The following is a 52555-nucleotide window of genomic DNA, read 5'->3' as shown; positions in this document are numbered from 1 at the left end:
TTTGAGTCACCTTGGCACTTAGGACTGTAGCAATGCACTAGCTGAGAGACACCTGAGGGACATCAGGTGTTGAACTCTTGGATCACAGGAAACTCAGCAGATGGCGCCTCTGCTATTCTGGTGGATCCTGTTTATAAACAGGGCTTCATGTGATCCAGGTGGGTCTTCCTGGCTTGTGTTCAGAGCGCTCAATGTAGTGGTGACAGATATAAGGGACACGGAAGCAGGAGATGGCATGTCACCCATGGCCAGTGGTGGTAGGCTGAGTGGGTCCTGGGCTCCAAGGATGGTCTCCGCCTCCTACACCCCTTCCTCCTGCTCTGAGCCTGGGCTTGCATCTGCGGCCAGCCTTGGCCAACAGTGGGAGCAGGTGGGGCTCAGGCAGAAGTTTCAAAACCCTGTGCGCATGTGCCTGTGTGCGCGCGCCTCCCTCTCTCTGCGTCCACTCCTGCATCCTCACCTGGTGGCCAGAGCCCACGCAAGCTCACCTGTGGGCGGGTGCAGGAGAGCCTGGCATTCTCCAGCTGGGTGCAGTGAGCAGCCTGGCAGCCCCAAGGGGCCACCAAGATGCAGTGGCTGCGATGGTGTCTTTGCTTGGGGACACCCAGCCTCCAGTGGTTTGCTGAGAGGCAACTGCGAAGGACACAGCAAGTGGCCATTGGGCTGGGGAGTCCTGCCTTTGGTAGAGGCGCTTGGAGCTAAGAGGAGGTCTCTGGCCTCATTTCCTGGGAGCCAGCAGGATGGACAGTCCATTAACCACCGTCCTCCTGACTCACAGAGGGCTTGGTCTGGCTCCACGCCGCTGTCACGTGTTGGTCCAAAATGCTGTCACCTTCGGGAACTCTGGGTTTCCAAGGTGAGCTGTGATGGCAGCCACACGAGATCTTGTTCTGAAGTTTAATTGCATAGCTGTAGGGGTGCCGTGTGGTGACGCAGAACGTGACCCGGTGCGTAACGATCAAGTCGGGGCAGTGGCTCTTTCTCCCTCATTAAACAGCATTTTTCATTGCTGTCTGATAGTTGTCTGCATTTTTGATACATGTAGGCAAAGGGTCCTGATCAAATCTGGGTGGCTAATGTTTCCTCTTCATCAAACATTTTTAAAGAAACCTTTAAAAATTAGCATAATAATTGTACATGCTTCTGGGACACAGTAGGACTTTTTTTTTTGACCAGTGTATCATTATACCCCAACATGGGGTTCACGGTGACACTCTCACCTACGGGGAGCACAGTGAGGTCGTTCCACCCCGCAGCTCCTCTCTTGGCCCGAGTCCCCCTCCATCCCTTCCTTCCTGTGGCGGCCTTTGTCTTTTCTGTCTTCATGAGATCCCTGTTTTAAAATTCCTTCTCTCTCTCTAGCTTCTGCCCATGAGAGAAACATTTGACCTTGACCTTCTGGGTCTGGCTTCTTTCACTTGGTGTGATGTTCTCCGGTTCCATCCATTGACCAGCGTATGCTGTACTTTCATTCTTCCTTATGGCCGAGTAATATTCCATTGTGTATAGACATCACATTTTCTTTATCCATCACCTGTTGATGGGCACCTAGGCTGGGTCCATAACTTAGCTATTGTGAATTGTGCTTCAATAAACATTGAAATGCAGCTTTCCCTATAGTATTCTGATTTTTAGTTGTTTTGGATCAATATCGAGGAGTGGGATAGCTGGGTATCATACGGTGGTTCCATTCCTAGTTTTTCAAGGAATCTCCATACTGCTTTCCAGAGGGGTTTCACTAATTTGCAGCCCCACCAGCCATGTACGAGGGTACCTTTCCCCACATCCTTGCCAGAATTTATTATTTGTATTCTTGATGATTGCCATTCTAAGCAGGGAGAGAGAAAATCTCAGTATATTTTGATTTGCATTTCTCTGATTGCCAAATATATTGAAAAATTTTCCATGTATTTGTTGGCAATTTGTATTTTTATTCTTTTGAGAAATGTGTGTTAAGTTCATTTCCCCATTTACTGATTGGGTTATTTTGTGCTGATTTTTGGAGTTCTCTATGTATTCTGCATATTAGTCCCCTGTCAGAGGAGCAGCTGCCAAGGATCCTCTTTCTGTAGGTAGTCTTCACACTCTTGCTTCGTTTGCTAAGCAGAAGGCTTCTGGTTTGATGCCACCCCACTTGCTGATTCTGGGTTTTATTTCTCCAGCTGTGACACTTCAGTACATGTGTACAGTGTGTACTGACCAAATCAGGGTGATTAGAGTTTTCATCTTACCACGACTTCACATTGGGAGTGTTCAGCTCCGTCTTCTAGCTCAACAACAGGCTGCCGTGCACCAGTCACCCCACAGTGCTGCAGAACCCTGTGTTCTCGCACCCAGTATCCAACGTCCCCTCCCTTCTCAGTCCCCAGTAATCACTATTGTGCATCCCACGGCTCTTTGAACACCCACACGCGAGTGAGAACCTGCAGGACCTGTCTTCTGACTTTGGCTTTTTTCGCTAGCCACGATGACCTCCAGTTCCACCCACGGTGCTGCAAACGGCAGGTTCCCTTCTGCTTTAGGCTGAACCGCACCCACTGTGTGTCTATCTGAGTTCCCATCAGCAGGCCAGTGGGTGAGACTCTGGTGGGTTCCTTTGAACCCTGTGATCTCAATTGTCACCACTAGAGGGGGGAAGAGGCGACAAAACGGCAAGGTTTCTCCCCTTGTGACAATGGCTGTCGTGATCCAAACAATTCATGGTCCCTCCCAACCCACAATACTTGAGAAACATTTATTGACTGTCTACACTGTGCTTTTATCTCTCAGAACATTAAATAGTAGGTGAAAAAATATTGAAAAATTGAAAAGTAAAGGTTTTAGGACTCAGAACAGTTTCAAATGTAAATATTTCATTCATCCTCAAACCATGATTATTAAAATGGTAACTTCCAGGTTCTAATAGAAGTTAACCCCATCAGTAATATTACAAAATCAACTTATGGAGAAAAAAAATAACCATTAAAAGCAGTATTCAGCCTTGGATGGGGGTGTAGGTCCACGGCAGAGTGCTTGCTGGGTTCTCTCCCTAGCACCCCCAAATAAAATTTGCTAAGCAACCTTAAAAAAGAAAGAAATCCCACCATTTTCAGGAACACCCATGAACCTAGAGGACACTCTGCTGAGTGAAATGAGACAGACAGAGACAACGCCGAGTGGTCTCACTGCATCGCCCATCTGCAGTTCCCATCAGCCGACGTAGTGGAGGTCCCAGGAATGGAGGCCGAGCAGGGGAGGGGGCGGGCAGACCCCGGGGCGGGCGTGGGTCAGAGGCACAGAGTGGAGTCAGGATGATGAGCCCAAGGCTCGCCCATGGGGACTGCAGGTCACAATCACGCAGACTGGAATTTGCTGAGAGAGGATTGGAGGGGTTTGTCTCACACACACACACACACACACACACACACACACACACACACACGAGACAGCTCCAGTGACGGTGAGGTCAGCCTGGCTGAAAGCAGAGGCCGGCGTGGGGGTTTGTGCTCAGAACTTCCGGAGTGCTCTGCGTAGGGGGTGAGGGTGGCAGGGTGAGGGTAGTCCTGGGGAAGGCTGTGACCCCGAGCCCTGGGAGCCCTGGAGCAGGAGTCGCCCGCCAGCACCAGCCAGGTTGACCCGGGGGGGCCCCCTAGGCCGTGCCAGTCAGTTCTTGTCCCCATGGCAATGGGTGGTGTGCGGCCTCCAGGTGAGGGGGTTCTTACTCTGCCATGCCAGTTCTCTGGAGAAAGCAACAGGGGGCCCCAACAGTGTGGACCACACTTCCATGACCATTCAATAGGAGAAAGCATTCCTTAAATTCAGGAGCACCTTAAGTACCTGTTTGAAAGTCAAGATGCTACAGTTTAGAGCAGCATGGAACGGTTCTTGTCTAGCATTTGATTCATACCATGCCTGTATGATTATGCCACAATGAACCCACCTGTCACTATAACTATGATGCACTAATGAAAACACAAAGAGAACTATACAGAAAAAAACAACCTTGATGAAACAATAAACCTACTCCTAAATAATCCACGTTTCAGCAGGGCACGGCGGCTCATGCCTGGGATCCTGGCAGCTCAGGAGGCTGAGGCAGGAGGATCACACATTCAAAGCCAGCTTCAGCAACTTAGCAATCTCTGAGCAACTTAGTGAGGCCATGTCTCAAAATAAAATATAAAAAGGGCTGGGGTTATGGCTGAGTGGTTCAGAATGTTCCTGGGTTAAATCCCTGGCGCTGCCCACCCCTTGCAAAAAAAAAAAAAAATTGTGTTTCAGATGCTGCTGCAAACTTCTTAGACATTCTGGAAAGCCTTCCTCTTCCTAAAGATCTTGGTGGTCATTTAATATCCCCACTGATTTGCTGAGTGTGGAAGGCAGTGGTTTTCATAGTTGTGAACATACTTTTAATATAGTGCTTTTAAGCTTAGAAATATGTCCCTAAATAATGCAGCACAGCAACTCTTTAGACAGCATTTCCATCACATCAGGCATTAACAGTAACTAGAGATGAGCTAAGGTGGGAGGGAGCATGTGCCCAGGTGCGTGTACCCGCCACACCAGCTCACATCTTTGGACTGTAGTACCTCAGGCACACACTGTCTGTAATGGTGCACGGGTCCCCTCTCCTCCCTAGAAATCTTACACACTTGACCACTGGGGGTCACTCTCTTCCTGAAGTGTGCTGATGTCAGAGATTCTCACGTTGAATGGATACCTTGGTCCAGGTGGAGGATGCTCCTCCTGAGAGGGTTCCAGTGAGATGGAAGGGGCAGATGTTTTCCTGGCACGTGGAAGATCATGGCAGGGGAGGAGGTTTGGAAAGGACAATCCGGAATTCTGTTTCAGTGAAGGTGGAGATGCCTATTTGGGGGGAATATCCAGTAAGTAAACAAGTGTATACATTTACTCAGTTAGGAACTGAGTTAGGAGACCAAGTCTGGAGAAATATATTTGAAAACTATCCATGTACAATTTGTACATAGAAGGCAAATGAAAGTGGACCTTCAGAGTTGACCTTGACAGTGACCTTGATGAGCACAGTTTCCTTGCCATGGTACAAGCTAAATAAATGGTACAGGCTAAATCCTGACCAGAGTGAGTTTGAGGAGAGAATGGGATGCAAAAGGGCAGATATAGCAAGATTTGGCAGCTCCTTCCAATAGTTCTCTACCAAGAGGAGGAAATAAAGAGGACCACATATTTGCAGCCAACTCCAGTGAGCTGTATGACTCTGGGAAGGCCCCTAACCCCTCTGTATCTCAGTTTCTTTACCTGAAAAACGAGTTCCTAATAGTTGTTAAGAACAAAATGAGTTAGTAAATGCAAAGTCTGCTGAACAGTGCCAAGGCACAGAGCAAGCACTGAGTAAAGATGCTTTATTCAGCACCTTGAATCATCTTGAAGGTTTCCCAGCCCTTATCTTTTCCTTTTTTCCTTCTTACCGTCATCTTCAATTTCTTAGTGTGTGGCTGCATTCAGCAGGTCAGAAATGTTGGCTTGGTCTGTCAGGTACACCTGGTCCCTGCTCCAAGGAGCACCGCCGGGCACTGGAGTCACCCGAGGGACTGCTGCTCATGTGTCTGGGCATTGATTCTGGCTGATGGCTGAGGCCTCAGCTGGTCCCTGTGTCCACGGCGCCCACACGTGGTCTGTCTATGGGGCTGCGTGGCTTCCTCACCACATAGCAGCTGCGTCCCAAGAACAGGTCCAAAGAAAGAAGTGGAAGCTCTTGCTGTCTGAAGAGCTGGACTTGGAAGCTTGCTTACAATATCTTCCATCATTTCCTATTAGCCAAGGAGTCACGGAGCCCAGATTCAAGGGGAAGGGACATAGACTTCAGCTACAGGGAGAAGAATGTCAGAGAGTGTGTGGCCATGTTTTGATACTACCTGAGGCACCAGGCACACTGGGCAGGAGGGAAACACGGGTGATGATCTAACCTGCAGGCAGGATCCATTGTCATCCAGGGAGACAGCTGCAAAGAGCATTTGGAAGATACACCAAGCAGCACCATTTTGGTCTCAATCTGGGCTGCCATTCTGTAGGACTCGGATTCTGGACTCTACTGGATTTTTCACCTTGTTCCTGCACCACATTCCTGGCCAGTCCACACACTGGATATCGCTGTTGCAAGGGGCGGGGGTTTGCCAAGAAACAACCCTTTATCAACACGGGTGAGGAGGAAGTGGCATTTGTGTTGTGTGCTTCGGGGCCATGTGGTGGAATGAGGGTGCTTCCGTTTTTCTTGAAGTGTGGTTTCCTCTTCCATGACAGTTGATAAGAGAGGTTGGTTTCTGGCTAGAACGAACAGAGCTGATGGGAGGGTGTGGATTCGTTACCGACCTGGGAAGAAGCAGCTGGCTGAGTGGGATGAGTTAAAACGAGGAGGATACTTATGTAGGTGTGAGCAGGTGTGTAGGAAATGGGTCCAGGTAGGCGCGTGCTGGATCTTACCCCTCCTTGGCCTGAAGGGTTACAGCAGTGCAGAGGGGGATTTAGTCTGCAAGAGAAGAATCCAACCTGCTCAATGTGTGGTTCCCGCAGGGAGGAGGGAGCTGGGAAATGAACACCCACCTTTGGCCCCTCCAGCCCTCCTGCCCTTCTAGGTCTTCCATTGGCCAAACTCGGCTGCAGGACGGAGCACAGGAGGGGCCGGTGATGACGTTTGTAAATACAACCTGTCAGTGCAGAGCAGGGTACAGAGGGTGGGGAGCAGATTCATTTTCACAGTGGTCCAAAGTGAAGTGTTAGAGAGTCGCTAAATTCTGAGAGGGGACTCCATCATATCAAACCTTTCCTAGAGTGAGTACCTGCTCCCTGAGTTTGTGGAAGGGCCACGGTTCTGTGACGTGCGTACCCAGGCAAGGTGAAATGTCCAAAGTGGAGTGAGGAGAGGAAGGTCCCCGGCAGACCTTATCTGATGGCTTCTGCATTTGTTATCTCTTGGTTTGTTCACTGCTCAGGGGTCACTTTACTGTGCGTCTGTATCTCTCTTGGTGGCCTTGAATTCAAATTCTCCATACAGACAAGCTGAGGGGAACCATCAGTTGACACCAATATAGACCCCTGTTCCAGAAGGACTTCCCTGGTTGGCTGCCCCTCGGCTTGCTGGTTGACATTGGGACCAACTAGTGTTCCCCTGGCTGTGGTTGGGAGGTGACGGCCCCCAGTACCAGGGCTGACAGCGCAGGTGCAAAGAACTCCTTCCAGTCCACCACGGGAAGCAGATCAGTTACCTCGGGCTTTGTAACAGACCACCCTCCCCATTTACTTTTCCCCTTGGAACAGTTTTATTCATGTTTAAAATCATGCAACAATTCGTAAGTATTGCATCCTTGATGTCCCCACTGAAGTGTGCCCACAAGTGTAGGCCAAAGTGAGAGGGGTACACAGATGGCACCACCAGCATCTCACACACACACACACACACACACACACACACACACACGCGCGCGCATGCGCGCGCGCCAGATGTGCAGGCCCTAAAGCAAATTGAGCAACCAAGATGCCTACACCCCTGAGTGTACCTGTGCCTTCAGGGAGAAGCCAGGCCCTTTCCACTCTCTGGGCAAATGCTGATAACGACTGTCTCTCCAGATGATGACCAGGGCAGGAGAGGGGCAGCTGACCTGTCCCCAGTCAGGCCACCTGGGGCCTGCTCCTTTAGATGGGCTATTTCTGCTTGACTTCAGAGTTGGGGATGGGGAGGAAACAGGAACTGAGCCACAGAGAGTAAAGGGTCTCTAACCCAGGGGTGTCCCTGTGTGGAACGGAGGTCTTCCTGGGAGAGGACCCAGCCCTGGCTGTGAAGGACACAGACACTCTGGGAAGGGCAGCCACAGATGGCCTCCACTGGCCACTCTGCCTGTTCACCTGAGTCTCCTGCGTCCCGGCTGCTGGCCTCATCCTCCCAGGTCACTCCACACTCAGCTTCTGCTGGCCCCAAGAGGAGGGGCTCTGTGTGCCCACCCCCCAGGGAAGCCCCCTGTTGCCTGCTAATTCCGGGCTCAGACTTCAAGGAGATGGGGCAGTGGGCTTATTGCTCAACGCACGCTGGCTCCAATCTGAAGCAGGAAGGGAGGGACACGGGGTGTGGTGCGGTACTCAGAGGGCAGACACTCATCAGGACCGGAGACAGTCACTACAGCCCTCATCTCGGTGCCACACAGAGCTGCCAAGGACCCCCAGGCGCTGGGATTCCTCTGTTTTTGAAAGCTCTTGCAGGTAACCACTGCAAACCCTAAGACAACCTGCCCCCGTGGGCCCAGCCCAAGGCTCTCCGCATCTCATCTTCACGGATATTTGTTTCTAACACTGATTCCCAGACAACCCCACACCTGCTAAACAACCTCTGATGTTTTATTTATTTTATGTCTTTTTTGCCCATGATTTTGTGGTGGGATGGGCCTTTGTTCTGAGGTGGACCGGCTCGGATGGCCTGTGATGGGCTCTTTCTTGGGTCTGTGGCCATTTGGCGGGTTATCGAGTTGAAGGGGTTGTTTGACGTGGCCTCTCTCACACATCTGGCAGGCTGGCCACCGAGGGAAGGGCAGCTGGGGACCGTGCCTTGATCCTCACCAGCGTGGCCTCCTGCAGGCGAGCACCTTTCCTCCCCATCAGCTATTGCTCATTGGTCAGAGCCAGTCGCGGCCAAGCTCAAGCCGGGGTGGGGACAACCACGCTCAAAGGTGGGAACTCTCCCATGGCCTGGGCGGGCACCATGCACATGCTGCACTGTGCTCCGAGCACCCAGAACTTGATAATGACAGTCTTTTTACAGACATCTGAAGGGTGTCAGGAGTTCCTCCTGGGTTGGGGCATTTCGGTTTTGCATTTTGAAGAAGTGATACTCTCCACTTCAGAACCTTTTCATGTGCCCTTCAAAACACCATGTGGCAAACACTTTTGAGAGTCGCAGGGAGGTGCTCACTACCGGCCTAGGAAGATTGTTTGAATATTTTATTGCACAGACTCATTAATTCATAGAATGAAGTGGGAAACAGAAATGAAGATGCTGCTGTTGGGAATAACAAGGCCTGTGTCAGAAATGTTCAGGACGAGCAGGAGATAGCAAGGTGTGTCTTTGGGTTTGCCAAGGCAAGGGGTGTCTGCCATATTTGTGCTGGAGTTTACTAAAATATGAACCCAGACCCGTTTCCCAGCCCTACTCTAGAGACCACTGAAGAGACTGACCAGCCTAATTGAGGACTGTGATTATATTAGGTGGGCCGCCTCGAAGACCAAGGGTACGTACGAGTACTAGGGTATTTCCCCAAAATGGTCACGTGGGAAAGGGACCACGGGTGCCAGGTAACACAGAGATGCCCTGTCTCCCTCCCACACTCTGTCCTTCAGCTCTCACACTAAGAATTAAAGGAACCTCTTCAAAGTTGGATCCATTTCCTTGGAATTGATGGGAACTCACATCACTCTGTTATCTTCCCCTCGCTGAGTACCATCACCACTTCCACATTTATTTCCAAGGCCCTTGTGATCCATCTGGGAAATGCACTGTTTAAATTATGGTGAGGAAGAGAGAACTAATGGGTCTTGCATTATGCAAATGCCCCAGCAAACAACCCAGCCCTTTTGCCCAACCACAGGATTCCTTGGGAAACTGCTAGAGATAAGTAGGGCAAGCTTCCTCTTTCGCTAGCACTGAGAAGTTACCCGACGGGGTGAGAAGCAAGGACTTTCCGTCTTTGAGGTAAGCAGGTCCTGGTTTAGTAACTTCCCATGGCAAATGGATGATGTTCTGCTTGTGATCTTAGCTGGCTCTGGGAGGGTCAAGTAGGACTTCCACGCCATGTACCTTAGCTCTTGCTGCACGGGCGTCTTCCTCGTGTTCTCTCCTCCTGCTTGGTCAAGGAGTGTGGGTGGTGTGATGTGGCAATGGGGAGCTACCGGGGTGCTTTGGCACATTCGGGCGAACTGTGCGTTCAGGGGCTTCAAGAGAGGTGAGATGACAAGACTGCAGGAAGAAGAATCTAAAGCAAATGTGGCTTAGAGCCAATTTGTTGTTTAAATGAGGAAAGAGGGTCAAAGCTCAGGTCTACTGAGGTCAGGTGAGGGATCCACAGCTTCCACACACCTTGCCTCCCCCCGCCCCCCCCCCCCCCCCGTATGGACACATCAGGACAATTAAATGCCAGGGTCACCTTGGAAGGCAGTGTCCTTTATTCACGGACAGAGGCATTTACAGGCTAAGCTCTTTGAACCAGCTGGGGAGGACCCCTGGAGGCCTGGCTGTGAGGTCGGCCTGGTGGTCACAGCGGCATTGCTACAGAGGAAATAAAGGGACTGTAATTCTAAAGCATCACAGGCTGCAGGCAGTGAGGGTCATTCTCTGAGACTTGGTTCAGTTCTCTCTCTGTCTCTATCACGTAAATGAATTTTCTCTTTTTGGCTGTACTTGACCTTGAACCCAAGGCTCCGGCATGCTGGACAAGCTTGCTACCACCGAGCGCCTCGCCCAGCCCCGTGTGGTGGATTTTTTACATGGGATCATGGCTCCGAATTTTTCCAGTATTTACATCATTAATGGCCTCAGCTGCTCTGACTCACATTGTCACCTCTTCCACATGAAAACACTAGCCTTAGTTAGATTGTTTAGATGGGGACTGGGGAAAGAGCTGTCCACCTCTGGTCAAGGGCTCTTTACATGAGAGTTTCAGACCCACAGCACATTCTAGGGTGGCTCTTTCTGAAAGGAGGAGAAGCATGAATCCCAAAGGGCCAAACAAGTGAGGGGTGGGGAGGCCCTCGGAAGTGCCCAGCCAACTCAGGGCCAGGACTCGGCCCCCAGGGTCCAGTCAGGCACTGCTGTCCCAGGCAGAGTGCCAGCAGGCGCCTCCTGGGTTCTGTGTTGGGAAACAGTGAGTGCAGACGTCTCCAGCCAGAGCCTGGGGTCTCCGGCTTTCCCTAGTGTCTTGGGTTAGCGTCTAGCCTAGGCGCCGGGCTGTGTGCCCTCGGGACACGGTCCTGCCTGAGCTCTGGAACTCCGGCAGACTTAGCTGGGTGTTTTCCCAGCAGAGGGAACTTGAAGTGAGGGATGAGTTTCCTTAAACCTCAATTTCTTCACCTGTAGAGTGGGGAGATGATTAAGATCTCAATCATTAGCCGGTTGTCAGATTTCAATGACAGAAGGCTCACCTGACTAAATACTTCGTGACTGAGCACTCAGTAAGGTGCTTGGCCCACGGTGGAGCTCTAGAAATGATTTCAGGAAGTGGTAATGGAAGGGCTGAGAGAAATATTTGTAGCAAACTTTGATTGACACACAGGATTCTAACTCACAAGATGCTGCTGATTTGTGGCTCATCAAGAACCAGGGATTCCAGCCGGGCTTGGTGGCATGATGGGGAGGCCGAGGCTGGAGGTGGCAAGCTTGAGGCCAGCCTGGATGACTTAGTGAGATCCTGTTTAAAAAAAAAAAAAAACACATTAAGAAAAGGGGTGGGGATGTGAGGCAGTGGTAGAGGATTTGCCAGCATGCATGAGGCCCTGGGTTCCATCCCTGGGACTGCAAAATAAATAAATAAATAAGAGGTTCCACGGAGGCCTCCTCAGACCACGACTTTGTTCTGTGGGGACTTCATAGGACCCTTGTTAATTCTCATTACCACTACCAGCGAGTAAGGGATCAGACTTTAGTGTGAAAGATGTGGCTGTAATTAGAGTCAGGGAAGGTGTGTGGGACACATGACCATCACCACCACCCTTATCACTGTCACCATCACCACCATCACCCTCACCACTACCATCACCGCCATTACCATAATCACCACCATTACCACCATCACCACACAACCATCACCACCATCACCATCATCACCATCACCATCACCATCATCACTGTCACCATCATCACCATCACCCTCACCACTACCATCACCATCACCATCACCCTCACCACTACCATCACCGCCATTACCATAATCACCACCATTACCACCATCACCACACAACCATCACCACCATCACCATCACCTGCTGGAGTCCTGCCCCACTGGGATCCAGGGGGTCCTGAAGGATGAGTGGTGTTGGTGCAAGGGATGAGACAAGGAGCAATCTCCAGAGAGAAAGCTCTAAAACTGCTCTCTCTGGGTCTCTTTTTATTCTGCCTTTTCTCATCATTATGGGTACAGAATCATTAATAAAATGCGTCATCAATTTACAATTTTCAGATTTCCCAGGATGTAACATTTCCTTGTTTAACAGATGTAAACTACGTAACCGGACCCTATGTCTCCAACCTGTCATTAACCTTGACGTTTAAAGCACACCTGTGCTTTATTTCTAAGATCCCCTCTAAAGTCCCCTTATTACAATCTTATAATATATTCTAGGTGCCTACATTCATTCTCATAAAACTGGTTGAGCTACTTTCTCAGAGAGTTTCTTTGTTCCTTAGTCAAAGTACAGCAGTTCTTAAATATTTGCAATCTTTAACTAAGGGCAGGCTCTGTATGTCAGTCCCCCTGTGCTGACATTAACTGTGCTTATCATAAATCCCTGGGGAGGGTAAAGGAGGGTCTGGAGAAGGGAAGTGTGTTTTTTATTAGCCTTTTCTCCCCCGGATGAATACCATAACCCATCCTCAATCAAACAGGCTATAGATGGTGGGCTTCATGCAATAGGCATAATAACTATCTGCTTAGGCTTTTTAAGAGACTGAAGCTATGAGCTTGGTTTCTTAGTTGATATAATCAATTGTGATGCCTAAAGTTCCTGTAGCTTTTCCCAGAATGATTGTTGATATTTTTCTATTTTGACCTCAATGTCCTGAGAGATAGTAAAACAGCCTTTTAAATCATGAACCACCTGTTATATTTTTGGCCACCTAGAATTTAATTTGATTTACCAATAAGTATACTCATGCCTTCTGTTAGGTTTATGAGTATAAAATAAAAAGTCCCAATTATATATAAAAAAAAGGGTCTCATGGTTTTGGTTTCCCACAAGTGCAGTCTGGCCAAACACTTTCATCCTCACTGTGACCTTGTCAAGACAGAGGGAGGGGGACCGCCTTGACCAGTCACCATCATCACTATCAACACCACCATCATCACCTTCACCACCACCATCACCACCATCACCCCCATCATCACGACCATCACCACCATCACCATAATCACCACCATCACCACCATTATCATGACCATCACCTTCATCACCATCACCACCACCACCACCACCACCACCACAAACATTATGTCACATCTGCCATCGCCATAGCCATGATTTCCCCCTCTAATACAACCATCACTATCACCTCTCCATTACCATTACTACTACATCCACCATCATCACTGCTGTCACCATCAGGACCATCACCACCACTGTCACCACCACCACCATCACTGTTCCGAGTCCTCTTCAGTCCTTGCCATGTGCAGGCGGGTGCTGCATGCTACGGAAGGTCATCTCACATGCAGTGAAGTCTGTTCTTCTTGGCTCCATTTTGCAGATGAGAAGCAAAGACCAGGAGGCTGTTTTATCAGCTGCATTGATGTGACCAAAATACCCGACACAAACTATTTAGAGGGAAAGTTTACTTTGGTTCACAGTTTCTAAGGTTCTGCCCACGGTCTACCAACTCCGTTGCTCTGGGTCCAAGGTGAGGCCGACCGTCATGGCAGAAGGAGGAGGTAGAGGACAGCAGCTCAGGACGTGAAAACCAGGAAGCAGAGGGCTCTGCTCGCCAGGGGAGAAATATAAAACCCCAAAGTCAAGCCCCAGTGACCCACCTCCCCAGCCACACCCTACCTGCCTCCAGGTACTGCCCAGTTAAAGCGTCAGGGGATTCACCCAGGGATCAGGTCACACCTCTCACGACCTAGTCATTTCATTTGTGAAAATCCTTGCGTTGTCTCACACATGAGCCTTTGCAGGGGACACCTCATATCTGAACTGTAACAGAGGCAACATCACAACTTCAGGACTACTCAGCTGTAGCTGCAGACCTGGGGCTCAGGATCTCCTGTGTACTGATGTGTGAGGCCAGCGCCCCGTGGGCGACGCTCTGGGAGACAACTGCTTTATCAACAGGCAGGCCCTGATGGATCCCAAACCCGGAGAGCAAAGCAGAATGTGCCCATCCAAACAGGAGCAGGGAGGAGGGTTCAGCAGCCAAGGGAAAACGTGTTTGAAAGTCGTTTTGTTTCCTTTCCCATGGAAACACTGAATGCTTTATTGCTAAGGCAATGCCCCAAATTTAGAATTACAGTTAATAAAAAGAAATATGAAGTCACTCAGACATCTCCCGTTAACATCTGTGATTGAAGCGTGCTATTCTCTATCGGGCTCTACGTCCTGTGCTGATCTCAGGTGCGTCCAGGGTGGTTCTGAGAGCCCGTGTGGCACTGGTTCACGGTTTCCAGCTGTTGGCTCGGGCGGGGTTTCCTTCCACCTACTCAGCCCCGTCCGTCTCCGTGGGCGGCTTTACCGCTTCCACTTGGGTGGATTAGCAGGTTTGCACAGCACTTTGTCTTGGTGTAGGCACCAGAACTTTTCTCCATTCACATGCTCTCAGGAGGGTGCTTTTTAAATTTTATAATGATACCCATTAGGCAAACACAATGCCTTTTCCCGCATTTGTTATTGGTGCTCTATGGTTGTACACACTGGCAGGATTTGTGGTTACATTTCCGCACCTGCCACCACATAACAATACAATCTGGCCAGTATCACTCCTGTACCTTCCCCTTACTCCCCAAGTCCCTTTTCTCTGCTTGTCTCCCTTAGATTTTTCATGAGGTCCACCCCCCACAACCTTTTTCTCTGCAGCTTCCATCTAGGAGAGGAGACCCTTGACTTCCGAATCTGGCTTATTTCATGTAATATATCGTGCTCAAGTTCCACCCATCTTCCTGCAAATGACATAATTTCATTCCTCTTTATGGCTGAATAAAATGCCTTTTAAAGTCTTGGAAGGCTCACTGAGGGTGAGGTAGAGCACTTCTACTATTATGACCTGTAGAAATGAATTTTTGAATATGAAAGACGTTCATTTGGTTCAAGAGGCAAAACAAAATGGTGAAATATGAGTTTCCTGGATCCACAGCTCTTTCTCAATGGCAATTGTTTTTGTGAATTCTTACGTTTGCTTTGGGAGTATTTTATGCAAACACAGAAGCACAATATGCTATGCCTTCAGTGCATTTGTTTGTGCATGTGTGTGTGTGACGTTGCACAGAGTGTCACACATGCATAGATCTCACTGTATACAGGATGCTAACATTTTTGCAAAATGGAGAGATATTTTTCCTGTTACATAAATGCATTATTAATAAATGTCTACCTATTTCTAATAGTTTATAGTGTGCTGGCATTTCCTACATCTCTCCTAGTTTTCACAAATGTTAGCAGGCAAACTGCCTTTTGGTATTTATTTATTTATTTACTTAGTAGTATATTTCCATGATCATTTCCCCGCCCCCACGCCTTCTTGTTCTGGAACCTTCTGAACATGTACGAATGTAGCAACAAAAGCATAGTGAACCCCGCGGACCCCTCGCCAGCCCCAGCTGTGATCCGCTGCCAGCTGATCTTGCTTCCTCTTTATTCCCGCTTGCTGCCTAAAACACTCATTCTACCTAATTATTTCTTAGGTAAATCCTGGTCATGTTTTTATTTCACCAGCAAATGTTTCAGCACGAGTCTCTGAAAGGTCAGGATTCTTTAAAAATACTCACTCAATCATGCTTGCAGCTTCTTTGGAGCATCCACATGAATCGACAGATGAGGAAACCAGGGTGAATGTCCCCAGGAAGAGGAACTCTCTTCCTGAATCTTGTTCATGACTAGCATGTGTTGATGTCCTTTAGTGGCCTTCAGTGACAGTGTGCACTGATCAGATCCAACCTCCTGTGACCTCCCTCTCCCCACCTGCAGCACCTGACCTCTTGCAGTCACTACCCTGTATTCAGGTCACTTTTTTAGCTTCCACCAAGGAGAGAAAATATGCGGCACTTGTCTTTCTGTGTCTGGCTCATTTCACTTACCATAATACCCCCAGCTCCATTCATTTCTCTGCACGTGTCAGGATTTCCTTCCTCACTGGGGCTGTAAGATTGTGTGGTGCATATGGTCCACGTTTCTTCAACCATCACCCAGGGACTCCATACCTGAGCTATGGTAGGCTGCGACATAGCAAGCCACACAGCGATGGGCGCCAGCTGCCTTCTGGGTGGGCTGTTCATTTCCTGTGGACGCAGACTCAGAAGCCATAGAGCTGGATCACATGTAGATCTATTTTTAGTTTTTCGGGGGAACTTCCACACTGTTCTCCACATGGTTGTACTAATTACCTTGCCACCAACAGTCTGGGACTTCTTTTTTCTGCACATGCTCACCCTGTGACCCTCACAGGCTGGTGCTCTCGGGATTTCTCATTGCAGGAGCTCCCGCATCCTCCCCAGAGACCCTCGATCGCTGCTCCCCGAGGCCGGTGCTATGGAAAGCAGGTGGCTGGCCCTGCTCTCAGGTGAGTGCCGCAGAAACCCTACCTTTGTTTTCTCCTCTCAATGTGTCATTTCCCACCTCCAGCTGCACGTGCCTGTCGTGTTGTGACCTCACATTCTAAGTTCCTTGGTGGGATCCCCAGGGAGCCCTTCCAACAAAAGGTTCTGGGGCAACTGCAAAATCCAAAGGAGACCAAGCAGCACAAGACCTTGACCCAAAGCTCACATTTTATGCAAAGAAAAGCCTCAAAATGAGTCACTGGTGAATACGCAAAACAGAAAGCTAAAATTGTAGGGGAAAAAACCTCAGAGATCTTCAGGACATAGAACTGTGCGAGGTGTCCTTAGGCTTGACCCCAAAATGCGTTCTGTAAATGAAAGACTGATGAAGCAGGCTTCAAAATTTACAATTTTGAAACACACGCTAGTCATGAACAAGATTCAGAAACCTGAGGCGGGGATGGCACATAGGCCCAGGAATCAGGCAAAGCCGGACGGTACCCGGAAGAGCCCAGGGACCCCATCAGAACTAACCCTCCTGTGTCTGTTCCAGCTGTCAGTGTCTTGCTGGCTTCATCAGGATCAGAGGCGCAGACTTCTCGAGGTGAGTCTATGGCCAAAGGCCAGGAGGAAGGAGATTGGGACCTGGAAGGAGTGTCTGGATGGGACCTGAACATGGGCCTTTTCAGCCAATGTCATGTGCACAGTTCTGTGGGGCATTAAATGCACTCTCCTGCTGTGCAGCTGTCCCCACCATCCATCTCCAGAACCTTCTCATCTTCCCCACTGAACCTCTGTCCACTAACCGCTAGCTCCCCTTCCCTTCCACACTTCAGCACACTTTCTGTCTCTGTGAATTTGACTGCTCACGGGACCTGCTTCGAGCAGAATCACACAGTATTTGTCTGTCTGTGACTGGTTTATTTCACTCGGCATAATGTCCATGTTGGAGGGGTATTAGAAGGTCCTTCGTTTTAGGGGACCCACTCTGGTATTCTAGGGAGGCTACGCCATTTTGCATTGCTACCAGCAGTGCACAAGTATCCCAGTTTCTCCATCTCCTCACTGACGCCAGTTTTTACTTTTTAAAGTAATAACAAAGCTGGGTGTTTTTTACAGAACACCAGTGCTGGCGGTCGGCAGTGGCAGCGCTGGTGTCGGGGGCAGAAGTGGGAGGGGCGGGCGTTGTGAGCTCTCTGCTCAGCAGTGAGATGGACACTCAAAAGCTTCCCAAGAGCACATTCTTCTGGGCGGCGCCTCTGGTCCATCGTAGGTGGCCAGTGAGGGAGTGCTTCCCGGATGAGTGGATGGCAAGGGAGTGATCGGGTTCTGTGATCTCTGCAGATTCCTGCCCTCCCTGCCCTAAGACTGCCGTCTGCTACAACAGCACCCACTGTGTCTGCAGAAACGGGTTCAAGTACTCGTGGCTGGGGAGGATCTTCCACACCTCCTACCTCAAGTGTGACGGTAAATGACTGTGAGGTCCACTCCTGCCACTCATTAGTGATAGCTGTGCTGCGCCAGGCACAAACTCAGAGCCCATAAAAAACCCAGAGCTCCTCAGAAGACCGATGGGTGAGGACACTGTTTTCCAGGGGACTTGTCCCCGAGTCCTTTCAATAGAGAGAGCAAGTGTCAGTCACTGGCCCAGGGCAGCTTCTATCTGGGTCTCCCTGGGGTTTGGGGGCTCAGCTCAGGTCTGTCAGCAGAAAGATGGCGGGACACACAAGACCTAAGCCAGGACCCCCCTGGGCTGAAGCCTTTTCCAGCAGTGAGCGCCCCCCCCCCACTCCAGGTCCTTGCTGCTGGATGGGTTTTGAGTAGATTTCACAAACTGACGCTGCATCACAAGCCTCACCCCCCTTACTCCAGCGACTTGACATACAACTCTTCTGTACCCCAAAGATCCATATGCCCTGGGTCTCTTTCTGGACCTCCTAGTCCACCCCACCGTCATTTCCATTTATTCACGTGCCAGTGTCTCCTTGTTTGGTCGAGGTTCATGGTAATTTTGGCGGCTGAGCCGCTCCCCACCTTGCAGTCTTCCTGGTTACTCTTGCACAATAGAATCGACTTTTCTCACTCTATAAAACACTTGCACGTTTTTATAAATGTGCAACATTCTGAAGTCCTCTTTATAATGTTGACTCCTCCTTTTAGAGAACAAGAGATGTTGTTTGGTGTTTGTGAACGATGTTGGGCGACTGAGACTCCTTGGGCAGGGAAAAAATGAAATAGTTCTTTGAGAATAAAAAACACATTTTCTCCTGATTCACAGATGCTGACGAGTGTAGGAGCGAGTTGGCAAAGTGCCAGGAAATGTTCTGTAGTAAAAAGATCGGGTATTACCTCTGCGTCTGTGTGGTTCAACGCTCTTTCTTCCACTGGCTCTCTGGCTCCCTTGACACTGAACATGCACAATGTCACGGTGAGAATTTCCAAATGCTTTCTACCATGGAAAAGGAGTGTGTGTGTGTGTGTGTGTGTGTGCGTGCGTGTGCGTGTGCACGCATGTACATGTGCTCCTGTAACAGCTCAGGCCAGGGCAAGAGCTCGGAGCCCTCTCCTAACTCATCCGCATCCCTTTCTTGACCCTGATGATCTTTCACAAGGAGATGTCTCCAAGCCCAGGGGCATCAGTCATCCATTTTCATGTGGACGCTTTACAAATTTATGTCTCCCACGTGGGTCTCATTCCTAAGCTTCCAAACAGGACATCTCCAGTTGTCTTCTAAACGTCTCCATTTCTTTACCTCTCACTGATCTTAAATTCGATTCCTATTTCTGTCTGTCTGTCTGTCTACCACACCTTCTTGTGAGCTTGCATTGTACTCTGATTCCAGTCAATGCCAAGGTTGGCTCTAGACTTCCTCTCATTTGTGGCTTTTTTTCTCCAAAAAGAAGCAATTTGCCTCTTGGTGCCCCCAACGTAGTCACTCGTTCAGTCCTCGTATAACTCTATGTCTTGAGCTCCGCCGACTGCACTTCAGTGGTGGCTCCTTTATGTATGGAATTTGACCAAAACGAATAATCTGTCAATGGGAACAGCCACAGAGTATACTGTGTGAGTGATGTGTCGCGGCATAACAAGTTGTCCCCAAATGCAGTCACTTAAAACTGTGCAGAAATGGATTGCTTCGTAGCTTCTGTGGGTCAGGAGCCCAACAGGGCTTAGTTGGGTCCTCTGCATCCAGGTGTCTCACAGCTGCCATGAAGAAATTACCCAGGCCACGGTGTCATCTGAAGACTAGGCCGGGGCAGGGCCTGCGTCTAAACTCACTCACAGGTTGTTGGCAGGATTCCGTTTCTTAGAGGATGTTGCTGCAGCTCTCAGCTCCTCCCTGGAGGTTTGTGGAGGGTGGCCCTCACTACCTGGAGACACGGGTTTCTCTTTCTTGTAGCAGGCGAGAACTTGAAGGAGCTGGAGTCTGGGTCTCTTATAACCTGGTCCCAGAAGGCACATCCTGTATTTGTCCATCAGAACGGGTCCCCAGATCCAGTCCACAGTCAAGGGGAAGAGGTTTCCCAGGCAGGAGTCACCAGGGGCAGTTTCAGAAGTGGGCACAGGGTTCCTCCCATATTCCTTTCTATCCGCGACCTGTAAATGTGACTTATGTGTCAACAGGGCCTTTGGAGATGGAACCTCATCAAGACGAGGCCATTCTAGGTCAGGGTGGGCCCTAAACCCAACATAACTGGTGTCCTTTGACAAGAGGGAAATTTGGAACCACAACACAGGAGAAGATGGCCCCCTGCTGAGGGAGGCGGAGACTGAGTCACAGCATCACAGCCAGAGGTGGTGACAGATGGCTGTCAGACACCAGGAACCGCACCAGGCCAGGCAGGCCTCTCCCCTGAGCCTTCAGCGGAGCTCAGCTTTGTCGATACCTTGACTCGGTCAAGGGGGAAGAGGTTTCACAGGACTGGTGACCCCCAGAACTGAGAGACAGTACAGTGGGAGGCACCACGTCACATGCAGCAGCCCTGGCAAATCAGCACACCCCACCTGCCCTTCCGGTGTGAATGCATGTGAAATACTCAGCAGTCCTAGGCACTCAGGGAGGCTCGATGAACATCGGGCACTGCCTTAGGGAGGCCTGTTCTGGAACTTTCTGTTCCCTTAAATGAGACAGTGTATGTGAAGGAAACTTCTGTATGATGTGTAGGCAGCAGTTTCTGTTATTATTTGACACTGATTCCTTTGGGAAGCCTTTTCTCACTCCCCAAGGGATGGGGAGCTCTATAGTGTGCTCCCAAGTCACCTCACCCTACTTAAGAACATCGATTGCAGCAACTTCTTCGCTTACTTGTGATCATCTCCTTAATGACTTTCCTGCAGTCTGCAAGTTCCACAAGGGAGCACCGCGGGTCTCTGTGACTACACTGTATCCTTGTGGTTCAGCCTCATGCTGGGTTTTAAGTAGCTGCTTCATACATCTTGTTGATTGAATGATTGAACTGGAAGCCCCATCCTAGTTCCCTTTTAAAATTCTATTGCAGAACACGTTTTGGACTTAGAGGAGTGTCAGGAATAGGCGCAGTCTGAGGCTGACTGGAAGCAGGGATGTGAGCCAGAACGCTTTCTTCCATGTCCCTACTAATGGCTACTTTTGTTCCCCAGAGAACCAGGATGGAAACATGAACTCACAGCAGAACGTTTGGGTGAGTGAGGTGAAGTCTGGGTCTGGGTCAGTCTCACCATGCTCTTCTGCTCAAGCCCTGCGGTGGCTCCCTGTGGCTTTCAGAGTGGCTCTCACAGGGGCAAAGCTGCCCGCTGTCCCAGGGGCCTTTGGAATTCTCTGGAGGTACTTTTCATGGTCACAGTGTGAGGAGGTGACTACCTGGTTGATGGAAACCAAGGATACTGCTCAACATCCAGGGCGCCTTGGGCAGTCTCCCCAAACCAGGAACCATGCAGGTCCAGGTGTCCTGAGAGACGAGAAGCCCTGGGACGGTCTGTAGTGCCTCAGCTGCCATTGGAAGACCTGGGTCCCGCAGGGAGGATGGGCCACGCCACCTCGAAGCAGATCAGCAAACGTGGTTGCCTTGCTGGGCTCACCCAACCAGCGGTAGCATGTTCCTGATTTCTTAAGTTTTGGTGAGAGTCTAATTAGCTTTATTTCTTTTAAAAGGAAGATCTGTCGAAAAATAAGAGCCAAAAGGATTTTGCAGAAAAGGCTACCATCCTACTTAAGCGTGTGGAACTGGAAATACTGAATAAGAATATTGATTCTCCAGGAAAGGGCGAAAACCCCCTGTTTGATCTAGGTAAGGAATACTAAGTGGACTCCTCATGGCCACCATAAAGGGTGTGGGGACCAGGCATAGTAAGTGCCCATGAATTATGGAGTTTGTTATCTCCCAGGGTGGACAGACTGGCCACACAAACGACCCATCATGAGTAGGTACAGAGAAAAGTGCGTAAAAGGCAATCTCCCAGAGTAGGGCTTCTGCAGGCTTCTGAGCACGCGAGGTCAGCCCAGCGAGGTCAGCCCAGCGAGGTCACTTTCTTGCTGTTTCCAGTCTATGAAACCAAGAGGTGCAGAGAGGAGACTCTGCTGGAGGCTGGGAACAACACGATGGACCTCAACTGCACTGGCGCCTTCAAGGACACCACAGGAGGTACTGGGTCTGACGCGCATCCTCCAGGCCCTGGATGCTGGGCGTTAACTCATTTCCAGGTGCCTGGCCGGTGGGTGGGGGGACTCACGAAGTTTTCCAGTTGGGGGGATCTGCATGGAGGATGAAGGGATCTCCCTTGACCACTGACCAGGCCATCTGGGGGATGACGTCACAAGCAGGAGGTCAGGATGGGGGTCCGCCGGCATGCTTCCTTGAGACCCCCGTGGGGCCACGAGCGTTTCCATATGGTGGTCTGACAAGTTAGCTCCTGGCCGCGGAGGCTGGTTGTTGCCTCAACCTCTGTTTCTTTTGGGAAGTGTTTTATGAACACTATTTAAAACAGACACCCAGTTTATCTCTGTCCTTACAGGTTGACCAAACTGTTCTGTAAAAGGGCCAGACAGCAGATATTTTAGGCTTTTTGGGCCAGGAGATCTGTTTCATAACTACTCAGAAACAGCCGCAGATATGTCAAAGAAGGAACACTGCTGTGCCAATAAATCTTTATTTGCACAAACAGACGGCAGGCTGGACTTGCCACCCTGCCTAACCCCTCACCATGGGTCTGTGCAAAGCACCTACGCCATGGAGGAACTTTCTAGTTAATTGTTGGTTCACTGTCCGTCTCTCCCGTTGCAATGCCAACTCCCCGGTGGCAGGGACTTTGTTCTGCTCGTGACTGTATCATAATGCCTGACATACAGTAGACGCCTAATAGGTATCTGATGGGTGAAGGAATGGAGAATGAACACAAACCTCTTCAAAGAGAAAGACCTGGTTACTCTGAGAGTGAGGAGCCTGCTAATCCACTCCGGAAAGTTCCTGGCCACTTTAGTCTTTGCTCCTTAATGTGAGCTTGGGGTGGGAGTGGGGCAGGAAAGGAGCAAAAATGAGTGGATTCCCACTTCGGAGCTGATGATGATGTCGGTGGCGAGTGGCTTTGGCCCCAAGTGGGAGGTGGCCCATGAGTAGTAGGGGCTTAGAAGGCTCCGCCAGGCTGCGGAGCACCTTGAACACGTGGATTAAACTGTCCACGCATGAACAGGGAGGCAGAAGAGGGAGGGTGGGAGACAGGACCAGAGAGGGAGGGGGAGAGGGAGGGGGAGAACAGGAAAGGGGCGCGAAGGAGCTCATCTAGTGGAATGAACCGCCCGCATGCCTTTCCACTGAGTTGGCTGACCCAGAGTGGACCTGGAGGGTAGGACTGAGGTTCCATTCTCCACTTTCCCCTCTGGGCCCAGCATCCTGCCTCGTGACTCTGTTTTTTGTTTTGTTTTTTTTTGACCAGGGATTAAACCCAGGGCACTTAGCCACTGAGCCCCAGCCCCAGAGACAGGGTCTCACCAAGAGGCTCAGGGCCTCAGTAAATTGCTGAGGCTGGCTTTGAACTTGAGATCCTCCTGCCTCAGAGTCCCAAGCCACTGGGATTACAGGCAGGTGCACCTCACCTGACCTGACTCTGCTTTTGATGCCTGAGGGCTTGCGTGCATTGTTATGGCCCATCGAGGGGCTTGTTTTACGCGTACACCTATTAAAACATGACGCGAACTCACACTTCCCAGACTGTGCACCCCTCACCTCTCCTAGTACAGTGCCTGTTCCACTTCAGGAATTTCCAAGGGAGTGTGTGCACAGCGGACGTCAGACATGCGGGTAGCAACTCCTTCAACGTGGACACTCCCTAACACCACTTCTCCTCTCTTTTCTCAGACAAGAGCATAGTTGCTCTGATCACTTATCGATCTCTTGGGAATTTTCTGAACGGATCCTTTTTCCGTGATAGAAGGAGGAAGCTGGGAGCCAGGCTGAACTCCCAGGTTGTGAGTGGCACCGTTGGTGACAAGGTCAACCTGTCTGAACCCACGTTCCTGACTTTTCAACACACTCAGGTGAGCAGAACCCCAGCCGAAAGATGGTTGCTGGTGAGGATATGGGGAAAGGGAGGCCGTGAACACTACTGTGGGAACGCGAATCAGAACAACCATGTGGGGGCAGGATAAGGAACCACACAAGATTAAAGCCGGAACTAGGACAGGATCCAGCAGGCCCCGCACTGGGTCCATCCATGGAGGGACGGAGCTCAGCACCTGAGGGGACCTCCGCACCCCACATTCACGGCAGCACTGTTTCCAACCAACCCCAGTGTCCACCAGCAGACGAGTGGATGAAGGGAATGTGAAGGTCACATCACGGGTGGTGTACAGCCTTAGGAAGGAAGGAACCTGCCCTCTGCCACAGCGTGCCTCAACCTGGAGCACATTTTGTTAAATAAAATAAATCAGATGCAGAATGATAGATACTGCATGATCTCACTTAGGTATGGGATCTAGAAAAAGTCAAATTCACAGTAACTGAGAGTGGAATGGTGGTCACCAGGGAACCGGGGGGTAGAAGGACATGTTGGTCCAAGAGAATGAACTTGAAGTTATAGGGTGGGCAAGTGCAGAAGTCCAGCCTGGCAACTGGAGCTATTAGTCATGCGGTGTATGTCAAAATCTCCCAAGAGAGCAGGGCTCCAGGGTCCTCACCCCAAAGGAAATGGGAGGGGACGGATAGGCTAATTAGCTCCATCCTGACACTCACTTCATAGTGTACACATGTAGTAAGACCCCGTGACGCAACCTTAAATGCGCACAATTCTTACTTGTCAACGTATCTCAGTGGAGTTGTGAAAGAAGAGAAATGCTCAGGCCCCCAGGGACTTCCACAGCGTGAAGCTTCCCCTACTGAAGCTGGGAAGGCCACGGGGCATGAGTGTTCCTGAGCACGGTGGGCGCTGGCGGCAGGCGGGAGGAAGGGCCACCTCGCTGGAGAGGGAGACGGCTCAGAGCAGAAAGGGAGTGTGAAGGAGGCCCTCGCCCTGTCTCTGCGCTCACCCAGGGATCTCTCAGCAGAGCCCTGGGGAAGCAGTTCTTAAGGGTCCATGCCCTGAACACGGAGCTGGCTGTAGAAAGGGAGAATAAATCAATGTAGAATAACCCCAAAGGTGTTTTTTGAATCTGCTTTCCAACTCAGTACACTGGATGAAGCTACGACGTTGAAATAGGGACACGGGAAAGAGATCCGAGTTCTGGCTTTTCTCTTTCCAGCCTGGTGGTGAGACGGCAAAGCATCTCTGCGTCTACTGGGAAGGGTCGAAGGATGGGGGCAGCTGGTCGACCGAGGGCTGCTTCCATGTGGGCAGCAATGACTCCCACACCAGGTGCAAGTGCTTCCACCTGTCCAGCTTTGCTGTCCTCGTGGCTCTGTCGCCCAAGGTACCAAGGCTCCGAGTTACCTTGCTTGGAAGCTCTGGGCTCATCTTCTGCGTAGCTTAGAAAAAGGTTCTAAAATAAGGAGTCAGGTGGCTTCCCTGAGAGGTGATTCTGAGAGACTCCAGGAGGGGCTGGGGAAGAGAAACGGGGAAAGGATAAAAGGCGGCACAGAGAAGGTTATCAAGCCAGTGACCACTGTGGTCAGCAGAGCTTATTCCCCCTGAGAGACCCAGGAGGCAGTGTGGGACACGCATCTCAGAGTCATCCTGAGTGGCGAGGGAGCTGGGGTATAACTCACTGTCGTCATTTGTCTTCAGCTGTGTTCGGGGGGCACTTCTGCAAGCATGGGTGGGGTGAGCTCAAGCCAACAAGGAAAGCCATTGGCCACTGGGAAGTTGGTTTGGCAGCCTCTCCAGAAGGGAGGTCCAAGGGGATCTGGGATTGAAAGCAAACCTATTACCCTGCAAAAGAGGGTTACAGCCAAGCCTCCCTGGTCACACCAGAAGGCAGGCAATGACTGTCACTGATGACACACCATAGCTCTCTGAATTTCACAACCAAGTCTAGGATAACTCAGGTTGAAAGAAGCTTAATTCACTTCTTCCCCTAGGTCCTTTTAGCTCCACTGTGTAGTGTGCTTCACATACATGGCCTCATTTCATTCATTTGTCGAGTACTGTCTGGGTGCTAGACTTGTTCTGAGCATTAAGGATGTGACACAGAACAAGACCTAGTCCCCAGCCAGCCTCCCTGGAGACCAGGGCCGAGTGCTGTGCTGTTAATGAGACCACCAGCCACAGGCAGATACGTGAAATGTGGATGATGTAACCGATCAATCAAACTCGGAGTGTCATTAGTTTCATCTGTTTCTTTTTACATTTTTCATTTTGGCTACTAGGAAATTTACTGCAATACACAGGGTAGCTGTGTCCAATACCTCCATTGGGCAGTGCCCATCTGGTGAGTGGTTCTTCATCAGTCCAGCGTGGAAAATGCTCTAACTCTCCCTGTTTTGCAAACACCAAGTCTTGGGTTAAGTTGCTTGTTTCAGGGACTGGACTAGGAAGCGCGACGACTCTGTAGGAAAACAACAGCAGAGTTGAGAGCGCTAACACGTCCCTCGTGGATGGCCTGTAGGAGGATCTGGTGCTGACGGTGATCACCTACGTGGGGCTGGGGCTCTCCCTGCTCTGCCTCCTCCTGGCAGTCCTCACCTTCCTCCTGTGCCGGCCCATCCAGAACACCAGCACCACGCTCCACCTGCAGCTCTCTCTCTGCCTCTTCCTGGCCCACTTCCTGTTCCTCACGGGCATCAACAGGACTGAGCCTGAGGTAGGTGATTTAATCAAATTACCTCCTCGTCACAGTCAAATCCAGCGTCTGATCCTAAGTGAGGAGATGTTAACTAGCAGCAATGGTGTTGGGAGAGGGAAGTGTGCCTTGTTCATCTCGCCTCCTGTGTAACTCTGAGACCATCTTTCTGAGTGCCCATTTAGTGATGGTGTTAGACAGGGGGACATCACCTGCTGTCACGACTGAACTCCAAAGTGTCTGACGCTAGGCACAGCATGAGTTAATCTTTCCCTATCTATCAGCAGAGGGTGAGCAGACAGATCTGCAGGGTGCCTGACCACCCTCAGGCTGAAGGAGGCTGTTATCTTCCATTCAGTTTCCAGGGACATCCTGTAGTGTCGCCTATTTTAGCCAACTGGGAAGGGAAAAGAGCATGTGATAGAGTCCAAGGGGGAGGTTAATATGAACTGCACCAGGAAGTGCTACATATCACTTCCTCGCATATCCTATTGGCTCGAGCCCAGTCACACGGTAGCATGATGTTGCAAAGAGTTCTGGGAAATGTAGTTTTTGGCTGGGAAGCTTTTTCCTAGAGACAAATCTGTGCTCTGGAATGAGGGGTGAGGGAGCAGCTGAAACACTGATGGACAGTGGCCTAGCCTCTCTGATCTCAACTAATCATTCTACTTGCTGCATGACCTTGTTGAAGTGACTTTCTCATCTTATTTATTTAAAGTTATTTAAAATTAACAAAGAAAATGGTAACATTTATTGTGCACAACATGTTGTTTTGAAATACACATTATGGAAAGGTTTTGTTATAGTTAGAACATGTTCACCGCAATTTAAGTTTTGGAAACTGAATCCCCAATGCAACAGTGTTACTGGGTGGGCCCTTACAGCACAGTAGAATAACTGGTTGGCAAGGACTAATTGAATATTTCAAAACTGCTGATAGGATCTAGAATGGTTCCAGCACAAGAAATGACAAATGTCTTGAGGTGATGGAAATGGTAATTACCCCAATCTTATCATTATGCATTGTGAACATGTATTAAAACGCCATATTGTGCCCATAGCTGTGTACGATTCACAGAAGATGAAGTAATATAATAATAACAATCAATAATAATAATAAAATATTTAGTAAGAGGTGAAACCTATCAGAAGCAATGAGGCCAGGAGGGCACTGCCCTCGTCCATGGATTAATGCCGTTACCACAGAGTGGCTCCTTGAGAAAGAACAAGTTTGTCCCCCCTTGCTCTTTGCCCTTCTGCCATGGGCAATGCAGCAAAGAGCCCTTGCTAGACGTGGGCCCTGGTTCTTCCAGAACCATGAGCCACATTTCTGTTTGCTGTGATTATCACTGTGGCATTCTGCTATGGCCGCATGGCACGGACCGAGGCTGAGCTGAGCTGAGGGACACGCACCCCCACTGCTGCTCTTGTTATGGATGTGGGAGACGCGAAGCTGCTTTCTTGGTTATTTCCAAGCTGCAACACGTCACTCTGCTCAGCAGCCACCGTGTTGCCCAACTCTGACTTCCCTTTCTGGACTTCCCCTCCGCAGTGGGGCCTAGGTGTGGGGTTCCGGCAGCAAGGACCGAGCATGAGGAATGTGAAGAAGGCCGGAGCTGGCCTTAGTCACCATGCTCATCATCACCCCAGTCACCATCAGGAAGGACCAGAACTACAGGTTCTAGGCTCCTTTTAACCCCAAAGACTGTGGTCCTCCAACTGGAAGGTTTCAAAGCACACTTATTGTTCCTGAGAAGACAAATGCTGCAGTTAGGATGGTACATTTGTGAAGTGTTGGACATGTCAATTAACATAGTCATTCCACAATGTATACATATTTCAAAACACCCTGTTATATACCGTAAGTATATATGCTTCGTCATTTTGTTGCTTAATTTTTTTTTTTTTTAAAAAGAAAGAATAATTGGTTTCTGGAGATAGTTTGGATCCAAATACAGTTTACTTTTACTAGCTGTGTGACCTTGGGCATGATTTTAGCTTCTTTTGGCCTCACTTTCCTCATTTGAATATAGGGAGAAATTGGAAAAAAAATAGGCTTCCAAGATTTTAAAAGAATGTGTTAAAAGTTATAAAAGTGATATTCTAGTTAAGATAAAGTTAACTTATCATCTTTTTTTTTTTTTTTTGTACTGGGGTTTGAACTCAGGAATACTCTACCAACTGAGCCATATCCCTGGCCCTATTTTGTATTTTATTTAGAGACAGGGTCTCACTGAGTTACTTATTGCCTCGCTTTTGCTGAGGCTGACTTTGAACTTGTGATCCTCCTGCCTCAGCCTCCCGAGCCGCCAGGATTAGAGGTGTGAACCACCATGCCCAGCTAATTTGGTCATCTTGAGAGTGTCTTGCTCTTAAATAATGCTCTGTAGTCACCCACCTGTTATTGACTTTATTCATTCATTGATATTCAAAGAATCCTTGTGTGCCGCTTTGTGAACAGGGAGCTCCCAGCCTAGGAAGGTGTAAGGCAGCCTAGAGGACTGTCACTGTGCAGGGTGACATACAAGGGCCTCAGTGCTGTGTCCCTGTGGGTTCCGAGGAAGCCGCCAGTGTAGATGAGGTGACTCAGTGGCAATCAGGTGGATGAGTTTGCCAGGTGTGGAGGACACTGAAGGAGACGGACAGCTTTTCCCAGTGTCCTTTGCAGTGAGGTTGGGCCATGTGACCTAATCTGGCCAATGGAAATAAAGTATTAAGACCCTGCTCTTTTTTTTCTTCCAGTTTGGCCCTGGGGATGGAACCCAGGGCTGCTGTACCGGCGAGCTGTCTCCCTAGTCCTTTATTATTTTTTATTATGAGATGGGATCTTGTCGTCTTAAGCTTTTACATTTTAAGAGCTGGTGCTGTTGAGAGCATGAAGGTTCTTCTGGACTGGGTGTGGCCCGTGAAGTGCAGGTCTGAGCCCCGAGGTGTCTGGTTCTGGACTCACACAAGTGTACGACCAGCCGGAGACTCGGAGGCACACTTCACAGAGGGCTGTGCGAGGGCTCTCGGGTCAAGGGCAGGAAGAAAGGCTTCCAGGGAGTAGAAACCACGCACCTGGAGGATCTGAAGCGGGAGTCAGCAGAGGATTTGGGGGCGTGTGAAGTACTTGGCCTGTGCCTTGGGCCCACTGGTCAGCTGGCTTCCTTACTGACTGGCCACCCTCCTTCTGAGTTCCAGGAGGCTGTGGCCCGTCCAGTTTGAATGGGCATCCGAGGGAACCTCCAGGGAGAATGTGGGGAGTCCATGGCTCTGGAGCCGGAAAGGCCAGGATTGGGCTTCGTCCTCCAGGTTGGCCAAGTTCTGTGCAGGGCCAGGCGGTGCCGCCTCCAGCTCTGCGCACCTGTGGCCCGGGCTGTGCAGCTTCACCTGCGTCTGTGGCACCACGGCTGCCGGGATGGAGCCAGCCCATAGGCCTGGTGTGTGCTAGCGACCTGAGGTACACAAACAGATGACCGGCCGCAGCTGGCCCACAGCCAGAGGGCAGCTTCCTGGGTCCTGCTGCAGGTGGACCCAGGGAAGGCGAAGGAAAGTGGGGTGAGAGGAAACTAGCAGCGGAAGGAACGTGGAGGGGCGAGGCTGGCTCGCTAGGAGGTGGCAGAGTGGGAACTGAGGGGGTGGGGGGGCGAGTTGGACAGAAGAAATGTCAAGTGACGTGGTTAGGACTCGGCGCCTCCGTGGGCGCCGAAGTGGCGTGCTTGGGAGAAAGCAGAAGTAGCCGTGTCCTGTCTGAGGCTTTTGGTTTGGGAGACTGGTGAGGGGGTTGGTGATGTCGTTCACTAAACTGCAGCGAAAGGTCTGAGGGCAGAGAGGACATTGCAGTGGGACAGACTTGGGGACGCCAAGTCCCGCTGTGGTACTGCACAGCAGGGTGACCGCAGCTAGCACCGTGCACATTGAAAATAACAGGAGGAGAGGGGGTCAGCACCTTCCCGGCAAAGACACGCACATGAGTAAGGTGACTGACGTGCTGATCACCCGGACGTGATGACCTTTGACCACATTACACAACGTGAGCGTTGTACCCACAGACACGCACCGTCATCACGTTCCACCAAAAATAAACCCAAACTTAAGACAAGGGGCTCCCGCCCGCATTTGCTAGTGAGGTGTGCTGGGGGGACGTGGGACTGAGACACACAAGGACAATTGGGAACAGGAGCCTCCATCCCCGAGAGACGGGGGTGTGGGTGACCTCAGGATGTCCTCCACAAAGGAGGCAGTTCAGGACGGGCGTTGGTGAGCTCAGGGTGTACAGGGCGATGTGAGGAGGATCCAGGCTGGAGCCTGTGGAAGGGCAACACCTAAACACTCAGAACAGCGAGGTGTGCCCAGATATCCACAGATGAGCAGTCGGGAGAATTCCTGAACAGAAGGTGTCCTGGAGCCAAAGGACAGGAACCGTCAACGAGGCGAGCTGAGTTCTTCCCAGAGGTCCAGTAGAGTCTGCTGGACTTGGTAATTAGGAGGTTGTGGTGGCCAAAGTTCTCCAGGAAACAGAGGCTGTAGAATGTGCATAAGAGAGTAGAGAGGGAGGGATCTGCTTTACGGACCGAGCTCCTAGGATTATGGAGGCTGTCAAATCCAGAAGCCTCAGGGCGAGCCAGGAGGCTGGAGACCCAGAGGATCCTGCCATTCGGGTCTGAAGGCTGCCTGCTGGCAGATTCCCTCCAGCCTAGGGGCACCCAGGCTTTCTTCTACGCGTGCTTTCAACTGATAGGACACGGCCCGCCCACACTGTGGCGGCCAAGCTGCTTCTTCTCATAGCTCAGCAACTTAAATGGTAATCCCATCTGCCAACATTCACAGAAACATCTAGAACAATGTTTGGCCATATATTTGGGCAGTGTGGCTCAGCCAGATTGACCCATGAAATTAAACAAAGATGAAAAAGGAGCATTAAATTTCTGTCATTAAATCAGAAAAAAATCAGTCTCTCTTTAAGCAGGGAGTTGGCGGGAAACTGTGAATAAATTGCTTTGGTTCTCTGCTGCGTCTTCCATTTTCCCCTCTTCGTGCTCACCACGGTTTCCCCTGCCTTTCTGAACATATAAGATTGTTATTCAAGCAGAAAAGGAAATGCCACTTTCCTAGGTGCTGTGATTTGGATAAGTGTCCCTCAAAGGCTGTATATATACACATAAAATTCATATATATGTATAAATTAGTAAAGTGCTTTCCAAAGTGTGGTACTTCAGATGTTTCTAGATTAGAAGTGGACACATGCTTGGAAATCCACCAGTGTCTATTGTTTATGAATGTCTTTGGCTTGTGACCCCAGTGTCCCCATCTATGGAATGTGAAGTAAGGTTGTCCTAAAAATTCACTCACTTGTACTGAGGCTGCTGCGGTGCAGGGTGCGTGCTGGCTCTCCATGGACTTGCTAATGTTCTGTGCAAAGACGCATCCTGCAGTGGAAATTTGAGTGTGAGTTGTTTTTTTTGGGGACTGATCTAGGCTACATTGACCCAAGAGGGAAAATGAGAAAGATGGACAGAAAGCCAACCAATGGGTGAGTTTCCGCTATGGCCACCGGAGGTTCATCCCAGGAGGACCTCCAGGGGGCAGTGTAGGGTGCATGTGCAGAGTTTATCAGCACACTCTCCTCCATTAGGACCCTGGCGGCTGCTCCCCACTCTTTTGTTCCTGGGTATTTCTGGCCTGCTATGTGCATTCACAGAGCAAATTTCGATGGCCAGCAGAAGTTCCCGAGTAATGTATTGCACAGGTACTCAAACTGAGACTCCCAGCTGGCACCCAGGGAACGGTGCGCGCTGAGGACAGTCAGGTGCAGCCGCCAGTGGCCCCAGCCAGCTCCTCTCTCCCTTCCAGATGCTGTGCTCCATCATTGCGGGGGTGCTGCACTACCTCTACCTGGCCGCCTTCGTCTGGATGCTCCTGGAAGGGCTACACCTCTTCCTCACCGTCAGGAATCTCAAAGTGGCCAACTACACCAGCTCGGGAAGATTCAAGAAGAGGTTCATGTACCCCCTGGGCTATGGCATCCCAGCTGTGATTGTCACTGTGTCCGCGATAGTTGGACACCAAAACTATGGCACATATACTCAGTAAGCGCCATGTGTGTTTGTGGTGGGAAGGGTATTTGCAGTCCGCGTGAGCTTCGAAATGAAAATGGTGAATCATTCTTCAAACCAGTCCTTCTTGCAGCCCCAGTACTGTTTTACTTTGGCAATTCCTAGAGCAGTGGTTATCACCATCTTTGGGGTTAGATCCCATTGATAATGAAGACCAGAAAACCATTCCCCCAACCAATTCATATGCACACAAAAATTTGAATACAACTTCTGGAAACTTAGGGAGAGGTAAAGCAAATCCATGGCTCCACACAGAACCTGAGGGCAATGTGTTCGGTAGGAGTTTGAAAAAAAATAGGTGGAATGGGTTGAGATTAATTTCCAAACCACAAAGAATAACCACTGTCACAACTTTCGAAGGCCGGTGACAGGTCGGAGATCATGCTTCCTGTATGTGGCAGCTCATGTCATTCTCACCCTGACCGAATATGAACTTGTCAGTTCACTACCCCATGCACAGGCATCTGGGGCTTTCCGCACTTCATGCTTTTCCCCAGGATCAGAGTTACAAAGGGAGGAAGCCAGAATTCCCAGGCGGTGCCCTCAGCAGCCGTGTTCTGCTGCTGCCTCGCGGCAGAGGTTTGCAGAGCTCTGTGCAGAACCGTGTCTCTGAGCAGCTGGCATTGGTGGTGGTGGTGCTTGGGTTGGGAAGGGGTTGTGCGTGCACCAGCACGTCCTGCGAGATGTTGTCCCTCTTGAATTGAAGGAGATGCCCTGCCTCTAGCTTGAATCCTGTACCCTGCCAGGATCATCCAGGAGATCAAACTGTAGGGAAGAGCAGAAGCGGATGAGCTTTTGCCATCAGGGGACGGATTGTAACTATTTTCGGATTTGCAGGTCCTATGGTTGCTGTGGCAACCCCTCGGGATTGCCCTTTTCTACTGTGAGAGCAGCCATTGACAGTATGCAAATGAAGGAGTGCAGCTGTGTTTCAAAATAAACAGTGGTAGTTTAGATTCAGCCCGGGGCTTCTAGTTTGCAATCCTTGTGCTAGAACTTAGGTGTGGAAGTTTTTCTGCCCCCTGTTAGCTGAAGCTTGTTATTTTTTCCAGATTCACGCTGCCAAGTCTCCGTGTAGAATAAATTATAATACTTTTACCAACATCTGTCACGACAGGACACACAGTGGTTGAGCAACAGAGCTTTGGATATGAATGTTCAATTAGTGTTGGTTATTTTATGGTAGTAGTTAAATTATTGTTTTTTACTCTCTGTCTCCTTATGACAATCATTATTGCCATAGTAACTACATTGACGGAACCTGAGCTTCACACACAATTACATCTAATCTTTCGTACAAGTTCTGTGTGAGGAAACGACAACACTCGAGTGAGGGCAGTCAAAGAAGATTGAAATAAACGGAGAGGATATTCCATGTTCATGGATAGGAGGGTTCAATGCAGTCAAGATGTCAGTTCTTCCCACTTAAGTCTGTAGATCTGACGCATTCCCCATCCAAAGCCCACCAAAGTATTTCTGGATATTGATGAACTGATTCTAAAGTTTACATGGAAGAGGAAGAAGACCCAGAATAGCCAGTGCAGTATTGAAGAAAGGCAAGGTTGGACCACTGGCGTCACCTGACTTCAAGCCTTAGTGCACAGCCACTTAATCTCCCAGTGCTTTGATTAGTCGCACTTTACACTTAGGGAAGCCAAGACTCGGTGCCCACAGCTCGTGTCAGATGAGGTCAATGTCTAAAGCCTGAAGTCTGAGGTCTGAACTCAGTGGCTCTTTGTGCTGCTGGGATCTTGCTCCAGGAGCCTCTGTGCAAACCCCTTCCCCTTGGGAGGAAGCCCAGCTAATGCTTGCCTTTTGCTCCACAGCTGCTGGCTCAAGCTCGATGAAGGATTCATCTGGAGCTTCATGGGGCCCGTGGCCCTCATTATCTTGGTAGGTGGTAGTTATTTATGGGCGTGCTGGCCCTGGGTTGACCTAGCATAGAGAGTGTTTCTTATCTGCTAAAGTGGAAATGAGATAAAGATAAGAAAATGCAGCTCAACATGACCAAACTCCGTTTCTGAAAATATTGCCATCAGTCCTGTTGCCACGGCTTTCTCCTAGTGCACCAGCTGTTCTTTGAATCACGTAGCCCTTTGCTGCATTTGCAGCCTTTAGAAAGCCCTGCACTCATTCATTCAATAAAATGCACAGAGCGACCCTGTTTGCCAGGAACATCCCGGTTACACCTGCTGCCTGGTGTAGGTGTCGGTAGCAGCCTCCCCCTCTCCGGGTGTCATTTGGATGATAAGTTATGGAGCACTGCAGGACTGAGCCCTGGGCAGCATGTGATAGACCTGAGCATGTCCCTGGTGACCCTACGGAGCTGGTGTCCTTTGGGAAAAAGATTCTCAGCTCCAGCTCAAGTTGGGTTGTTTGAAATGGAATTGAAAGAAAATTCCAAGCCATTTTTTTCTATGCTGTTTCCACAGATAAACTTGGTGTTGTACTTCCAAATTCTGTGGATTTTGAGAAGCAAACTTTCCTCCCTCAATAAAGAGGTTTCCACCATTCAGGACACCAGGTAAGAAGTTACTGGAATTGGTGACAGCCACGGATTTGTCCGGCAGGAAAGAGTAAGTCTATTCACAAACATGACACGGGGCCGGGCGTGTAGTCCAGTGGTAGTTGGTGCTGGCGTAGACACAGAGGCCCTGGGTTCTGCCCCAGACAAAAGTCAGACGTTCTTCTCATTCCTGACAAAGAGGGACAATTTACAGAAGTACAAACCGGGCTGTGGACATTTGGTGGTGGAGGCCTGGCCTTGCCTAACACAAGCAAATGCCTAGTTTCAAGTCCAGAAATGCCCCCTGACCCCCTCCCTGATTTTCAGATAGTTTGATCCATTGCTTTATTTCTTTATTCAAAAAACACTGATTGAATGTCTCCTTGGTATAACATTCTTCATATTGAATTGCTAGCTAGAGTATCAATATTATCCTTTTTCTAACCTCTGAGAGTCCACTACCTCTGGAACCCACTCTCCTGGATTGTAGAAACTGTTCTCAGTGGTGCCATCTAAATTCTCCATCATAACAAGGGTAGATACTGGCCTTTACCAATATACTCCAGCCTATGAGGTGGACATTACTCTTCCCACGGCCATTATGAGCCAACCAACCAACTGCCCCGCTTCCCGAGAGTGGCAGGGATATGGGTACAACGTGCAGCAGAATCTCTCCAGCCTTGGGCCTTGACTTTGGTCTCATCCACTTATCGACCAACTTAACATCACTTGTCCTCCGTTTCCTCCGTCCCGGAGGGTTAGCCTCTCTCTTCTTGCTGTTTCCCCATCCCCTGCACGTGTGTGTGCAAGTGAAGGTTCATGCTTCACACATGTGTACACACACACACACACACACACACACACACACACACACGTGCCGTCTCTCCCAGCCGGTGGCCAGGGCAGCCCCACTCCATCTTATCGAATACTATTTTTCTTTGTTGGGTTGTGTTCTGAAGACAGGACATCACTCTCATCCAAAATCTCTCAACGCAAATTTTAGAAAGCATTTCTGCAGATCTTCCAGTAAGGCCACGTAGAAGATTTTGCAGAAAAATCATTTCCGAGGGTGGGAGAAAGCATTATTCTTAGCAGAGGTGTTTGAGAACCGTCACCAAGCAGAGGTGTTTGAGAACCGTCACCATCACCTGCCTGACCCTCAGGCTGTGCAGACCTTGTGTCAGTCGCTAACTGAAGGTTGCTATCGGGTTAGACGAGGCCCTGTGCTCACCAAACTCGCCGTGTTCAGTTAAGCTGTAGCTACTGTTGCTCTTTCCCCAGGGTCATGACATTTAAGGCCATTGTTCAGCTGTTTGTGCTGGGATGTTCCTGGGGCCTTGGTTTCTTCATGGTTGAAGAAGTGGGGCAGACGGTGGGATTGGTCATTGCCTACCTGTTCACCATCACCAATGTCCTGCAGGGGGTTTTGCTCTTCGTGGTTCACTGCCTCCTGAATCGCCAGGTAAGACTAAGTGTTGGTCTTCCCAGCCTAGCCCCTCGTCCTGTTGAATGGCTGTGTGCATTCTTGCCTTTCCTTGGCCTTTCATATTTGTACTGAGATGTTGCCTTCTATTTGAGAAGGGGGTTCAGGGGCTCCTTGAGCGTGCTGTGCCCTCGGGGTTTCACCCATTTAGCATCCTGACATATCTCTTAAGAACATGTGTCAGTCAGGATAAGGTAGACTACGCTGCATTAACAAATAGTCCTTTCCTAATAACCCCCCCGCCAACCAGTCTCAGTGTTTTACAATGATAAATGTTCATTTCTTGTTTATGCTGCATGAGTATGGCTTGGTCTACATGGTCTTCACTCAGGCTATGGTATGGCTCCCTGCCTACAATATTGTTGGTCTCATGGCAGAGAGAAAAGAGATCACGACCAAATGAGGCCTACCCCGCTTAGTATTTCTGCTTGGCTGTGACACACGTCCATCTATTCTGCTACCATTTCATTGTTCAAAGGAAACTGCATGGTTATATTTGAGCTCCCCAGGGAGGGGATGAATAATCCTCCTGTAATGAGGAGGGACACTGGAATATCGGGTAAATCTACCACAAGCTCAGAGAGACTTCATCACTAATCCCGGGTCTACCACTGAGTAGGTTGCTATGTAACCTTGGGCAGTGTGCCTGTTCTCCTTGAGCCTCAATTTTCTTATCTGCAAATTAGTGATGCATACCTCTAACTGCTGAGGATTACCATCACCACCATCCTGACCATCACCACCATCACATCATCATCACCATCATCATCACCATCACCACCATCACCACCACCATCAGCACACCATCACTGTCACCATCATGATCACTATTCCCCTCACCATCGTCACCATCACCTTCATTATCACCTGCATTATCATCATATATCAAGTCCTTATGATGTCCGATGTCATCAGCGTTCTCTTGGCCCAAGCTCTGTCTGTAACACAGGCTCCTCTATTTCTCAAACTTCTAGGTGCGAATGGAATACAAGAAGTGGTTTAGCAGGGTGCAGAGGGGTGTTGAAACGGAAAGTACAGAGATGTCTCGCTCCACTACCCACACCAGAATGGTAAGCCCAATATCAATATCTGTGAAAAGGTCCAAAAATGGGGGAACTTGTGAAGAGAGAAGGGGAGGCAGTAAAGTGGAGGACGGTCGAGGAGTGGGGGTGGGAAGGGGAGGAGCCGCAGGATGAAACTGACCCCGTACATGTTTGGATGGATGACAGTGAATCCCACTTCTGTACATAACTCACTGCACCAATTAACAGACCAACCAGCGAACAGGAGAAGACCATCAGCGAGGGTCTGGGGACGGGGAGGGAGGGCAAGGGGATGAACCGGGGTGACTCTTAAAATGAGCCAAAGGCTCTCAGGCATCATGATGCCCTTACAGAGCTTTGGGCCTTGCAGAAATCCTAGCTGGTCTCTAGGGAAGCTGGAAGCTTTGGTTAATTTCTGAGGGATTAATTTCTCCTCTCTCCTTGTTACCTCCCCTACCCTCTGCCTCATAGGAGGAGCCAGGGAAGTCCTTGGAACTCGGTCACTGAAGACACCCTGTCCATCTGACTGATGCAGCTCCTCCCCGCTCCTCAGCTGGGGACCGAGAACTGGCTTGTGTCCACACGCTCGCTTGTGTGGCTGCACAGTGACTAGACTTAACACCACCCTCTCTCCCTTCCCATGAAAAGTCTGCACTTGGCTATTTTGGCTTTTCTTTCCAGAGAAAGAACGGGGTATGCAGGAGGTGTGGCACCCACCTTCATGTACAATTAAGTGCAACGAGGTGTTGGAAAGATGCTTTTCACTGAGGGGGAAAGTTGGTGGATTTTCTTCCTCCAGCCGTTGCCACCTCGCCTGGGATGCCGGAGCTGGGGTCTGGAGGCAGCTCACAACCCCCCTCTGGCTTCTCTGCTGGTGTCCAGGTCTTGCACCAGCGCTCCAGGTCCACACAGCCCATATGGAAACACGGAAATGGGGGCAGAAGCAGCCACCACCCTTGTCTAGGGACACATTGTCAGGAGAAATCCTGGGCAAGTCACTGCCACCACCCCAACTTTCTTTGCCAGGTGAATCTTTGAACCTACGTGTATACCTGGGCTAAAGACCATCTTGTCTCCTAGTGTCGCTTTTCACAAGTCTCAACCCGCCACGGCAAGGGCTTGGCGCTATTTGTTTTGATTCTCCACTTCTCATTTCTTCTCCAACGTTATTGATTTTGGGGTGTATTTGTTTCAGCACACTAATCAACCCATCATGGTCACCTGACTTTATCAAAGGACATTTTTCAAAAATGTTTTAAATTATGACGACTGTCCACGTTAAAATCACAGGCAAGAGTCACCAGAGTTTATTCGAGGAAATTTCAAATAAATTGAAATTTGGTGGTTTGATGTGTGTTTTTGGGTCATGGACGGATGATTGTGGCTTTTATTGCTTAATGAGCTCAAATATCATCTGCTCGTGGCAACAATGTGACCAGGCTGTGACCACCTCTCCCTGCTGGCTTTGCGATTATGTGATTCCCTTAAGGTTATGGTTCAGGGGCATCACATATTTTTGAACTGTGTGCATGCAGAGCAACGTTTTATACTGTGCGATGTCAGGACTCAGATGAATAAAACTTCCAAACAATGCAACCAAACTTCCTGGGCGGGCGGCAAGTGCTGGTCCTTGGTCCCTTCTTGCTGCTGATGCTCTCTGGTCTAGGTTGCAAGTGGACAAAAAAAGCAGGCCAGCTCTCGGGATGCTGGCTTCTGTGTTGGACGTCTCTCCCCCCCACACCGAGGCTGCTCCTCTCCTCCCTCCCTCTCCCATCCCTGGTCTTCTCTTAGAGAGCCATTGGCCTCCCCTTTCTAAACCCTTTCCTTATTCAGACTCCCGAGGGACTCTGCCGTGGCTGCTCAGCTCACTAAGGTCTGGACAGCCTGACCTGCCCCTCACATGCCATGCCCCGTGTCACAGATGCTGGCACGTGTGAGTGCTGGTCACAACTCCCTGGGTTATAAACTTCTTGGAAGCAAATATGAAAAATATGGTCAATTAATTGCTCTTTGCCTTCATCTAATTGTTCTTTCCAAAGTGCTCGGCAGTATCCATAGTTCAGGCTGGATAATTGCTTATTTGGAAGGGGCTGTTTTTAGCATTATTTGCTCCCAAATAAGCAATTTTCTATTAACTAGATGCTGGAGACAGTTTTCACCAGTCGTGACAACCAGAACTGTCTTCCAAACATTCCCCCGGGGAACAAAGCTGGTGAAGAGCCCGGATGCAGGGACTGGCTCCCAGCCAACGACAAAGTGGCAGTGTTAACCACAGACTTCCGAGGTGGCTTCGAACGGGAAACTGGGGAAGAACAGCCTTTCAGTGTGCATTTGACGGCAGAATCGGACCCACAGCTACTTTCTGGGATTAAAACTGTGTAATATTAACGTCTGTCACTAGCATGTAACCTTGTCTAATTTTGAAGAACTTGGTAACTGCTGAATTCTACCTTTTCTTTGAACCGTTCTGAAACCAGCTATCCTGAAATGTTAGAAGAGGCAACAAGTTTAAAAAGTCCAAGTTGTGGAGTCAGCCTGGCTGCCTCTCAGAACACTGGACAGAGCAAATGTGGACGTGAGCGCAGTGGGCTCAGCCACCAAGAACAGGGAGACAGGTCAGTTGCAGGAAGATGGATGGAGCTGGAGGACTGATGTTAAACAAAAGGAACCCAGGCTCATGTGTGGGATCCGGGTGGGGGTGGGGAAGCAATCTGAATGCAGAACAGGGCTGCTAGGGAAGGGGACGAGACCAGGGCAGGGCAGGAGAGTGTTAAGGGGAGGTGGTACCATCAGAGCACCTTGCGTGCAGGTGTGGCGAGGCCACAGCAAACCCACGTGTGGTCAATGAGCATTTGCTGCTGGTTGGCATTTGCACAATCTGGAAGAGACAGAAGCCTTGTAGATATGCGAGCAGAGCCTGTGAGCTGAATAGGGTTCTCAATGTCCAGAGAATAAAGCAGTGTATTTTCACATTCTCCATATTCTGTGTTCCCTTTAGTATTCTGTAGGCAGCAGGATGCCTGGCTCAATAGTCATGCAATAACTATTCTTTCCATGATGGGTGGAAGTGAGTTTGTGCAAATCCGTGGCTTCTATTCCACATCCAACTTGAACAGATCCTCAAGGGGCCTGGGAGTGAACGCTGGATGAGCTCCGGTGCGCAGCGTTGGGATCATTATGTTTTCTTGGTAGGAGGCTCTTGATGGAAATTTGATTTTGAATAACTACAAAGAAGGAATTTGGTGAGTGTAATCTTGTGACTTCTATTTCCCTATTGTGGAAAAGTGAACCAAGAATGACAAAAGTCAATTTCATTTTTAACCTTTATGCCTCAACATGATATACATTTTTAGGAAAAAAATTATTTAAAAAAATTTTTATTGGTCCACTGTAATTATGCCCAATAGTGAGACTCACCGAGGCCCACTTGTGCATGCTCATCTGGTCAAGTTCGCTCCCTCCCCTCCCTTCCCTCCCTCCCTCCCCGTCGGGATGCCCTTTCTCTACTCTGCTGGTCCCTTCTCTTTTCACGACGTTCACTTTCCAGTTTCTTCTCTTGCACGTCCACGTAGGAGAGCAAACATGACCCTTGACCTTCTGAGTCTGGATTCTTTCACGTAACATGAGGCTCTCTCGCTCCATCCATTTTGCTGCAAATGACATCATTTCCTGTTGGTTTTGGCTGAGCTCCCCTGTGCCTACTCGCCACATTTCCTTAACTCACTCATCTGTGGATGGGCACCTAGGCTGGTGCCACGCGGTGACAGTTGGGAACTATAAACACAGGGATTCCTGTATCGCTAAATACCAGGACACCCCGTGTGTCTCCGGGAGAGTGAGAGAGACGCCTGCTGATGAAGCTTGTTCAGGCAGTGGCCACTGTACACACCTGTGGCCCCCGCATGGCCAGGAGGGAGGTGGCCTCTAAGGGGGTGATCTGCATGTGACTGGGGTGAACGACTCTTCCAGACACTGGTGGGCATCCAAGGCAACTCTGAGGGAGCTCTCTAAGGTCATTAGGCATGATGGCAGGAGGGGTGGCGGGGGACCTCGTGTTGCCTGCTCCAGTGTCCTGTGGGCACTGCCCACCCCACAGTGGAAGAAACTTTTACCAAAACCCACTTCCTCTTGGAGCCGGGGTGCACTGGCAAGGAAATTGCATCACTGGTGACACCATCAGCAAAAATATGCCAGCAGTACCACAATTCACTGCACCAGACGATAGTTCACAATGCATGCAACTGATATATAGTCCAGGCAAGTTCTGCAGGCAGTTCAAAGTGGAAGAGTCTATCAATATGTCCATTTCCTCCCAAAGTAAATCAAGTCCTTGATTGAGCATTACTTGTTGAGTTATATTCATTGATGCATCAGTTTATACAGTTTACTGTGATCATAGAAGCTGTAGTTTGGTTTTCTTAGTCTTCACAGGCACTGGGATGGAGATGGGAATTCTGGCAATGATGTTAAAGAGACATTATCCTGAACAGAACTATTAAATATAATGAAAAGGAAAAGTGAAAGTAAACAAACAGATCTGTCAATCACTTTTAAAAACAATAGTAAGCAAACAGATCTGTTAACCACCTTTGAAAACAATCATTAACAGCTGTTTACCTAATTTAGATTAAACCACTTAAATCACGTGAATAAAAAAAAATTCGGATCCATTTTTTCATGAGCGCTCCTCAAATAAAAATATGGACATACACACATACAGACATACAACACAAAACACTACACACATAACATACAACACATAAGACAATAATAAGTAAAGGCCTTGTGAAATACCTAGGTGAAATCTCCATTGCAATGTTTAAAAACTCAACAGTCAAAAAATAAAACACAGTCAAAAAACAAAACTGATCAGAAAAACATTAACCTAGGTTTGTATGAGCTCAAAAAATAAAATAGAACTTTATGATGTGGGAAAAATGCAATAATAAAATAGATATTGAAAAAAAGGCACCGTGGTTAATCACTGTCGCAGATGTAAGAATAGTCAAGCTGGAGCTCTGGATATCAGCTGTTATGGATTTCAGTCAAATCATCTTCTTTTTCTGTAGAAATTGTTTTGGTTAACCTCTCTGGAATCCAAATCGGCTGCTGTTCTCCCTGTGGGAACACACAAACGGAACCCCGACTCCAGACAATAACTGGGTCAGGACCTTTCCATTGTCCTGTTAGAATATCTTTCCAAAGTACCTTGGGCTTATGTACATTTTTCGGATACATATGCCTTTCCGCATCATTAAGTCCTGATGAATCCAAATTTAGAAAGTTTAGAGTAAAAAAGGGTTATTTTAAGTTTATCTTTGGGGGATATATACCCCTTTAAGATCCTTTTAAATTTAAGTCTTTCAAAAGCATTCTGCCTTAGTTTTTAGAATTACTTTAGTCCTTTAATTTTTAGATGTGGTTTTAAACCATAGTTGTCTTAGCCTTTTGCATTTTCTATCTGAAATACCTTTACTTGACATTTTCAACCATTTACTATCTTATTTCTATCTTCTAGTTTTCTTCTAAGGGTTTTATATTTACCCTTAGTTGCTTTTTTCCTCTCCTAGTTTTCTTGTTTCCTATTTTGTGGGTTTAAAATTCTTGTCTTTCTACATCTTTATTATCTTCCTATATCTCTTTTTTTTATCTTTCTACATCTTCTCTCTTTTTTTTTACCTTTCTGTACTTCTGTTTTTGAAGTTTTCCACTTCAAATTTTTAATCTTCTTTATCTTTATCTAAATCTTTTATCTTATTATCTTCCCATTTTCATGGGTTTTTTTTTCATCATGAAGGCATCTTAACCACCTTGCAACATATTTAGACATTTTACAACTTTTTACTTTACCACATAAAGATTATCTCATCTCCCTCTTTTTAATAAGTACATTTTAATAGTTTGATGAGTAAAGCAATCTTTTTTCCGCCATGAAGGTATCTGGACCACCTTCAATTTAACCTTTTAAAGCCTTCAATTATCATCTATACTGTACTTTTAAATGTACTTTTTCACCACCTACAGCTTTACTCTTTTAAAGGAGGCTTATATTCTGTTTAAATCGCTTAATGTTAGTTTACATGGCTACCCTTCAACCAAAGGCTCTTTTTAACTCCATTGAGAAGCTTTGTCTCAATCTGCCATGTACAAATATCTTTTTCTTCTTTCTTCCTTTCTCAAGCCTTTAAAGTAAGTCTAGTTTCCTCAAAATCTTTTTAAATGGCATTTGACAACTTTTACTTTACCACACAGAGATTATCTCATCTAGAAACATTTCTTTTTCCTTTAACCTTTTATATTAAAATATATTTCCACATCTTGAACCTTTTTATATCTCTTTTTTAACCGTTAACGCTTTTTATAAATTCACATTCTGAAACAACCCTTATAAAATTACTCCACTTTAATAAGATGAAATACTTTCATGTTTTTTAAGGTACTATTATACTGTAATTGAAACCCAACTGAAACTTCTTATACTCTTTGTATATAAATTACACATGATAGAATCTTAACACTTAGTAACCTTGTTTCAGCAAAGACACAGACCAAAGCAATATTAAACCTTTTTCCATTCACCAATTTATGAAAACACACATGATGTTTAAATATATTATCTTATGGAACTTAATAAGTAAAGAGTACTTGATTTCATATTTAGTGGTTGATATTTTAACACTTTAGCTTTGTAAATTAATCAGATAATCTGTAAAAAACCAAGATCTTAGGCAAGTATAGTAAACAGAACTAACCATCTCTTTCTTGTTGAAGAAAAATCCTTCTACAGGATCGCATGATGGCCCCATTGATATACTTAATAACTCATCTTTAAAAGGCCATGGGCTACATTTTTGTACTGTATCAACATATGCCCTAATTGTTCTTGGTCTCACTGGGGTGCCTCCTTCCTCTAACAATTTCTCTTGCTCGGAGGCGAACAACTTCAAACCTTGAGTCAACCATTTTCCCCAGTTTGCCTGAGAAAGTTCTAGGAACAGGCAACTTGAAATAAAAACAAAACAAATCAAAACAAGAACACGTTATTTTTGGAAATGGTCACCCATTTTTTTGCTCTTCTTCGGGATCGAGCAAATTCACATACCCCCAAGCTTCAGACATCCCGAGTACGGGCCACCATTTGCCGATGTCTTGGGGGGCACCAGAATCAGGAGGCACCACACAGCTTTGTAGGTTCAAACAGCAATTCTTTTTTTTTAAATATTTTTATTAGTTATTGATGGACCTTTATTTATTTGTTTATATGAGGTGCTGAGGGTTGAACCCAGAGCCTCACACATGCTAGGCAAGCCCTCTACTACTGAGCCACAACCCCAGCCCTCTGAGAGTTCTTTTTTTTTTTTATTGTTGGTCATTCAAAACATTACATAGTTCTTAATACATCATATTTCACAGTTTGATTCAAGTGGGTTATGAACTCCCAATTTTACCCCGTATACAGATTGCTGTATCACATCAGTTACCCTTCCATTGATTGACAAATTGCCTTTCTAGTGTCTGATGTATTCTGCTGTCTGTCCTATTCTCTACTATCCCCCCTCCCCTCCCCTTTTCTCTCTCTACCCCTTCTACTGTAAATCATTTCTTCGATTTGTATTATCTTGTCTTACCCCTCCTTTCCTCTTATATGTCATTTTGTATAACCCTGAAGATCGCCTTCCATTTCCATGCGGTTTCCCTTCTCCCTCCCTTTCCCTCCCACCTCTCATCCCTGTTTAATGTAAATCTTCTTCTCAAACTTTCGTCCCTACCCTGTCCTTGTTTACTCCCCTTATATCAAAGGGGTCATTTGGTATTTATTTTTTAAAGATTGACTAGCTTCACTTAGCATAATCTGCTCTAATGCCATCCATTTCCCTCCAAATTCTATGATTTTGTCATTTCTTAATGCAGAGTAATACTCCATTGTGTATAAATGCCACTTTTTTTTATCCATTCATCTATTGAAGGGCATCTAGGCTGATTCCACAATCTTGCTATCGTGAATTGTGCTGCTATGAACATCGATGTAGCAGTGTCCCTGTAGCATGCTCTTGTTAGGTCTTTAGGGAATAGACCGAGAAGGGGAATAGCTGGGTCAAATGGTGGTTCCATTCCCAGCTTTCCAAGAAATCTCCATACTGCTTTCCAAATTGGCTGCACCAATTTGCAGTCCCACCAGCAATGAACAAGAGTGCCCTTTTCCCTGCATCCTCTCCAGCACTTATTGTTGTTTGACTTTCTAATGGCTGCCAATCTTACTGGGGTGAGATGGTATCTTAGGGTAGTTTTGATTTGCATTTCTCTGACTGCTAGCGATGGTGAGCATTTTTTCATGTACTTATTGATTGATTGTATGTCCTCCTCTGAGAAGTGTGTGTTCAGGTCCTTGGCCCATTTATTGATTGGGTTATTTGTTATCTTATTGTCTAATTTTTTGAGTTCTTTGTATATTCTGGTTATTAGGGCTCTATCTGAAGTGTGTGGAGTAAAGATTTGTTCCCAGGATGTAGGCTCCCTGTTTATCTCTCTTATTGTTTCTTTTGCTGAGAAAAAACTTTTTAGTTTGAGTAAGTCCCATTTGTTGATTCTAGTTGTTAACTTTTGCGCTATGGGTGTCCTATTGAGGAATTTGGAGCCCGATCCCACAGTATGTAGATCATACCCTACTTTTTCTTCTATCAGATGCCGTGTCTCTGATTTAATATCAAGCTCCTTGATCCATTTTGAGTTAACTTTTGTGCATGGCGAGAGATAGGGATTCAGATTCATTTTGATGCAAATGGATTTCCAGTTTTCCCAGCACCATTTGTTGAAGATGCTATCCTTCCTCCATTGCATGCTTTTAGACCCTTTATCAAATATAAGATAGTTGTAGTTTTGTGGGTTGGTTACTGTGTCCTCTATTCTGTACCATTGGTCCACCCGCCTGTTTTGGTACCAGTACCATGCTGTTTTTGTTACTATTGCTCTGTAGTATAGTTTGAAGTCTGGTATCGCTATACCGCCTGATTCACAATTCCTGCTTAGCATTGTTTTTGCTATTCTGGGTCTTTTATTATTCCATATGAATTTCATGATTCTTTTATCTATTTCTACAAGAAATGCTGCTGGGATTTTGATTGGCATTGCATTAAACTTATAGAGAACTTTTGGTAATATCGCCATCTTGATGATGTTGGTTCTGCCTATCCATGAGCAGGGTATATTTTTCCATCTTCTAAGGTCTTCTTCTATATCTTTCTTTAGGGTTCTGTAATTTTCATTGTATAAATCTTTCACCTCTTTTGTTAGGTTGATTCCCAAGTATTTTATTTTTTGGGGGATATTGTGAATGGAGTAGTTGTCCTCATTTCTGTTTCAGAGGATTTGTCGCTGATATACAGGAATGCCTTTGATTTATGCGTGTTGATCTTATATCCTGCCACTTTGCTGAATTCATTTATTAGTTCTAATAGCTTCTTTGTAGACCCTTTTGGGTCTGCTAGGTATAGAATCATATCATCTGCAAATAGTGATAATTTAAGTTCTTCTTTTCCTATTTTTATGCCTTTAATTTCTTTCATCTAATTGCTCTGGCCAGTGTTTCGAGGACTATGTTGAACAGAAGTGGTGAGAGAGGGCATCCCTGTCTTGTACCAGATCTTAGAGGGAATGCCTTCAATTTTTCTCCATTCAGAATGATGCTGGCCTGTGGCTTATCATAGATTGCTTTTACAATGTTGAGGTATGATCCTGTTATCCCTAATTTTTCTAGCGTTTTGAACATAAAGGGATGCTGTACTTTGTCGAATGCTTTTTCTGCATCTATTGAGATGATCATATGGTTCTTATTTTTAAGTCTATTGATGTGGTGAATAACATTTATTGATTTCCATATATTGAACCAGCCTTGCATCCCAGGGATGAATCCTACTTGATCATGATGTATAATTTTTTTGATATGTATTTGAATCTGATTCGCCAGAATTTTATTGAGGATTTTTGTGTCAAGGTTCATTAGAGATATTGGTCTGTAGTTTTCCTTCTTTGAAGTGTCTTTGTCTGGTTTTGGAATCAGGGTGATGTTGGCCTCGTAGAATGAATTTGGAAGTTCTCCCTCTTTTTCTATTTCCTGAAATAGCTTGAAAAGTATTGGTGTTAGTTCCTTTTTAAAGGTTTTGTAAAACTCTGCTGTATACCCATCCGGTCCTGGGCTTTTCTTAGTTGGTAGTCTTTTGATGGTTTCTTCTATTTCCTCTATTGTTATTGGTCTGTTTAGGTTGTCTATATCCTCCTGGCTCAATCTGGGCAGATCATAGGACTCAAGGAATTTATCTATGCCTTCACTATCTTCTATTTTATTGGAGTATAAGGATTCAAAGTAATTTCTGATTATCTTCTGTATTTCTGAAGTGTCTGTTGTGATATTGCCTTTTTCATCCCGTATGCTAGTAATTTGGGTTCTCTCTCTTCTTCTCTTCGTTAGCATGGCTAAGGGTCTGTCAATTTTATTTATTTTTTTCAAAGAACCAGCTTTTAGTTTTGTCAATTTTTTCAATTGTTTCTTTTGTTTCAATTTCATTAATTTCAGCTCTGATTTTAATTATTTCTTGCCTTCTACTTCTTTTGCTGTTGTTTTGCTCTTCTTTTTCTAGGATTTTGAGATGAAGTATGAGATCATTTATTTGTTGGTTTTTTCTTTTTTTGAGGAATGAACTCCAAGCAATGAATTTTCCTCTTAGAACTGCTTTCAATGTGTCCCATAGATTCCGATATGTTGTGTCTGTGTTTTCATTTAACTCTAGGAATTTTTTAATTTCCTCCTTGATGTCTTCTAAAACCCATTGATCACTCAGCAACCTATTGTTCATTCTCCAGGTGATGCTTGATTTTTCCTTTCTTCTTTTATCATTGATTTTCAGTTTCATTCCATTATGATCAGATAAGATGCATGGTATTATCTCTACCCCTTTGTATTGTCTAAGAGTTGCCCTGTGACATAGTATATGGTCTATTTTTGAGAAGGTTCCATGTGCTGCTGAGAAAAAAGTGTAGCTACTTGATGTTGGGTGGTATAGTCTATATATGTCAATTAAGTCTAGGTTGTTAATTGTGTTATTGAGTTCTATAGTTTCCTTATTTAACTTTTGTTTGGAAGATCTGTCCAGTGGTGAGAGAGGTGTGTTGAAGTCTCCCATGATTATTATATGGTGGTCTATTAGACTCTTGAACTTGAGAAGAGTTTGCTTGATGAACACAGCTGCACCATTATTTGGGGCATATATATTTATGATTGTTATGTCTTGTTGGTGTATGGTTCCCTTGAGCAGTATAAAGTGTCCTTCTATATCCCTTTTGATTAGCTTTGGCTTGAAATCTATTTTATTAGATATGAGTATGGACACTCCTGCTTGTTTCCGCGGTCCATATGAGTGATATGATTTATCCCAACCTTTCACCTTCAGTCTATGTATATCTTTTCCTATCAAATGCGTCTCCTGTAGACAGCATATTGTTGGGTCTTGTTTTTTGATCCATTCTACTAGCCTGTGTCTCTTAATTGGTGAGTTTAAGCCGTTAACATTTAGGGTTATTAATGAGATATGGTTTGTTCTTCTATCCATATTTGTTAATTGATGTTACTAAACCTGATTTGTTATCCTCTTCGACTACTTTCCCCCCTTTACTGTCCTACCTCCCATTGTTGGTATTCAATGTTATTTTCCATTTCCTCTTCCTGTAATGTTTTGCCAAGGATTTTTTGAAGAGATGGTTTTCTAGCTGCGAATTCTTTTAACTTTTGTTTATCGTGGAAGGTTTTAATTTCATCTTCTAACCTGAAGCTTAATTTCGCCGGATACACGATTCTTGGTTGGAGCCCATTGTCTTTCAGTGTTTGAAATATGTTATTCCAGGGTCTTCTAGCTTTCAGAGTCTGTGTTGAGAGATCAGCTGTTATCCTGATTGGTTTACCCCTAAATGTAATCTGCTTTCTTTCTCTTGCAGCTTTTAAAATTCTCTCCTTATTCTGTATGTTGGACATCTTCATTATAATGTGTCTAGGTGTGGATCTCTTATGATTTTGCACATTCGGCGTCCTGTAGGCTTCTAGGATTTGGGATTCTGTCTCATTCTTCAATTCTGGGAAGTTTTCTCGTATTATTTCACTGAATAGACTGTTTATTCCTTTGGAATGGAGCTCTGTGCCTTCCTGTATCCCAATGACTCTTAAATTTGGTCTTTTGAGATTGTCCCATAATTCTTGGATGTTCTGCTCATGGTTTCTTAGCAGACTTGCTGAGCTGTCTATGTTCTTTTCCAGTTGAAATACTTTGTCTTCATTGTCTGATGTTCTCTCTTCTAAGTGATCTACTCTGCTGGTAGTATTCTCAATTGAGTTTTTAAGTTGGTTTATTGTTTCCTGCATTTCTAGGGTTTCTATTTGTTTGTTTTTTATTACCTCTATCTCCCTGTGAAATTGATCTTTTACTTCCTGGATTTGTTTGTCAATGTGATCTTTCATTGTCTGATTTTGCTGTCTCATGTCTTCCTTGAGACTCCAGATCATCTGAAGCATATATATTCTGAACTCTTTATCTGATATTCCATCTGTTGCAGCTATTACCTCTTCTAAAGTTGAGTTGACCTGCATTGCTTGTGGTCCTTTCTTTCCTTGTCTTTTCATACTGCTCGCGTTTCTTTCTGCTTGGTGCAACTGTTGTGTTTTTGAAATTTACCCCCTATTTATTTATGTTGCTCTTGTATAGTTGAAAAGTCTCCCTTGCAGGTGCGGGTGGCGGCTGTGCCCCTACTCCAATTGGGGTGACTTGTCTACCACGCTGGCGTCTCTCTGGGCCTGTTTCGGGAGTGGAAGGCGGCTCTGCTCTGTCCCTATTCCAATTGGGGTGTCGTGACTACCATGCTGGCAGGTCGCTGGGCCTGTTCCGGGTGTGGGCGGTGGGCTTGGCTGGCGGGATTCCACCTATGGCAGTCCCTAACCTCCCTGCTTGCTAATTAATGGCTTCTCTGAGGCGCCACGCCTTCTGTAGCTGCGGGGCAGGCCGCGCGAATCAGTTGGCCTGGATCTCCGGGGTCCTGCTGCTGGCTGTTTTGATGTTGCAAGCTGTTGGAGAGTGGTGGTGTATCCTTCAGCTTTCCCGGATGGTGGCCGCTGACTGCCTGGATGGAGTGTCCGCTGTTTTGATGTTGCACTCTGAAGGAGAGTGGCAGTGTATCCTTCAGCTTTACCGGATAGTGGCCGCTGACTGCCTCGGTGGAGTGTCCGCTGTGGGGGATGGGACTGTACCGCTTCCTTCCCCTTCTGAGTTCCCGTGTTCGGCCCAAGGGTCCGTGTGGGCTTGGCTGGCGGGATTCCACCTAATGGCAGTCCCTAACCTCCCTGCTTGCTAATTAATGGCTTCACTGAGGCGCCACGCCTTCTGTAGCCACAGGGCAGGCCGCGCGAATCAGTTGGCCTGGATCTCCCGGGTCCTGCTGCTGGCTGTTGCGATCCCTGGCACTCTATCACTTTGATTTTTTCTGCTTGCCCCTCCCCCAGCGCTGGCTAGCCAGGTTTCCTTTTGGCTGCTACTGGGAGGAGGGGTTGGAGGTCAGGTGTCTCTAGTTTCCCCCTAGTCTTTATGGAGGCTCAGCTTGATACTCCCTCTCCCGGCAAGCCTAGGAGAGATTTTATGCGAATTCCCGCTGTCTGGGGGGTGAGCTGAATGACACCCACCTGTTTTGATGTTGCACTCTGAAGGAGAGTGGCAGTGTATCCTTCAGCTTTACCGGATGGTGGCCGCTGACTGCCTCGGTGGAGTGTCCGCTGTGGGGGATGGGACTGTACCGCTTCCTTCCCCTTCTGAGATCCCGTGCTCAGCCCAAGGGTCCGGGCGGGATTCCACCTAATGGCAGTCCCTAACCTCCCTGCTTGCTAATTAATCAAACAGCAATTCTTTATTCCCTATCTCACACCAGCCTCCACACACGTTCAGGGGCAATTCCAATATGTCCGATCCCAAATCCTACTCCACGAGGCTTTTTCCAAATCCCATTTTAATCTCACGAGAACTCAACGGGAACAAGCAGCAGGAACACCCTAATCCCAGCATCAATAATCTTCAACCTCAACTTCCCTAAAACTCCTATTGTCACGCCCTAAACCCAAGGACGGAGATACTTCCTGCAGGAATACACCCTAATCCTGGATCCACCCTGGTGATTGAGCAGGGTCACCTTTCTCAAACACACAAGCAAGGTCGCAGCAAATTTCCAAGGCAAGTCCATTTAACATGGGGTACACTGGCAAGGATTACGATGCGTCATACCTACTTGGTAGTGGCCCTCACCAGTCCCCCTTTTCTTTAAAGACAATCCAGACTGGGACAGGAGAGATTCTTTATCATGGAAAGCTGGGGTGGCCGGTTCACCCCGAGTCACCTAACTCCCCAGCAAGAACAGAGGCTGGTGGCAGGCTGACTCTGGGTGACTCCGACAGGGAGCGTGGTGATTACGGTTCTACCAAGAAGTGAAGCCCTCAGTGGCTGGTGAACCGAAAAGTAGGAAAGACCGACGTTCGTGTGTGTGCTCCAACAGGCAGGGCTGGTCAGGCCAGTGTCAGGAGACCATTTCAAGGTAATTTCTGAGTGGCACCAAGACGATGCGAAGGGGGGAATGGCAACTGTCCCCACCCCCGGCAGATCTCATTTAGACCTGAAGTGTCCCTGCTCAACCATGGCTCGTACCCACCCGCCACTTGCTCGCCACTGAGTGCACAGGTTGGGATTCCAGGTCTCGTTCTGTGGCTTGGCT

General features: G+C 47.8%; 1 protein-coding gene across 1 annotated transcript; it reads left to right on the top strand.

Moving 5' to 3' along the window:
• Positions 1 to 9876: 9876 nt before the first annotated feature.
• Positions 9877 to 38347, top strand: LOC113201280 (putative adhesion G protein-coupled receptor E4P). The gene is made up of 17 exons (XM_026414934.2): positions 9877 to 9941; positions 16386 to 16471; positions 17002 to 17052; positions 17769 to 17915; positions 18727 to 18876; positions 21070 to 21110; positions 21581 to 21716; positions 21972 to 22070; positions 23781 to 23959; positions 25160 to 25327; positions 26462 to 26656; positions 32471 to 32706; positions 34560 to 34626; positions 35166 to 35257; positions 36521 to 36701; positions 37697 to 37792; positions 38237 to 38347. Exons 1-17 carry the CDS (start codon positions 9877 to 9879, stop codon positions 38270 to 38272), a joined length of 2025 nt encoding a protein of 674 aa, XP_026270719.1. The 3' UTR covers positions 38273 to 38347.
• Positions 38348 to 52555: the final 14208 nt, after the last annotated feature.

This window comes from Urocitellus parryii, chromosome 3 (assembly GCF_045843805.1).
Source record: "Urocitellus parryii isolate mUroPar1 chromosome 3, mUroPar1.hap1, whole genome shotgun sequence".
In the NCBI taxonomy this organism is placed as follows: Eukaryota; Metazoa; Chordata; class Mammalia; order Rodentia; family Sciuridae; genus Urocitellus; species Urocitellus parryii.
This window is presented reverse-complemented; position numbering and strand designations above follow the sequence as displayed.

Coding starts and splice junctions, on each gene's coding strand:
- LOC113201280 (XM_026414934.2), top strand. CDS start 9,877: ATGGGGAGCTACCGGGGTGCTTTGGCACATTCGGGCGAACTGTGCGTT. Junction 18,877..21,069: donor TGAACATGCACAATGTCACG/GTGAGAATTTCC, acceptor TTTGTTCCCCAG/AGAACCAGGATGGAAACATG. Junction 25,328..26,461: donor TCGTGGCTCTGTCGCCCAAG/GTACCAAGGCTC, acceptor GATGGCCTGTAG/GAGGATCTGGTGCTGACGGT.